The sequence below is a fragment of the Bombina bombina genome, chromosome 2 (genome assembly GCF_027579735.1).
Source record: "Bombina bombina isolate aBomBom1 chromosome 2, aBomBom1.pri, whole genome shotgun sequence".
Lineage (NCBI taxonomy): Eukaryota > Metazoa > Chordata > Amphibia > Anura > Bombinatoridae > Bombina > Bombina bombina.
Genome location: NC_069500.1, coordinates 1,061,323,195 through 1,061,395,283, shown reverse-complemented (window position 1 = coordinate 1,061,395,283; position 72,089 = coordinate 1,061,323,195). Strand labels below are relative to the sequence as shown.

Here is a 72,089-nt window from a genome sequence, read left to right as displayed (position 1 = left end):
TTATCACAGATGCCGCTTTCCAACTAGCTAAGTTAGCGGCAAAGAATTCAGGTTTCGCCATTCTGGCGCACAGGGCGCTATGGCTAAAGTCCTGGTCGGCCGATGTGTCGTCAAAATCCAAACTACTGAACATTCCTTTCAAAGGAAAGACCCTTTTCGGGCCTGAATTGAAAGAAATTATCTCAGAAATCACTGGGGGAAAAGGCCATGCTCTCCCTCAGGACAAGTCCTTTAAGACAAAGAACAAACAAAATATTTTTCGTTCCTTTCGAAATTTCAGGAGCGGTCTCGCTTCATCCTCCCCTGCTGCAAAGCAAGAGGGTAACACTTCACAACCCAGGGCAGCCTGGAAACCTTACCAGGGCTGGAACAAGGGTAAACAGGCCAAGAAGCCTGCGGCTGCCCCCAACACAGCATGAAGGGGTAGCCCCCGATCCGGGACCGGATCTAGTAGGGGGCAGACTCTCTCTCTTCGCTCAGGCCTGGGCAAGAGACGTACATGATCCCTGGGCCTTAGAGATTGTATCCCAGGGATATCTTCTAGAATTCAAGGACTCCCCTCCAAGGGGAAGGTTCCATATTTCTCGTCTGTCTACAGACACGATAAAGAAAGAGGCGTTCTTACGCTGTGTAGAAGACCTACATACAATGGGAGTGATCCACCCAGTTCCAATTGCGGAACAAGGGCTGGGGTTTTACTCAAACCTGTTTGTGGTTCCAAAAAAGAAGGAACTTTCAGACCAATCCTGGATCTCAAAATTCTAAACAAATTCCTCAGAGTCCCATCATTCAAGATGGAGACCATTCGGACAATCTTACCAATGATCCAGGAGGGTCAATATATGACTACCGTGGATCTAAAGGATGCGTATCTACATATTCCTATCTACAAAGATCATCACCAGTTTCTCAGGTTTGCCTTTCTGGACAAGCATTTTCAGTTTGTGGCTCTCCCTTTCGGGTTGGCCACTGCTCCCAGAATTTTCACAAAGGTGCTAGGGTCCCTCCTGGCGGTGCTAAGACCGCGGGGCACAGCAGTGGCGCCTTATCTAGACGACATCTTAATTCAGGCGTCAACTTTCCAAAGAGCCAAGTCTCACACGGAAATTGTAGTGGCCTTTCTGAGGTCTCACGGGTGGAAGGTGAACATCAAAAAGAGTTCTCTCTCCCCCCTCACAAGAGTTCCCTTCCTAGCAACACTAATAGACTCGGTAGAAATGAAAATATTTCTGACGGAGGTCAGAAAGTTAAAACTCTTAACTACTTGCCGAGCTCTTCATTCCATTCCTCGGCCGTCTGTAGCTCAGTGCATGGAGACAATCGGACTAATGGTAGCGGCAATGGACATAGTCCCTTTTGCACGGATACACCTCAGACCACTGCAACTATGCATGCTCAAACAGTGGAATGGGGATTATGCAGATTTGTCTCCTCAAATACAGTTGGACCAGGGGACCAGAGATTCTCTTCTCTGGTGGTTGTCTCTAGATCACCTGTCTCAGAGAATGTGTTTCCGCAGACCAGAGTGGATCATCGTAACGACCGACGCCAGTCTGTTGGGCTGGGGTGCTGTCTGGGACTCCCTGAAAGCTCAGGGCTTATGGTCTCGGGAAGAAGCTTTTCTCCCGATAAACATACTGGAACTGAGGGCGATATTCAACGCTCTTCAGGCATGGCCTCAGCTAGCTGCGGCCAAATTCATCAGATTTCAGTCTGACAACATCACGACTGTAGCTTACATCAACCATCAAGGAGGAACAAGGAGTCCCCTAGCAATGATGGAAGTAACCAAAATAATCAAGTGAGCGGAGGATCACTCTTGCCACCTCTCAGCAATTTACATCCCATGAGTAGACAACTGGGAAGCGGATTTTCTAAGTCGTCAGACTTTTCATCCGGGGGAGTGGGAACTCCACCCGGAGGTATTTGCCCAGCTGACTCAGCTATGGGGCACTCCAGAATTGGATCTGATGGCGTCTCGTCAGAATGCCAAACTTCCTCTTTACGGGTCCAGGTCCCGGGATCCCCAGGCGGTGTTGATAGATGCTCTAGCAGCGCCTTGGTCCTTCAATCTGGCCTATGTGTTTCCACCGTTTCCTCTCCTTCCTCGTCTGGTTGCCAGAATCAAGCAGGAGAGGGCGTCAGTGATTCTAATAGCACCTGCGTGGCCACGCAGGACTTGGTATGCAGACCTAGTGGACATGTCATCCATTCCACCATGGACTCTGCCAATGAGGCAGGACCTTCTACTTCAAGGTCCTTTCAAACATCCAAATCTAATTTCTCTGCGTCTGACTGCTTGGAGATTGAACGCCTAATTCTATCTAAGCATGGTTTCTCCGAGTCGGTTATCGATACCCTGATTCAGGCTAAAAAGCCTGTCACCAGGAAAATCTACCATAAGTTTTGGCGAAAATATCTTTGTTGGTGCGAATCCAAGGGTTTCTCATGGAGTAAGATTAGGATTCCCAGAATATTGTCCTTTCACCAAGAAGGATTGGAGAAAGGATTATCAGCTAGTTCCTTAAGAGGACAGATATCTGCTTTGTCTATTCTTTTACACAAACGTCTGGCAGAGGTACCAGACGTTCAAGCGTTTAGTCAGGCTTTAGTCAGAATCAAGCCTGTTTATAGACCTGTGGCTCCGCCATGGAGTCTGAATTTAGTTCTTTCAGTTCTGCAAGGGGTTCAGTTTGAACCTTTACATTCCATAGATATTAAACTTTTATCTTGGAAAGTTTTGTTTTTGGTAGCTATCTCTTCTGTTCGAAGAGTTTCAGAGTTATCTGCCTTACAGTGTGACTCACCTTACTTGGTGTTCCACGCAGATAAGGTAGTTTTGCGTACCAAACCCGGTTTTCTTCCTAAGGTTGTGTCTAATAAGAATATTAACCAGGAAATTGTTGTTCCTTCTCTGTGTCCTAATCCTTCTTCGAAGAAGGAACGTCTGTTACACAATCTCAATGTGGTTCGTGCTTTAAAGTTCCATTTACAAGCAACTAAGGATTTCAGACAAACAACTTCATTGTTTGTCATCTATTCTGGTAAGAGGAGAGGTCAGAAGGCGACTGCTACCTCTCTTTCCTTTTGGCTGAAAAGCATCATCCGTCTGGCCTATGAGACTGCTGGCCAGCAGCCTCCTGAAACAATTACTGCTCATTCTACCAGAGCAGTGGCTTCCACATGGGCTTTTAAAAATGAGGCTTCTGTTGAACAGATTTGTAAGGCAGCGACTTGGTCTTCGCTGCATACTTTTTCCAAATTTGATACTTTTGCTTCTTCTGAGGCTATTTTTGGGAGAAAGGTTTTACAAGCAGTGGTGCCTGTCTTGTTCCCTCCCTTCATCCATGTCCTAAAGCTTTGGTATTGGTATCCCACAAGTAAAGGATGAATCCGTGGACTGGATACACCTTACAAGAGAAAACAGAATTTATGCTTACCTGATAAATTACTTTCTCTTGTGGTGTATCCAGTCCACGGCCCGCCCTGGCTATTAGTCAGGTATATTTTTAGTTTAAACTAGTCACCACTGCACCCTATGGTTTCTCCTTTTTCTTCCTAACCTTCGGTCGAATGACTGGGGGGGTGGAGCTAGAGGGGGATCTACATGGACAGCTCTGCTGTGTGCTCTCTTTGCCACTTCCTGTTAGGATGAATCCGTGGACTGGATACACCACAAGAGAAAGTAATTTATCAGGTAAGCATAAATTCTGTTTTCCTTAGATAGGATTCAAGTTTCCTATCTAAAGGATCTTTAAAAGAAGTACTATCTTCCATAGGAATAGTGGTACGTTTAGCAAGAGTAGAAATAGCCCCATCAACTTTGGGGATCTTTTCCCAAAACTCTATAGAAATTGCTGGTAAAGGATACAATTTTTTAAACCTTGAAGAAGGAATAAAAGGAGTACCTGGCTTATTCCATTCCTTAGAAATCATCTCAGAAATAGCATCAGGAATAGGAAAAACCTCTGGAGTAACCACAGGAGGTTTAAAAACAGCATTTAAACGTTTACTAGTCTTAATGTCAAGAGGACTAGCTTCCTCAATATCCAAAGTAATTAACACTTCTTTTAACAAAGAACGAATATACTCTATTTTGAACAAATAAGTAGATTTGTCAGTGTCAATATCTGAGGAAGGATCTTCTGAATCAGATAGATCCTCATCAGAGGATAAATCATTATGTTGTCGGTCATTTGAAATTTCATCAACTTTATGAGGTTTTAAAAAACCTTTTACGTTTATTAGAAGGCGGAAATGCAGACAAAGCCTTCTGAATAGAATCAGTAACAAATTCTTTAAAATTCATAAGTATATCATGTACATTGGAAGTTGAAGGAACTGCAACTGGCAATGTACTATTACTGATGGATACATTCTCTGCATGTAAAAGTTTATCATGACAACTATTACAAATGACATTCGGAGATATAATTTCCACAATCTTACAACAAATGCACTTAGCTTTGGTAGAACCGATGTCAGGCAGCAAATTTCCAACAGATACTTCTGAAGCAGGATCAGATTGAGACATCTTGCAAAATGTAAAAGAAAAAACAACATATAAAGCAAAATTATCAATTTCCTTATATGACAGTTTCAGGAATGGGAAAAAAATGCAAACAGCCCTCTGACATAGAAAGAGGCAAATAGCAATGGGGTAATAAATAAATGAAAAATGTGGCGCCAAGTATGACGCACAACGTAACTGAGAAATTTTTTGGGCGCCAACAACATCCGGAAATGACACTTGCGTCACTAACGACGCAACCATGTGTAAGACTCGGCGTCAACTGACGTACTTTCGCGCCAAAAAAAATATTGCGCCAAGAATGACGCAATAAAGTCTAGCATTTGGCGCACCCGCAAGCCTAGTACTGCCCGCAATTTGTAAGAAAAATGTAGTCAATCAGAAATAAAGACTAAAACCCCAGGTAAGAAAAAATATTTCTTAATATGTTTATTTTCCCTAAATATGAAACTGACAGTTTGCACAAGGAAATACATGAACCTGACTCATGGCAAATATAAGTACAATACATATATTTAGAACTTTATATAAAAGCATAAAGTGTCAAACCATAGCTGGGGTGTCTTAAGTAATAAAAAACATTTACCAAAAGACACCCATCCACATATAGCAGATAGCCAAACCAGTACTGAAACAGTTATCAGTAGAGGTAATGGTATATGAGAGTATATCGTCGATCTGAAAAGGGAGGTAGGAGATGAATCTCTACGACCGATAACAGAGAACTTAATAGACCCCCGTTAGGGAAATCATTGCATTCAGTAGGTGATACTCCCTTCACATCCCTCTGACATTCGCTGTACTCTGAGAGGAATCGGGCTTCAAAATGCTGAGAAGCGCATGTCAACGTAGAAATCTTAGCACAAACTTGCTTCACCACCTCCATAGGAGGCAAAGTTTGTAAAACTGAATTGTGGGTGTGGTGAGGGGTGTATTTATAGGCATTTTGAGGTTTGGGAAACTTTGCCCCTCCTGGTAGGATTGTATATCCCATACATCACTAGCTCATGGACTCTTGCCAATCACATGAAAGAAAGTGTGTTTTTTCCATTTTTTCCTCATATTTTATAAAAATGTTTATAGTAAATTATAAGATATGATGAAAATAATGGTATCTTTAGAAAGTCCATTTAACTGCGAGAAAAACGGTATATAATATGTGTGGGTACAGTAAATAAAAGAGGAAAAACAGAATTTATGTTTACCTGATAAATTTCTTTCTCCTACGGTGTATCCGGTCCACAGCTTCATCCTTACTTGTGGGATATTCTCAATCCCCACAGGAAGTGACAAAGAGAGCACACAGCAGACCTGTCCATATAGCTCCCCTCAGGCTCCGCCCCCCCCAGTCATTCGACCGACGGTTAGGAGAAAAAGGAGAACCATAGGGTGCAGTGGTGACTGTAGTTTTATAAAAATAAATTTAAACCTGACTAAAAAGCCAGGGTGGGCCGTGGACCGGATACACCGTAGGAGAAAGAAATTTATCAGGTAAACATAAATTCTGTTTTCTCCTACATTGGTGTATCCGGTCCACGGCTTCATCCTTACTTGTGGGAACCAATACCAAAGCTTTAGGACACGGATGAAGGGAGGGAACAAGTCAGGTAACCTAAACGGAAGGCACCACTGCTTGTAAAACCTTTCTCCCAAAAATAGCCTCCGAAGAAGCAAAAGTATCGAATTTGTAAAATTTGGCAAATGTATGCAGTGAAGACCAAGTCGCTGCCTTACAGATCTGTTCAACAGAAGCCTCATTCTTGAAAGCCCATGTGGAAGCCACAGCTCTAGTAGAGTGAGCTGTAATTCGTTCAGGGGGCTGCCTTCCAGCAGTCTCATAAGCCAACCGGATGATGCTTTCCAGCCAGAAGGACAGAGAGGTCGCAGTCGCCTTTTGACCTCTCCTCTTGCCAGAATAGACGACAAACAAGGACGATGTTTGTCTGAAGTCTTTAGTTGCTTTAAGATAGAACTTTAAAGCACGAACCACATCAAGATTGTGCAACAGACGTTCCTTGTTAGAATCTGGATTAGGACACAGAGAAGGAACAACTATTTCCTGGTTAATATTCTTATTGGAAACCACTTTTGGAAGAAAACCAGGTTTGGTACGTAAAACGACCTTATCTGCATGGAACACCAGGTAAGGTGAATTACACTGCAAAGCAGACAATTCAGAACCTCTTCTAGCAGAAGAAATAGCTACCAAAAACAAAACTTTCCAAGATAGTAACTTGATATCTATGGAATGTAGAGGTTCAAACGGAACCCCTTGAAGAACTGAAAGAACTAAATTTCTCCAACATTGGTGTGTCCGGTCCACGGCGTCCTCCATTACTTGTGGGAATATTCTCTTCCCCAACAGGAAATGGCAAAGAGCACAGCAAAAGCTGTCCATATAGCCCCTCCTCAGGCTCCGCCCCCCAGTCATTCTCTTTGCCGCTCTGAACAAGTAGCATCTCCACGGAGATGGTGAAGAGTATGTGGTTTTCCGATACCTAAAAGGGTGGCGGACATAGTGAATAAGGAGTGGGAGAAACCAGGCATACCTTTTGTCCCACCTACTATATTTAAGAAATTGTTCTCCATGGTCGACCCAAGGAAGGACACATGGCAAACAGTCCCTAAGGTTGAGGGGGCAGTTTCTACGCTAGCCAAACGCACGACTATTCCCATTGAGGACAATTGTGCTTTCAAAGATCCTATGGATAAAAAATTGGAGGGTTTGCTTAAAAAGATTTTTGTTCAGCAAGGTTACCTCCTCCAACCAATTTCGTGCATTATTCCTGTCACTACGGCGGCGTGTTTCTGGTTCGATGAACTAGAAAAGTCGCTCAATAAGGAGACTCCATACGAGGAAGTCATGGACAGAATTCACGCACTTAAGTTAGCTAATTCCTTTATTTTAGATGCCGCTTTGCAATTAGCGAGATTAGCGGCGAAAAATTCAGGGTTTGCAATTGTGGCGCGCAGAGCGCTCTGGCTAAAGTCTTGGTCGGCGGACGTATCTTCCAAGACAAAATTGCTTAATATTCCTTTCAAAGGTAAGACCCTTTTTGGGCCAGAATTGAAGGAAATTATTTCAGACATCACTGGGGGGGAAGGGACATGCCCTCCCACAGGATAGGCCTTTTAAGGCTAAGAATAAGTCCAATTTTCGTTCCTTTCGTAACTTCAGGAACGGACCGTCTCCTAACTCTGCGGCCTCTAGACAAGAGGGTAACGCTTTCCAACCAATGCAAGGCTGGAACAAGGGTAAACAGACCAAGAAGCCTGCTGCTGCTACCAAGACAGCATGAAGGGGTAGCCCCCGATCCGGGACCGGATCTAGTAGGGTGCAGACTCTCTCTCTTTGCTCAGGCTTGGGCAAGAGATGTTCCGGATCCCTGGGCACTAGAAATAGTCTCTCAGGGTTATCTTCTAGAATTCAAGGAACTTCCTCCAAGGGGAAGGTTCCACATGTCTCACTTATCTTCAGACCAGATAAAGAGACAGGCATTCTTACATTGCGTAGGAGACCTGTTAAAAATGGGAGTGATACACCCAGTTCCAACAGCGGAACAAGGTCAGGGGTTTTACTCAAACCTGTTTGTAGTTCCCAAAAAAGAGGGAACTTTCAGACCAATTCTGGATTTAAAAATTCTAAACAAATTCCTCAGGGTTCCATCGTTCAAAATGGAAACCATTCGAACTATTTTACCTACAATCCAGGAGGGTCAATATATGACTACCGTGGATTTAAAGGATGCGTACCTACATATTCCTATCCACAAAGATCATCATCAGTTCCTAAGGTTCGCCTTTCTGGACAAACATTACCAGTTTGTGGCTCTTCCATTCGGTTTAGCCACTGCTCCCAGAATTTTCACAAAGGTGCTAGGGTCCCTTCTAGCGGTTCTAAGAGCGAGGGGCATTGCAGTGGCACCTTATCTAGACGACATTCTATTTCAAGCGTCGTCTCTTTCCAAGGCAAAGGCTCATACAGACATTGTTCTAGCCTTTCTCAGATCTCACGGGTGGAAGGTGAACGTAGAAAAGAGTTCCCTGTCTCCGTCAACAAGAGTTCCCTTTTTGGGAACAATAATAGATTCTTTAGAAATGAAGATCTTCCTGACAGAGGTCAGAAAGTCAAAGCTTCTAAACGCTTGTCAAGTTCTTCACTCTATTCTGCAGCCTTCCATAGCTCAGTGCATGGAAGTAGTAGGTTTGATGGTTGCAGCAATGGACATGGTTCCTTTTGCTCGAATTCATCTAAGACCATTACAACTGTGCATGCTCAATCAGTGGAATGGGGACTATGCAGACTTGTCTCCTCAGATTCAAGTAGACCAGGTAACCAGAGACTCACTCTGTTGGTGGTTGACTCAGGATCACCTGTCTCAGGGAATGAGTTTCCGCAGACCAGAGTGGGTCATTGTCACGACCAACGCCAGTCTATCAGGCTGGGGCGCGGTCTGGGACTCCCGGAAAGCTCAGGGTCTATGGTCTCGGGAAGAGTCCCTTCTCCTGATAAACATCCTGGAACTGAGAGCGATTTTCAATGCGCTCCAGGCTTGGCCTCAACTAGGGAGAGCCGGATTCATAATATTCCAGTCGGACAACATGACGACTGTAGCTTACATCAATCATCAGGGAGCACCTATCTGCAATTCACATCCCAGGAGTAGACAACTGGGAGGCGGATTACTTGAGTCGTCAGACTTTCCATCCGGGGGAGTGGGAACTCCACCCGGAGGTCTTTGCCCAGTTAACTCAATTATGGGGCATTCCGGACATGGATCTGATGGCGTCCCGTCAGAATTTCAAGGTTCCTTGTTACGGGTCCAGATCCAGGGATCCCAAGGCGACTCTAGTGGATGCATTAGTGGCGCCTTGGTCGTTCAACCTAGCTTATGTATTTCCACCGTTTCCTCTCCTTCCCAGGCTCGTAGCCAGGATCAAACAGGAGAAGGCCTCAGTGATTCTGATAGCTCCTGCGTGGCCACGCAGGACTTGGTATGCAGACCTGGTGAATGTCATCGCCTCCACCATGGAAGCTACCTTTGAGACAGGATCTTCTAGTACAAGGTCCATTCGAACATCCAAATCTAGTTTCTCTGCAGCTGACTGCTTGGAAATTGAACGCTTGATTTTATCCAAGCGTGGGTTTTCAAATTCAGTGATAGATACTCTGGTCCAAGCCAGAAAACCTGTGACTAGAAAGATTTACCATAAAATATGGAAAAAATATATCTGTTGGTGTGAATCCAAGGGATTCTCATGGAGTAAGATTAAAATTCCTAAGATCCTTTCCTTTCTCCAAGAGGGTTTGGATAAAGGGTTGTCAGCGAGTTCTCTAAAAGGACAGATTTCTGCTTTATCTGTGTTGTTACACAAACGCGTGGCAGCTGTGCCAGATGTACAAGCTTTTGTACAGGCTTTGGTCAGAATCAAGCCTGTTTACAGACCCATGACTCCTCCTTGGAGTCTAAATTTAGTTCTTTCTGTTCTTCAAGGGGTTCCGTTTGAACTCTTACATTCCATAGATATCAAGTTACTATCTTGGAAAGTTCTGTTTTTGGTTGCTATTTCTTCTGCTAGAAGAGTTTCTGAATATCTGCTTTGCAGTGTGATCCACCCTATCTGGTGTTCCATTCAGATAAGGTCGTTTTGCGTACCAAGCCTGGTTTTCTTCCAAAAGTTGTTTCCAACAAGAATATTAACCAGGAAATAGTTGTTCCTTCTCTGTGTCCGAAACCAGTTTCAAAGAAGGAACGTTTGTTACACAATTTAGATGTAGTCCGTGCTTTGAAGTTCTATTTAGAAGCAACAAAGGATTTTAGACAAACCTCATCTTTGTTTGTCGTTTACTCTGGTAAGAGGAGAGGACAAAAAGCTACTGCTACCTCTCTTTCTTTCTGGCTGAAAAGCATTATCCGATTGGCTTTTGAGACTGCCGGACGCAGCCTCCTGAAAGAATCACAGCTCACTCTACTAGGGCTGTGGCTTCCACATGGGCCTTCAAGAACGAGGCTTCTGTTGATCAGATATGTAAGGCCGCGGCTTGGTCTTCTCTGCACACTTTTGCCAAATTCTACAAATTTGATACTTATGCTTCTTCGGAGGCTATTTTTGGGAGAAAGGTTTTGCAAGCCGTGGTGCCTTCCGTTTAGGTAACCTGATTTGCGCCCTCCCTTCATCCGTGTCCTAAAGCTTTGGTATTGTTTCCCACAAGTAATGGATGACGCCGTGGACCGGACACACCAATGTTGGAGAAAACAGAATTTATGCTTACCTGATAAATTACTTTCTCCAACGGTGTGTCCGGTCCACGGCCCGCCCTGGTTTTTTAATCAGGTTTGGAAAATGTATCTCTCTATACACTACGGCACCCTATAGTTTCTCCTTTTTTTCTCCTAACCGTCGGTCGAATGACTGGGGGGCGGAGCCTGAGGAGGGGCTATATGGACAGCTTTTGCTGTGCTCTTTGCCATTTCCTGTTGGGGAAGAGAATATTCCCACAAGTAATGGATGACGCCGTGGACCGGACACACCGTTGGAGAAAGTAATTTATCAGGTAAGCATAAATTCTGTTTTAGACTCCATGGAGGAGCCACAGGTCTATAGACAGGCTTGATTCTGACTAAAGCCTGTACAAGCGCCTGAACATCTGGCATTGCTGCCAGACGCTTGTGTAACAAAACAGACAGAGCAGATATCTGTCCTTTTAAGGAACTAGCTGACAGACCTTTCTCCAATCCTTCTTGGAATCCTAATCTTACTCCATGAGTAACCCTTGGATTCGCACCAACAAAGATATTTCCGCCATATCTTATGGTAAATTTTCCTGGTGAAGGGCTTTCTAGCCTGTATCAGGGTATCTATAACTGATTCCGAAAACCCACGCTTAGCTAGAATCAAGCGTTCAATCTCCAAGCAGTCAGTTGCAGAGAAATTAGGTTTGGATGTTCGAATGGACCTTGAATTAGAAGGTCCTGTCTCAAAGGTAGCTTCCATGGTGGAACCGATGACATATTCACCAGGTCTACATACCAAGTCCTGCGTGGCCACGCAGGAGCTATCAGAATTACCGAAGCCTTCTCCTGTTTGATCCTGGCTACTAGCCGGGGGAGAAGGGGAAACGGTGGAAAGACATAAGCTAGATTGAACGACCAAGGCGCTACTAAGGCATCTACCAATGTCGCCTTGGGATCCCTGGACCCGTAACGTGGAACTTTGGAGTTCTGACGTGACGCCATCAGATCCAGATCTGGAATGCCCCATAGTTGAGTTAACTGGGCAAAAACGTCCGGGTGAAGTTCCCACTCCCCCGGATGGAAAGTCTGACGACTCAGATAATCCGCTTCCCAGTTGTCCACTCCTGGGATGTGAATTGCTGATAGATGGCAGGAGTGATCCTCTGCCCATTTGATGATCTTGGTTACCTCCCTCATCGCCAGGGAACTCTTTGTTCCTCCCTGATGATTGATGTACGCTACAGTCGTCATGTTGTCCGACTGAAATCTGATGAATTTGGCCTCCGCTAGTTGAGGCCATGCCTGGAGCGCATTGAATATCGCTCTCAATTCCAAAATGTTTATCGGGAGAAGAGATTCTTCCCGAGACCATAGACCCTGAGCCTTCAGGGACTCCCAGATAGCGCCCCAGCCAAAGAGGCTGGCGTCGGTTGTGACAATGATCCACTCCGGTCTGCGGAAACTCATTCCCTGAGACAGGTGATCCAGAGACAACCACCAGAGGAGTGAGTCTCTGGTTATCTGGTCCATTTGAATCTGGGGAGACAAATCTGCATAATCCCCATTCCACTGTTTGAGCATGCACAGTTGCAATGGTCTTAAATGAATTCGAGCAAATGGGACCACGTCCAATGCCGCAACCATGAGTCCTATTACCTCCATGCACTGAGCTATGGAGGGTTGAGGAATGGATTGAAGAACTCGACAAGTGTTCAGAAGTTTTAACTTCCTGACCTCTGTCAGAAAGATCTTCATTTCTACTGAGTCTATTATTGTTCCCAGGAAGGGAACACTTGTGAACGGGGACAGAGAACTTTTTTCTATGTTCACCTTCCACCCGTGAGACCTTAGAAAGGCTAGAATAATGTCTGTATGAGCCTTTGCCTTGTGAAAGGACGACGCTTGTATTAAAATGTCGTCTAGGTAAGGTGCTACTGCAATGCCCCTTGGCCTTAGCACTGCTAGAAGGGACCCTAGCACCTTTGTGAAAATTCTTGGAGCAGTGGCCAATCTGAAGGGAAGAGCCACAAACTGATAATGCTTGTCCAGAAAGGCGAACCTCAGGAACTGATGGTGATCCTTGTGGATAGGAATATGCAGGTACGCATCCTTTAAGTCCACGGTAGTCATATATTGACCCTCCTGGATCATTGGTAAAATTGTCCGAATGGTTTCCATTTTGAATGATGGAACTCTGAGGAATTTGTTTAGAATCTTTAAGTCCAGAATTGGCCTGAAAGTTCCTTCCTTTTTGGGAACTACAAACAGGTTTGAGTAAAATCCCAGTCCTTGTTCTGCTATTGGAACTGGGTGTATCACTCCCATCTTTAAAAGGTCTTCTACGCAATGTAAGAATGCCTGTCTCTTTATCTGGTCTAAAGATAAGCGAGACATGTGAAACCTTCCCCTTGGAGGAAGGTCCTTGAATTCTAGAAGATACCCCTGAGAGACAATTTCTAGTGCCCAGGGGTCCGGAACATCTCTTGCCCAGGCCTGAGCAAAGAGAGAAAGTCTGCCCCCTACTAGATCCGGTCCCGGATCGGGGGCTACCCCTTCATGCTGTCTTGGTAGCAGCAGCAGGCTTTTTGGCCTGTTTACCCTTGTTCCAGCCTTGCAATGGTTTCCATGCTGGTTTGGGCTGGGGTGCGTTACCCTCTTGCCTAGTGGCTGTAGAGGTAGAAGCCGGTCCGTTCCTGAAATTGCGAAAGGAACGAAAATTAGACTTATTTTTAGCTTTGAAAGGTCTATCCTGTGGGAGGGCATGGCCCTTTCCCCCAGTGATATCTGAAATAATTTCTTTCAACTCGGGCCCGAATAGGGTCTTACCCTTGAAAGGAATATTAAGCAATTTTGTTTTGGACGACACATCCGCCGACCACGATTTTAGCCAAAGGGCTCTACGCGCCACTATTGCGAAACCAGAATTTTTCGCCGCTAATTTAGCTAGTTGAAAAGCGGCATCTGTAATGAAAGAATTAGCCAACTTCAGGGCGTGAATTCTATCCATGACTTCATCATAAGGAGTCTCCTTCTGGAGCGAGTTTTCTAATTCCTCAAACCAAAAAGCAGCTGCAGTGGTTACAGGAATAATGCAAGAAATTGGTTGAAGAAGAAAACCTTGTGAACAAACATTTTCTTAAGTAAACCTTCTAATTTTTTATCCATAGGATCTTTGAAAGCGCAACTGTCTTCTATAGGTATAGTCGTGCGCTTAGCTAGCGTTGAAACTGCTCCCTCTACCTTAGGGACCGTCTGCCACGCGTCCCTTCTAGGGTCAACAATTGGGAACATTTTCTTAAATATAGGAGGGGGAACAAAAGGTACACCTGGCTTCTCCCACTCCTTAGTCACGATATCGGAAATGCATCAGTGTGTACTGGGACCTCTAAGAATTTGTCCATTTTACACAATTTTTCTGGGATCACCAAAGGATCACAATCATCAAGTGTAGCTAGGATCTCCTTAAGTAGGGCGCGGAGGTGTTCTAACTTAAATTTAAATGCTATGGCATCAGGCTCTGCCTGCTGAGAAACTTTACCCGTGTCAGAAATTTCTCCCTCAGACAGGCCCTCCCTCACCGCCAAGTCAGATTGATGTGAGGGCACTACAGATAAATTATCCTCTGCGTCTGCTTGCTCATTTTCTGTGTTTAAAACAGAGCAATCACGCTTCCTAGGAAAAGCTGGCAGTTTGGATAAAAATGCTGAGAGAGAATTATCCATTACTGCCGCTAACTGTTGCATAGTAATCGTAATTGGCGCGCTAGATGTACTGGGCATCGCTTGCGCGGGCATAGCTGGTGTTGACACCGGAGAGGATAGCGAGCTATCTTCACTACCTTCTGCTAAAGAATCATCTCAGGCTATATTTTTAAGTGTGATTGTATGGTCCTTAAGCTGTTTGGAAGCTATGGCACACTTCACACATAAATTTAATGGGGGAACCACCTTGGACTTTGAACATACAGAACATAAGCTATCTGAAGATTCAGACATGTTTGACAGACTTAAACAGAACTTCAATGCAATAAAAATTATTTTTGAAAAAAACGTTACTGTCTCTTTAAATAATAAAAGTGCACACGTTATTACTGAAACATCAAAAAACCATCAAATAAACATCCGATTTTTATGAAAATTTCACCAGTGTCTTAATGCTTTGAAAAAGATTGCACACAAATTTTCAGACCAATTAACCCCTTAATGCCCAAAGCGGAGCCGATAACAGATATTAACCGGTTATCACACTACAGCAGCTTGCCACAGCTTCCACTGTGGCCTTTACCTTCCTTAGGGATTATTTTAGTATGAAATAAGCCTCTCTGGAGCCTTTCCTGATGCCTCTGGACTCCCCACGTGAAGCTGCATGAACTGCCTAGGCAAAACAACTGCGCAATTGAGGCGCGAAAATGAGGCCTCCTTCCTCTTCCTTCCAGAGTGGAGGGGCCTTTCTGACTAGATTAGGTGTCCAAATAAGTGCCAGGTGCAAATTAAACCCCAACAGTGTTTTAAAGTTTGAAAAAACACCTTATTTATAGCAGAAAACATGCTAAAAAGCAATCGATTAAGCCCACAATAGTGTCAACCAGCATAGAGCCCTTAATATAAGCCATCATTTTATACAGAGTCTAAGAAAAATGGCTTACCTATCCCAGAGGGATTTTCTGACAGTCTTCTAGCATTACATGGTCTTGTTAGAAAAATGACTGATCATACCTGAAGCAGTTAAGCCTGCAAACTGTTCCCCCCAACTGATGTTCTCTGGTTTCAACAGTCCTGCGTGGGAACAGCAATGGATTTTAGTTACTGGTGCTAAAATCATATTCCTCTTAGCAGAAATCTTCATCATTTTCTGATGCAGAGTAAATAGTACAAGCCGGCACTATTTTAAAATAACAAACTCTTGATAGAAGAAATAAAAACTACAACTAACACCACATACTCTTTACCACCCCCGTGGAGATGCTACTAGTTAGAGCGGCAAAGAGAATGACTGGGGGGCGGAGCCTGAGGGGAGCTATATGGACAGCTCTGCTGTGTGCTCTCTTTGCCACTTCCTGTGGGGATTGAGAATATCCCACAAGTAAGGATGAAGCCGTTCACCGGATACACCAATGTAGGAGAAATGTTTTGTAGATGATCTATTTATAAAGCCCATAAAGTTTGTTTTCTTTAAAAATTTATAATTTTGCTTATTTTTAAAGAACATTGCTCTGATTTTCAGACTCCTAACCAAGCCCCAAAGTTTTATTTAAATACAGTCAGCTACCTTCTCCAGCTTGCTCCTGTTTGTGTAAAGGGTCTTTTCATATGCTAAAGAGGGGGGAGGGGGGGTGTCTTATTTCCCACTTGCAGTGGGCTTTCCAACTGCCTTTTCAACAGAGCTAAACTGAAAGCTTCTAACTACGTTTTTAAACCATTTTATACCAGTATCTGTGCATCTTATTCTTTATAGTAGTGTCTATTACATGCAGTTATATGAAAATGAGTGTATACTGTCACTTTAAACACAAACATCGCAGAAATGCAAAAACATAATTTATGCTTACCTGATAAATTCCTTTCTTCTGTTGTGTGATCAGTCCACGGGTCATCATTACTTCTGGGATATAACTCCTCCCCAACAGGAAATGCAAGAGGATTCACCCAGCAGAGCTGCATATAGCTCCTCCCCTCTACGTCACTCCCAGTCATTCGACCAAGAATCAACGAGAAAGGAGAAACCAAGGGTGAAGTGGTGACTGGAGTATAATTTAAAAGATATTTACCTGCCTTAAAAAACAGGGCGGGCCGTGGACTGATCACACAACAGAAGAAAGGAATTTATCAGGTAAGCATAAATTATGTTTTCTTCTGTTATGTGTGATCAGTCCACGGGTCATCATACAGAAGGAACCACTGCCTGAAGAACCTTTCTCCCAAAAATAGCCTCCGAAGAAGCAAAAGTGTCAAATTTGTAAAATTTGGAAAAAGTATGAAGCGAAGACCAAGTTGCAGCCTTGCAAATCTGTTCAACAGAGGCCTCATTCTTAAAGGCCCAAGTGGAAGCCACAGCTCTAGTAGAATGAGCTGTAATTCTTTCAGGAGGCTGCTGTCCAGCAGTCTCATAGGCTAAACGAATTATGCTACGAAGCCAGAAGGAGAGAGAGGTAGCCGAAGCCTTATGACCTCTCCTCTGACCAGAGTACACGACAAACAGGGAAGACGTTTGTCGAAAATCCTTAGTTGCCTGCAAGTAGAACTTGAGGGCACGAACTACATCCAGATTGTGTAGAAGACGTTCCTTCTTTGAAGAAGGATTCGGGCACAGGGAAGGCACCACGATCTCTTGATTGATGTTCCTGTTAGTGACTACCTTAGGTAAGAACCCAGGTTTTGTACGCAGAACTACCTTATCTGAATGAAAAATCAAATAAGGAGAATCACAATGTAAAGCTGATAATTCAGAGACTCTCCGAGCCGAAGAAATAGCCATTAAAAATAACACTTTCCAAGATAACAACTTTATATCAATGGAATGAAGGGGTTCAAACGGAACTCCTTGTAGAACGTTAAGAACAAGGTTTAAACTCCATGGCGGAACAACAGTTTTAAACACAGGCTTGATCCTAGCTAAAGCCTGACAAAAGGCCTGGACGTCTGGATTTTCTGACAGACGCCTGTGCAACAAGATGGACAGAGCTGAGATCTGTCCCTTTAATGAACTAGCCGATAAACCCTTTTCTAAACCTTCTTGTAGAAAGGACAATATCCTAGGAATCCTAACCTTACTCCAGGAGTAACCTTTGGATTCGCACCAGTATAGGTATTTACGCCATATCTTATGGTAAATCCTTCTGGTAACAGGCTTCCTAGCCTGTATCAGGGTATCAATAACCGACTCAGAAAAACCACGTTTTGATAAAATCAAGCGTTCAATTTCCAAGCAGTCAGCTTCAGAGAAGTTAGATTTTGATGTTTGAATGGACCCTGTATCAGAAGGTCCTGTCTTAGAGGTAGAGACCAAGGCGGACAGGATGACATGTCCACTAGATCTGCATACCAAGTCCTGCGTGGCCATGCAGGCGCTATTAGAATCACTGATGCTCTCTCCTGTTTGATTTTGGCAATCAATCGAGGAAGCAGCGGGAAGGGTGGAAACACATAAGCCATCCCGAAGTTCCAAGGTGCTGTCAAAGCATCTATCAGAACCGCTCCCGGATCTGGACCCGTAGCGAGGAAGTTTGGCGTTCTGGCGAGACGCCATGAGATCTATCTCTGGTTTGCCCCAACTTCGAAGTATTTGGGCAAAGACCTCCGGATGAAGTTCCCACTCCCCCGGATGAAAAGTCTGGCGACTCAAGAAATCCGCCTCCCAGTTCTCCACTCCCGGGATGTGGATTGCTGACAGGTGGCAAGAGTGAGACTCTGCCCAGCGAATTATCTTTGATACTTCCATCATTGCTAGGGAGCTTCTTGTCCCTCCTTGATGGTTGATGTAAGCTACAGTCGTGATGTTGTCCGACTGAAACCTGATGAACCCCCGAGTTTTTAACTGGGGCCAAGCCAGAAGGGCATTGAGAACTGCTCTCAATTCCAGAATGTTTATTGGCAGGAGACTTTCCTCCTGATTCCATTGTCCCTGAGCCTTCAGAGAATTCCAGACAGCGCCCCAACCTAGTAGGCTGGCGTCTGTTGTTACAATTGTCCAGTCCGGCCTGCTGAATGGCATTCCCCTGGACAGATGTGGCCGAGAAAGCCACCATAGAAGAGAGTTTCTGGTCTCTTGATCCAGATTCAGAGTAGGGGACAAGTCTGAGTAATCCCCATTCCACTGACTCAGCATGCACAATTGCAGCGGTCTGAGGTGTAGACGTGCAAAGGGAACTATGTCCATTGCTGCTACCATTAAGCCGATCACCTCCATGCATTGAGCTACTGACGGGAGTTGAATGGAATGAAGGACACGGCATGCATTTAGAAGCTTTGTTAATCTGTCTTCTGTCAGATAAATCTTCATTTCTACAGAATCTATAAGAGTCCCCAAGAATGGAACTCTTGTGAGAGGAAAGAGAGAACTCTTCTTTTCGTTCACTTTCCATCCATGCGACCTTAGAAATGCCAGAACTAACTCTGTATGAGACTTGGCAGTTTGAAAGCTTGAAGCTTGTATCAGAATGTCGTCTAGGTACGGAGCTACCGAAATTCCTCGCGGTCTTAGTACCGCCAGAAGGGCACCCAGAACCTTTGTGAAGATTCTTGGAGCCGTAGCCAATCCGAATGGAAGAGCTACAAACTGGTAATGCCTGTCTAAGAAGGCAAACCTTAGATACCGGTAATGATCTTTGTGAATCGGTATGTGAAGGTAAGCATCCTTTAAATCCACTGTGGTCATGTACTGACCCTTTTGGATCATGGGTAAGATTGTCCGAATAGTTTCCATTTTGAACGATGGAACTCTTAGGAATTTGTTTAGGATCTTTAAATCCAAGATTGGCCTGAAAGTTCCCTCTTTTTTGGGAACCACAAACAGGTTTGAGTAAAACCCTTGTCCTTGTTCCGACCGCGGAACCGGATGGATCACTCCCATTAATAACAGATCTTGTACACAGCGTAGAAACGCTTCTTTCTTTATCTGGTTTGTTGACAACCTTGACAGATGAAATCTCCCTCTTGGGGGAGAGAATTTGAAGTCTAGAAGGTATCCCTGAGATATGATCTCTAGCGCCCAGGGATCCTGAACATCTCTTGCCCAAGCCTGGGCGAAGAGAGAGAGTCTGCCCCCCACTAGATCCGGTCCCGGATCGGGGGCCCTCGATTCATGCTGTCTTTGGGGCAGCAGCAGGTTTCCTGGCCTGCTTGCCCTTGTTCCAGGACTGGTTAGGTTTCCAGCCTTGTCTGTAACGAGCAACAGCTCCTTCCTGTTTTGGTGCAGTGGAAGTTGGTGCTGCTCCTGCTTTGAAATTCCGAAAGGGACGAAAATTAGACTGTCTAGCCTTAGCTTTGGCTTTGTCTTGAGGCAGGGCGTGGCCCTTACCTCCTGTAATGTCAGCGATAATTTCTTTCAAACCGGGCCCAAATAAAGTTTGCCCCTTGAAAGGTATATTAAGTAATTTGGACTTAGAAGTTACATCAGCTGACCAGGATTTTAGCCACAGCGCCCTACGTGCCTGAATGGCGAATCCTGAATTCTTAGCCGTAAGCTTGGTTAAATGTACTACGGCCTCCGAAATGAATGAATTAGCTAGTTTAAGGACTCTAAGCCTGTCCGTAATGTCGTCCAGCGTAGCTGAACTAAGGTTCTCTTCCAGAGACTCAATCCAAAATGCTGCCGCAGCCGTAATCGGCGCGATGCACGCAAGGGGTTGCAATATAAAACCTTGTTGAACAAACATTTTCTTAAGGTAACCCTCTAACTTTTTATCCATTGGATCTGAAAAAGCACAGCTATCCTCCACCGGGATAGTGGTACGCTTAGCTAAAGTAGAAACTGCTCCCTCCACCTTAGGGACCGTTTGCCATAAGTCCCGTGTGGTGGCATCTATTGGAAACATCTTTCTAAATATTGGAGGGGGTGAGAACGGCACACCGGGTCTATCCCACTCCTTAGTAACAATTTCAGTTAGTCTCTTAGGTATAGGAAAAACGTCAGTACTCGCCGGTACCGCAAAGTATTTATCCAACCTACACAATTTCTCTGGTATTGCAACAGTGTTACAATCATTAAGAGCCGCTAAAACCTCCCCTAGTAATACACGGAGGTTCTCCAATTTAAATTTAAAATTTGAAATATCTGAATCCAATCTGTTTGGATCAGAACCGTCACCCACAGAATGAAGCTCTCCGTCCTCATGCTCTGCAAGCTGTGACGCAGTATCAGACATGGCCCTAGTATTATCAGCGCACTCTGTTCTCACCCCAGAGTGATCACGCTTGCCTCTTAGTTCTGGTAATTTAGCCAAAACTTCAGTCATAACAGTAGCCATATCTTGTAATGTTATCTGTAATGGCCGCCCAGATGTACTAGGCGCCACAATATCACGCACCTCCCGGGCGGGAGATGCAGGTACTGACACGTGAGGCGAGTTAGTCGGCATAACTCTCCCCTCGCTATTTGGTGAAATTTGTTCAATTTGTACAGATTGGCTTTTATTTAAAGTAGCATCAATACAGTTAGTACATAAATTTCTATTGGGCTCCACCTTGGCATTGGAACAAATGACACAGGTATCTTCCTCTGAATCAGACATGTTTAACACACTAGCAATAAACTTGCAACTTGGTTACAATCTTATTTAACAAAAACGTACTGTGCCTCAAAGAAGCACTAAACGATTAAATGACAGTTGAAATAATGAACTGAAAAACAGTTAAAGCATCAATCCTTGAAAACAACACAACTTTTAGCAAAGGTTTGTTCCCATTAGTAAAGTAACAATAATTAAATTTGAAACATAAAAATTACAGAGCAACGTTTTTAATCACAGTCAATATATAAGTCTCACAGCTCTGCTGAGAGAATCTACCTCCCTTCAAAGAAGTTTGAAGACCCCTGAGTTCTGTTAGAGATGAACCGGATCATGCAGGAAATACAAGAGTAACTGACTGGAAATTTTTGATGCGTAGCAAAGAGCGCCAAAAACGGCCCCTCCCTCTCACACTACAGCAGTGAGAGAGAAACGAAACTGTCACAATTAAAACAAGCAACTGCCAAGTGGAAAAATAATGCCCAAACATTTATTCACTCAGTACCTCAGAAAATGCAAACGATTCTACATTCCAGCAAAAACGTTTAACATAATAAATACCTATTAAAAGGTTTAATGTACTTTTAACAGAGTAATTCCAGTGAAATACCATCCCCAGAATACTGAAGTGTAGAGTATACATACATGTTATTATAACGGTATGGCAGGATTTTCTCATCAATTCCATTCAGAAAATAAAAACTGCTACATACCTCAATGCAGATTCATCTGCCCGCTGTCCCCTGATCTGAAGCTTTTACCTCCCTCAGATGGCCGAGAAACAGCAATATGATCTTAACTACTCCGGTTAAAATCATAGTAAAAAACTCTGGTAGATTCTTCTTCAAACTCTGCCAGAGAGGTAATAACACGCTCCGGTGCTATTGTAAAATAACAAACTTTTGATTGAAGTTATAAAAACTAAGTATAATCACCATAGTCCTCTCACACATCCTATCTAGTCGTTGGGTGCAAGAGAATGACTGGGAGTGACGTAGAGGGGAGGAGCTATATGCAGCTCTGCTGGGTGAATCCTCTTGCATTTCCTGTTGGGGAGGAGTTATATCCCAGAAGTAATGATGACCCGTGGACTGATCACACATAACAGAAGAAAATAGCCTTGGTCCCAGATGGTCAACAAATTGAAAAGTGGTCTGGTCACTAAGGGGTTAAATCGAAATAATCCTTAACTTTTTGGCATTTGAGTAAGAACTTTGTTTTATTTCATATATTGCATGCTAAAAGAAAAGCTAAAAAAGTTGTATGTGGCGTTAATTTCTATATAGCACTGTTACTTCACATTTTCACACATGTATGTAGAAAACAAACACGACACGTAATTACTAGCAACACAAACTGAAATGCATGTCATGTCACTATTGCTGAAAAGAATTTCAGGCAACCTAACTTGCATATTACATAAAACTTGGTGTACAAAACCTCAAAATGTAATATTGAAGTTTATATTTAATAACTTTTGCTACATATTACTATAGGACAAGTGCACAATGCTGATAAGTAGAGTCTTGTTTTGCCATTCACTCCTACTACTTCAATATTTTTTCAATTTTATTGTAATGAAGGAAAATAAATAAATGGCTTAACTTTATATAAACAAACAAAATGCACAAGTTAAATATTCTGAAATAATTTTATTATTATGATCATAGTAAAATGCTTGGTGCATCTTTCTAATATTATGTATATAGTCATTTTCTTTAGTGATAACAGAAATTACTTTACAACTTTTTTCAACTGGTTATCTTAAGAGGAGGACACTAGTTGATAGATGAATTTAACATAGTCAAATAAAATAAAGCACACAGAGCGATTACAATTGCTCACATCTAACCATGTTAATTATTACCACATATCTGCTGTAAACAGAACTTGCATAAAACAGGGAGTTTAATATAAAATTTAGCATTTGACTAGTACTTTGTATCATGCTTTGCACAGGTTTTCTGTAGGCTTTTGTTTCATACAGACTGCAAGTAAAAATACAAATTTTTGGAATCTGTAGATTCCAAGATTTATTAAGCCCTTTTGTTAACAGCTGTAGAGATTCCAATATTAGTGTTCTATTCTATGGGCACACCACCCAGCTTATTTTACGGACCATCCGTCTAAAATTTAAGCTAAAATAAGGCAATATTAGATTTTCCAATGTATATTACACAATTAAAAAATATAAAGTATTACACTGCCCTCAACTGACTACTGTATAATGCCACCTGGCTGTCAACATTTTCTGTGAAGAACACTACAACATCCATAAAGAACAAGACGCTAACTAATATTATGCAGGCCTGCTATAAGGGTTCTGTTTAGGAAGGTTGTTTTTTTTCTGCTTGGAGTTGATGCTGTCATGCCAGGCAGATGAAAAGTGAGCCATATGCATGTAATCTCAAAGCAATGAATAACCAGATCACTGTCTTAAAAGGTCAAAGGGATATTCTAGAATGAAAATAAAATGGTCTAATTTAATGCCTTGTTGTTAAGGGTTGCAAAGGGGGTTAAACACACAGAATCCTTCACAAGAGTTGTAACACATGGCCACTGGTTCAATTACAAACAGCAAAACACATTTATCTGCCAGTTACTGGTTGTGTTCTGGAGTTGGACTTTAGCTATGTATTCTATAACACTTTGCAGCAGGGCCCTCCTGTATTCATTTGGTTTACTTTATTCATGGTAAAAAGAAATACAGAAACCAATTTCATTTGTGTACCTTATGTACCCAGAGTTTGGTGGTGCTTTACAAATAAATTATAGTAATATTAATGTTCTCATAAACTAGATCATTTTGTTTTTTAAATTAGAATGTCCTTTTAATAACTTAAACAACAATACCTTCAGCTAATTTTTGTTATAGGTTCTTTAGGGAACAAACATTCTACTGAATAAAAGGAAAATGTATTTGCTGGTCGTGATAAGAAAACTAAATACCTGAATTACTTTATTCCCAAGGGTAGTCCATGTCTAATTAAAGCATATATTTTCTTACCTTCGTGTTAAAGGTAGCAAAATCAGCAGTAGTGTAGTCTAACATGACATAAAAGGACAAACTGTAGCTTTTTATATCGTATAAAAGTTGTATTAAAAAAAAAAAAAGGCAGGAGCTTGATAATTTTGCAAACCTAATATTTTATACTACAGTAACTAGAGTTCACATCGTGACATACCAAATAAACATTTATACATATTTAGTAACTTGTTAATGTTCCAGTAGACAGTACAACAATTAACTTAAACTTTTCAAGTAGAAAAATAAATACTATCAAATGTATTGTTCAGACATGTGCAAACAAACAACATAAATTAAATATATGAGCACATCTTTCATTAGAAAAAGGCATTTGGTTAGCGAATGCTACACCAGTGAGTAAAAGGAAAAATAAAAAAGGAATATTTTAACTACTGCATCTAACTTGTCATACATCCATCCAGATGTTGTACCACATATGGTAAAATATTTGGCAGAACAAATAGAAAAATAAACCAGGTACCTTTTCCAATATTTCTTTCCTCATTCTTTTTTACAGTCCCTTAAATAAATAGATTTATGGTAGTTACCACATACATTGCGTGAACATTTACATTATAGCTTTGGAACACTTTACACATGACATAAGCAAACTTTTACAGTCACTATAAAATAATGCTGGCCATCCTTATAATAGCCTGTCTGGGTCTTCATTAAAGCTGAAATCACACACAAGTGACAGGTGATCTGAAGGGTAGCTAAAAGACGGAAGCCGGTTGGCTCCAATTTGCTCTTCTGTTAAGAGGCTCAAGGCAGAGTTTACTTTCAGGGCATGCTGGGAGTACCAGATATAATCTAGGGTATTACATGACTCGCCAGTGGGACGAATCTTCCATGTTGTGTAGGGGGGTTCTGATTCACCATCCTCGCTCAGCACCTTATAGGCACTATTAAGATTCAAGCTGGAGGTAGCAAAGCGCTTGTAGACCTCCTCAGTGGGTTCTGCATTGAAATCTCCGCAGATGATTACAGGGATATTTGCTCCTTGGGTGATGTTTTCTAGATTCCTCAGGAGATCTGAGCCTTGTGCTAGCCTGAACCTCTCCCAACCTGTTCGAGCTTTCAGGTGGGTAACTACAAAGCAAAGGAGCCTTCCGGTCTCATTACACCTCAGAGTCTCTGCAATTGCAACTTGGTTAGTTTTCAGAGTCCGGGCAGACAGCCTAATTTTGTCACTGCTGATCAGCTGGAAGCGGTCCTGCAGGAAAAACAAGGCACAGCCATCTGGTCCGTTGTTATGCTCCACATCAAGGCAAGGGGACCAAGGCTTAGCAAAAAATGTGCACTGGTAGCCTAACCTGCTGAGGACTGGCTCAAATGTGTCAAAGTAATGATCCACCTCCTGTAAGCATAAGACATGTGGTCGATATTTCAGGATCTCTTCTAGAATCAGGTACTTCCTCTGTTCCCACTTCAAGGCCTCCATTGGACACTTAACAAAGTTGTCCTTGCCTTCACCCAGAGCTGTAAGGAGAACAAAATCTAGTTTTAATCAAATTCAGTTAAATTTCTTATTAGTATTGGTAGTTATTAAAAAAAAAAAAGGATCAGATCTGAAGCTAGTGCATTACGCTTTAAAACCTTTATTATTATGTATTTCAGGAAACAAAAGATAAAATATTTACATCTTAAGATTCTATTTATTTTTATTTACCCACAAGGAGCTGTTTCATGTGTTTACAGTTGAAATTTTGTAGAAACACAGATCACATTAGCTCCCAACAATAGAAGCAAAAAGTTATTTTTCTTGGAATCCTTTGTTCAAAAGCATACATAAGAAGGCTCAAGAGCAGCAATGCACTGCTGGGACCCACCTGCTTATTGGAAGATGCACAATTATATGCCTCTTGGCATTGGGTCACTCAATGCGTTCAGCTATCTCCCAAATATTTTAGTTTTAAGAACATTCAAGAATCTTACAACATAAGGAAGTATTGTATAGAGAACAAAAAAGGTAAAATATTTTCCATTTAAAATTTACGTCTTTAATCCAAATTAGTATATACACATGCCTCTGCCCAAAATGGTATACACACATGCCTCTGCCCAAAATGGTACACACACACATGCCTCTGCCCAAAATGGTACACACACACATGCCTCTGCCCAAAATGGTACACACACACATGCCTCTGCCCAAAATGGTACACACACATGCCTCTGCCCAAAATGGTACACACACATGCCTCTGCCCAAAATGGTACACACACATGCCTCTGCCCAAAATGGTACACACACATGCCTCTGCCCAAAATGGTACACACACATGCCTCTGCCCAAAATGGTACACACACATGCCTCTGCCCAAAATGGTACACACACATGCCTCTGCCCAAAATGGTACACACACATGCCTCTGCCCAAAATGGTACATACACATGCCTCTGCCCAAAATGGTACATACACATGCCTCTGCCCAAAATGGTACATACACATGCCTCTGCCCAAAATGGTACATACACATGCCTCTGCCCAAAATGGTATATACACATGCCTCTGCCCAAATTGGTATATACACATGCCTCTGCCCAAAATGGTATACACACATGCCTCTGCCCAAAATGGCATATACACATGCCTCTGCCCAAAATGGCATATACACATGCCTCTGCCCAAAATGGTATACACACATGCCTCTGCCCAAAATGGTATACACACATGCCTCTGCCCAAAATGGCATATACACATGCCTCTGCCCAAAATGGCATATACACATGCCTCTGCCCAAAATGGTATATACACATGCCTCTGCCCAAAATGGTATATACACATGCCTCTGCCCAAAATGGTATATACACATGCCTCTGCCCAAAATGGTATATACACATGCCTCTGCCCAAAATGGTATATACACATGCCTCTGCCCAAAATGGTATATACACACATGCCTCTGCATGGTAAGGACACTTAAATAAGAAATATCCCTTTGTGCTCGTTTCAGTACCTTGTGCCAGGATGTTCCACTGCATCACTCGGAAAGGCTGGTTCTGGCTGCTGAAATTATTCCTCAAACTGACAAACTCTCTGCAGAGTCGGGGAGGCCTGTCCTGAAGGGCTATTTGGCACTCCTCCAGGAGATTCTTGGGATCCAATGGATCAAGGTGCTCATAATCAGATTGTTCAAAGAAATCTTGTGGCTGGGACACGGCAGTGCTGCTGCTGAGTGTCTTCGCAAGAGCGCTGTACAGCCGGCTGGTATTGTTTCCCATGGACACTGCAGATACAAAAACAACACTGCTTAATTCTCAATAAAAGAAAGAAGAAGAAAAAAGCCATAAAGCAGAAAAATGACACTTCATTATCAGTTTATTGAACTCCTCAATACATTATGTGATGAATAGAAAATACAGGTAGCCCTCACTTTACGCCGGGGTTAGGTTCCATAAGGAATGGTTGTAAATCGAAACTGTTGTAAATTGAAACCCAGTTTATAATGCAAGTTAATGGGAAGTGAGGGAGATAGGTTCCAGGCCCCTCTCAAAATTGTTGTAAGTAACACCTAATACATTATTTTTAAAGCTTTGAAATGAAGACTTTAAATGCTAAACAGCATTATAAACCTAATAAAATAATCACACAACACATAATATATAATTAAACTAAGTTAAATGAACAAAAACATTTGCTAAACAGCATTATAAACCTAATAAAATAATCACACAACACAGACTTCACTTGCATTTTTCTGCAAACAGTTCTTTCTATGCATTCCAATCTGGACTGATTTATAGAAAGGAAGATCTTGTTCCTTTAAAATCTGCTTGATTGCTCAAGCAATTTCAGCTTGCTTGGCTTTGCTGCAACACAAGCAGACAGCTCCACCTACTGGCTATTTTAATAAATACACTGCTTCTCAATGCTTTTCAATAGCAGTCACATGACTGGAAAAAAAGGTTGTTATTCTGAAACGGTGTAAATTGAACCGTTGTAAAACGAGGGCCACCTGTATAAGTCTAAAGTATTATTATGGCTTAAAATAGGCATATATGTCCACAACGGACACATGAGGGTTGTTATAAGCCAGAAAGCCAAGTATCCCTGGGTATAAAACACATTATTCCTGTGCGCTTCAATATCAAATTTAAACAGCTTTAAAGGGCCACTAAACCCAAAATCTCTCTTTCATGATTCAGATAGAGAATAGAAATTTAAACAACATTGCAATTTACTTCCATTATTTATTTTGCTTCATTTTTTAAATATCCTTAGTTGAAGAAAAATCAATGCACATGGTGAGCCAATCACACGATGCTTCTATGTGCAGCAACCAATCAGCAGCTAGTGAGCATATCTAGATATGCTTTTCATCAAAGACTATCAAGAGAATAAAACAATTTAGATAATATAAGTAAATTAGAAAGATGTTTAAAATTGCATTCTCTGTCTAAATCATAAAAGAAAAAAATGTGGGTGGCATGTCCCTTTAGGTTTTTGTGTGTGAAAAAGGTTGTCATGCCCAATTCCTTTTATTCATAAAAATTTATTTTAATGGCCATGTAAAGTACCATCTAAACATATGTGTGCATAGGAGGGTCCTAGTTCTGAATATGCACTGAAGCCTCCACCCCTTTTATTACTCCTGTCCCTGCTAAATAAAGTATAACCCTGTAAGTTAACTGCCCAGTCATGTGAATCATCCCACAAGGTTTCAGTTATACGGATAACATCATAGTCCTCTTCTGCAACCAAGAGCTCCCGCATTTTACCCTTCTTGTATTTGCCGACATACATTTCATTTTCATGTGCTTTCTGCTGCTACTTGGTGCACTTTCCTCCAAACTTTCTAATGTGACATTTCCTAAGTGTACCCTTCTGTCATCCCTTCCTTGAGATATTCTAGGTGTGACATTCACAGACTGATCTGTCTGTTCTATTATGCTTGGACTGACCCCCCCCCCCCCTTTGCCTAGTTTAAAAGATTATCTACGTGTGCTACCATCCTCTTCCCCAACACACCTGCACCCATGTCATTCAGCTTCAAACCATCCTTACTGTACAAATAGTAGCCAAGTGAAAAGTCAGCCCAGTGCTCTAAAAAAAAACAAACCCCTAAATTTTTACACCATGTTTTTAACCACAAATTAGCTGATCTTAGCTCCTCCTTGCCTTACTGGGTTAGCACATGGCACTGGTAATATCTCTGAAAATATTACCTTGGAGGTCCTTGCTTTAAGCTTGCTACTTAACTCCCTGAAGTCATTTTTTTAGGACACTCCATCTGCTGCCGATTCCTTTATTAGTGCCAATATGCACCATGACTCCAGGATCAGACCCAAATCCCTCTAACAATCAATATGCTCCACAATATGTCTAAAGGAGCCCCTGGAAGACAAACTGTTCTATTTAAAGGGGTTCTGGAAAACAAATCACTATCAACCTTCCTAAAATAGAGTCTCCTACAACCAACATCTGCTTCAGGCCCAGACTTGTACGTCCCTCTTCCATGACTGAAGGACTATTCACTATAGTATGCTCCTCTTCCATGACTGAAGGACTATTCACTATAGTATGCTCCTCTTCCATGACTGAAGGACTGTTCATTATATTAGGCATGAACAGCCCTCTCTGACATTGCCAAACCTGAACTGATATCCCCAACATCTTAACTCAATCCGGCAAATCTGTTGGGGTCTCTTCCGCTTACCTTTACTTCCACTTCTGTGACCCAGCTACTTCCCGGAATCCCCCTATCTGAATCCTCTCCATTCCCACTGCTAGAACCATGAACAACCTGCTCAGACATATCAATTTCCCTTTCAAGTGTCTGAATTTTATGCAGTGTTGCAATCAGTTGCTCCAGAACTCTAATATGAGTTTCTAAAGAGACAATATGCCGACACTTGCCACAGACATATGATCCCTGAAGTAGCTGCTCCAGTGATGCAAACATATGGCAAGCTGTACGCTGAATGAGATTCACACACATTCGTACTTAAAAGGTTTATATAAAAATATTTATATTTACCCTTGTGTTGCAAATTCATCAAGCCCTTTTTATACATCTCATTAGCCATATTAGCCAAACAGGGCTTTACTTATATAAAAATATAGAAAATTGCTTCACTCTTCCTGGTATCCATGGCTACTATAGTTTTACCTCTGGCTCATAACTTTCAGGATAATTCTACATACATTATATAAATTATCCCCAGGGTAAATTTCTAATGAGCTCCTTGATTTCAGGGAAATGTCAAGCTTTGCTCTAAAACCCTCAATTGCCAATGTACTGCAGCTCTCTCTTCTATTTCTCAGCAAATACTCAAAACAAGGTTATTTATAATTGTGCTAGTATAAAGAATAATACTGGCAACTAGTAATCAAAAATAAACATGAATAAATACACTTTATCACCTTGTTTCTCTTTACACAACTCTAAATACTGCTTCTAAGTAAATTCTATAGAAGTTAAACATGCTAAGAAATTATTTGTTCTACCTTCAGATGCCAAAGCATGGTATCCTTTGTGCATACATGCAACAGAATCTCCCAGCTGCATGTCCATCCTGTTTGTATAGATCTTTAGGCAACTGACAAACACCTCACACCAGGTCAAGTAACGGTCTTCCCAGTAACAGAACACTTCATTTACAAGCAACAATTAGAGCAAGCTGATGCAGCCAAACTGTTTTTAGCACATCTCTTGTGCTGATTTAATCAGTCTGAACCCATCGGATCCACAGATAAAAGTTAAACACAGCCACGTCATTGACACCCAAGGACATGAAGCGGATTGGTACATCTTTATACACAACTACGGCTGTCACCTCACACACTGCATTAGTTTAGGCAATAACAACATAAATAACTGATGCAACACACAGTGTAAACATTCTTACAAAACACTAAAGCCACAAATCCACATCCTAGTTATTGCTAATGGTGAAACAAAATTATACACAACACTAAAAGAAAAAACAAACAAACACAGCATTAAAGGGATAGTATCCACCAATTTTCATATAACTGCATGTAATAGACACTACTATAATGAATAAAATGCAGATACCAATATAAAAATCCAGCATAAAACCGTTTAAAAACTTACTCAGAAGCTTCCAGTTTAGCTCTGTTTAAAAGGTTACTGGAACACCCAATGCAAGTGGGGAATAGTCACTCCCCCTCTCCCTTCCTTTGCATATGAAAAGACCCTTTACACAAACAGGAGCAAGCTGGAGTAGGTATACGTTGGTATTCTCCTAAAACTTTGGGGCTTGGTTAGGAGTCTCAAAATCAGAGCAATGTTATTTAAAAATAAGCAAAAACTATCCATTAAAAAAAAAACTAAACAAAAAAACCACGGTATGGGCTATAAACATGGATCATCTACAAAACAGTTATGCAAAGAAAAATCTAGTGTATAATGTCCCTTTAAACAGCTAAGTGGGTAATATACACATATAAATAGAATCTATTTAAAAATATTTAGGAGCAAGAGGAAAACCTTTATATACTCCCAGAATAGCACAGCCCAGCTTGTAGCAAAGTACTATTCAATGAGTGGTAGAGACCTTTTGCAGCACACTGCAGTCTAGGGCTCCACAGAAAAAAAAAACATTTTGTCCCCCTCAACATAAGAATCTGTACTTTATAAGAAAACTTGAAAATGGATCAAATGTTGCATTATCCAAAACAAAAGACTATAACCTACTTATATGTACCATTTATGAAGTCACATTTGGGGTTTATTTGTTAAATAATTTAAATTTGAAAAGTAATTGTAAGATACTTTCTCTGAATCAGAGAATCATTTACTCCAAAGGCTTAGAAAGCTATCTTTGAAATAGTATGTGTGCTTATTCGAGTTGGACAAATGCAGCACACAGACAAAAAAACAAACAAACAAACAAAAAACATACTTCTCTTGTGCTACCTGAGTAGGGCCATGATATGAACAGAGTTGTATGTGTCACAGAAAATTCATAACAGCATGAATCACACAATCACTTTCTTACATATATTCACTGTGCTTCCAGCCGATAGGATTAAGGAGTTTATTTTATGCATTTAAAAATGATAGATTATTATAAAAGATTCTGATTGTGTCCATTGCTAAGGTTTACATGCCTCAAAGAACACCTTTATTTCATGGGCAGTGGCAATTTATAAGGACAGTCTACTCCAAAATTGTTACTGTTTAAAGGAATAAGAAAAGTCAAAGTTAAACTTGCATGATTCAGATAGAGCATGTAATTTTTAGACACTTTGAAATTCAACTTATTTTCAAATGTGCTTCGCTCTCTTGGTATCCCTTATTGAAAAAGGATACGCACATATCCTACACTAGTTGGAGCTGCCGATTGGTGCCTGCAAACATTTGTTTCTTGTGATTGGCTAACTAGATGTATCCAGCTAGCTGCCAGTAGAACAATGTTGTTCCTTCAGTAAAGCATAACAAGAGAATGAAGCAAATTTGATAATAGAAGTAAATTGGAAAGTTGTTTAAAACGTGTATGTTCTATCCAAATCATGAAGAAAAATGTTGGGTTTCCGGTCTCCCTTTAAATATAATTTTAACCTCTGATTACTCTGCAGACTGCCCCCTTATCTCAGGGCTATTTATTTTAATACTTAGAGAATCCAGACTGTTACATTTTTGTTATTCCATTTTTCTTCACAAGTCAAGGACAAATCTTGAGTCCTATGGTCACACAACACGCTATAGGCAAGTGAATGTCTCTAATTTTTGAGTAAAAAAAAAAAAATCAAGAGCTGGAAATGTGTTCATTCCTCCAGCTTTCATTTTAATTTACTCTGTATTCCAGTGTAACGCTTCACAGCAGAGAACATACAGTTCAGAGCTGAAGCACAGTCTTATCTTTAGACCTAATAATTAAAATAGCTTCCTGTCCAAAGTACACAGCTATGACGTGACAGTATTTGGCACTTTCACAATTTCAGCAAGGAGAAGATAAAGGTCATTATCCACAGTCAGAATTCACTTGAACATCTACAATTCTAAGGGGGTTTCCCTATGAAATGCCAGTTGATGTAGGTCTATACAGTAAGGGAATGGCAGAGTGGGTTTTAAACAACATTAGGCTTTTCCCGGAAAACAAAGCGTTTATTCTTTTGATTCGAAAGAAGTGAACAATTACACAACTTACAGATCACATTTAATGGAGTCATATACAGCCATATTGGAAGTGATTTGCACACAAATTTAACATGTTTGCACACTAATAGTGATAGATTTTATAAAGGCTAATTGCAAAGGCCTATATAATGCAAAAAAGTTGCTTCTTATTGTATCTGAATTGCACCACTGAATCTCCATTCTCCAATGTGATATCTAATGTCCTATCAATGTATATAAAGCCATATTTATTTATATTAATGTAGTACTCTATATGCTATTTTTGTGAAATTATACTTTAGATCTGGCTCTGAGACAGTCGTAACACTAGCCTACTCTAATACCTACAAGCGGCATTGGAAAGATTATTCTAGCCCAATGCAGACTCCCTAAAAAAAAAAAATAATCACATTCAAAATCTGCTGATATACTCAGCCTAAATTGGGTTACTCATCTCACACCTAACTCAGCATTCTAAGGACAATTATAGGGCCATGATACCCAAAATGTTGAAAATGTGATGCAGCATAGCTGTAAAAAGCTGACTAGAAAATATCACCTGAACATCTCTATGTAAAAAAGAAAGATATTTTACCTCAAAATGTCCTAAGTATTCACACCCCATTGTAAAGAACTTTAAAGGGACAGTCTACACCAGAATTTTCATTGTTTTAAAAGATAGATAATCCCTTTATTACCCAGTCCCCAGTTTTGCATAACCAACACAGTTATAATAATATACATTTAACCTCTGTGATTATCTTGTATCTAAGCCTCTGCAAACTGCCCCTTTTTTAATTTCTTTTGACAGACTTGCAGTCTAGCCAATCAGTGATGGCTCCCAGATAACTTCACGTGCACGAGCACATTGTTATCTATATGAAATACGTGAACTAACGCCCTCTAGTGGTGAAAAACTGTTAAAATGCAATCTGAAAGAGGTGGGCTTCAAGGTCTAAGAAATTAGCATATGAAGCTCCTAGGTTAAGCTTTCAACTAAGAATACCGAGAGAACAAAGCAAAATTGGTGATAAAAGTAAATTGGAAAATTGTTTAAAATTACATGCTCTATCTGAATCATGAAAGTTTATTTTGGCCTAGACTGTCCCTTTAAGCAGCAAATCAGTATGTCTGTCCCGGGACCTGCAAGGAAGTGAGCCTCATACACTAATTTCCCTATTCAGTTTAAGGAAGTTTACTATGAAATCTCATGAGAGTTAAAGTGATGGTAAACCCACACATTTTCATTTATGATTCAGATAGAACATACAATTTTAAACAACTTTAAAATTTACTTCTATTATCAAATTTGCTACATTATCTTGTTATTCATTGCTGAAGCAACAGCATTGCACTACTGGCAGCTAGCTGAACACATCTAGTTAGCCAATCATAAGAGAGACAAATGTGTGCAGGCACCAATTAGCAGCAGCTCCCACTGGTGTATGATATGTTTGTATTCTTTTTTAACAAGAGATACTAAGAGAACAAAGAACATTTGAAATTAGAAGTTAATTTAAAAGTGTCTTAAAATAACATGCTCTATCTGAATCATGCAAGTTTAATATTGACTTTTCTACCCCTTTAAGTGAAATCTCATGAGATCACAGTATAAGTTCATAACCACAGCACTGCTGATTGGCTGCTGTTCATTTGTTCCCTTTTTTTACCTGCAGCTAGACAGTAGCTGTAGTATAACTTTTTTACACAGAACTTACTCTGGTGAGCAGAGGAAATTGAGGTAAAATATCTTCCTTTTTACATAGAGATTCTTAGGTGATATTTTCCGGTTAGCTTTTTACAGCTACGCGGCATCACTTTCAAGCGATTTATCATATGAGTATTATGTCCCTTTAAGAATATGGGCAGCTTCCCAAGAACAGGGCGTGTGCAAGCTCCACTAAGGATTAGCTGCAAATACAAAGCAAAAGAGATTATCTTGGACAAACTCATGGAGCTAATTTCAGGAAATGCTAAAAACATAGAAGAGATGAATTTCTAACAGCTTTGGCTATCCTTAGCATAAGATAAAAGAACTATATGTTCCTTGGAGAGTACCAGCCCCTCTTATTGCATTCACCTATGTAGGTTACCAGATTTGTCAGTGGGTTAAAGGGACAGGCTAGTCAAAATTAAACTTTCATGATTCAGATAGGGCAAGAAATTTTAAACTTTTCTATTTACAGTTATCAACAAATTTGCTTTGATCTCTTAGCATATGAGCCTACCTCGGTTTATCTTTCCACAAAGAATGCCAAGTTCTAAGCCCTTGAAGGCTGCCTCTGCATTTTGACAGTTTTTAACAGCTAGACAACGCTAGTTCATGTGTGCCATAGATAACATTGTGCTCATGCCTGTGGAGTTACTTATGAGTCAGTACTGATTGGCTAAAATGCAAGTCTGTCAAAAAAGCTTAACTAAAGGAGCAGTCTGCAAAGGCTTAGATACAGGGTAATCACAGAGGTAAAATAGTATATTAACCCCTTAAGGACCAAGGACGTACGCCACACGTCCTCAAAAAAAATACACTTAATGACCGAGGACGTGTGGCGTACGCCCTTGGTCTGGAAAGCAGCTGGAAGCGATCCTGCTCGCTTCCAGCTGCTTTCCGGTTATTGCAGTGATGCCTCGATATGGAGGCATCCTGCAATAACCCCCCTTGGCCATCCGATGCAGAGAGAGCCACTCTGTGGCCCTCTCTGCACCGGACATCGATGGCCGGTATCGTTGGTGGGTGGGAGCTTACGTGGGAGGCGGGTGGGCGGCCATCGGTGCTCTGTGTGAAGTGGAGGGGGGTGGGATCGGGGGCGGGATCTACGGGGGCGCGCGCGTGCATGGGGGGTGGCGGGCGGGCGCGTGCACGGGGCGGGAGCGGGTGGGAACCGCTACACTACAGAAAAAAAAAAAAAAGTTAAAAGCTAAAAAAAAATAATAAATGTAATTATTAAAAATGTAATCTAAGGGACCTGGAAGGGATTGGGGGTTGGTCTTGGTGGGGGTTAGAAGCTACACTACAGAAAAGGGCATTTAAAAAAAAAAAGGCACATTTTTTTTTTACAAAACTGGGTACTGGCAGCTGCCAGTACCCAAGATGGCGCCCATTAAGGCAGAGGGGAAGGGTTAGAGCTGTTTGGTGGGGGATCAGTGAGGTTGGGGTCTAAGGGGGGATCCTACACATAAGCATATGTAAATATGCTTTTTTTTTATTTTTAAAAAAGGGCCAAATACCTTTTATTTTAGTACTGGCAGAGTTTCTGCCAGTACTTAAGATGGCGGGGACAATTGTGGGGTGGGGGAGGGAAGAGAGCTGTTTGGGAGGGATCAGGGGGTCTGATGTTTCAGGTGGGAGGCTGAGCTCTACACTAAAGCTAAAATTAACCCTGCAAGCTACATAATTAACCCCTTCACTGCTAGCCATAATACACGTGTGATGCGCACCGGCATTTAGAGGCCTTCTAATTACCAAAAAGCAATGCCAAAGCCATATATGTCTGCTATTTCTGAACAAAGGGGATCCCAGAGAAGCATTTACAACCATTTGTGCCATAATTGCACAAGCTGTTTGTAAATAATTTCAGTGAGAAACCTAAAATTGAGAAAAAATTAACTTTTTTTTAATTTGATCGCATTTGGCGGTGAAATGGTGGCATGAAATATACCAAAATTGGCCTAGATCAATACTTGGGGTTGTCTACTACACTACACTAAAGCTAAAACTACCCCAAAAAGCTCCCTACATGCTCCCTAATTAACCCCTTCACTGCTGGGCATAATACACGTGTGGTGCGCAGTGGCATTTAGCGGCCTTCTAATTACCAAAAAGCAACGCCAAAGTCATATATGTCTGCTATTTCTGAACAAAGGGGATCTCAGAGAAGAATTTACAACCATTTATGCCATAATTGCACAAGCTGTTTGTAAATAATTTAAGTTAGAAACCAAAAGTTTGTGAACAAAATTGTGAAAAGTGAACGATTTTTTGTATTTGATTGCATTTGGCGGTGAAATGGTGGCATGAAATATACCAAAATGGGCCTAGATCAATACTTTGGGATGTCTACTAAAAAAAAATATATACACATGTCAATGGCTATTCAGAGATTCCTGAAAGATATCAGTGTTCTAATGTAACTGTCGCTAATTTTGAAAAGAAATGGTTTGGAAATAGCAAAGTGCTACTTGTATTTATGGTCCTATAGTTTACAAAAAAAGCAAAGAACATGTAAACATTGGGTATTTCTAAACTCAGGACAAAATTTAGAAACTATTTAGCATGAGTGTTTTTTGGTGATTGTAGATGTGTAACAGATTTTGGGGGTCAAAGTTAGAAAAAGTGTGTTTTTTTCCATTTTTTCCTCATATTTTATAATTTTTTTTATAGTAAATTATAAGATATGATGAAAATAATGGTATCTTTAGAAAGTCCATTTAATGGCGAGAAAAACTGTATATAATATGTGTGGGTACAGTAAATGAGTAAGAGGAAAATGACAGCTAAACACAAACACCTCAAAAATGTAAAAATAGCCTTGGTCCCAAACGGACAGAAAATGGAAAAGTGCTGTGGTCATTAAGGGGTTAATATAACCATGTGATTCTGGAGTAGACTGTCCCTTTAATGGTGAGGGACATTCTCATCCCTTTTACTAGTTAGTAAAAAATAAACACTTCTCCCATAAAATATTAATCTTTGTAGAATACCTACGTTTACAATAGCAGCTATTTGAATCATGAAAGTGTAATTTTGACTAGGCTGCCCTTCGTGTGTCTTTGCTGTTTCTGTTTTACAAGCAATCTGGATTATTCCCCTATACACACACACACTGATTGTACAGGCATACAGCCATGCTCAAAGTCCTAAGTGACTTTTAAATGAGGTCTTGTTACATTAAACCAAAAATGTTCATATTAGGTCATCAGTGATTACAACATTATACTGGTAAAAGAAACTACTACCCGAATTTTCTCTCATGATTCAGATAGAAAGTTGTTTAAAATTACATGTGCTAATTTACTTCTATTACAAATGTTTCTTCATTCTCTTATCTTTTGTTGAAAAGAGGGATGTATGCTTAGGAGCCAGACTATTTCTGTATAGCACTATATGGCAGCAGTTTTGCTACAATGGTATCTATTTACATGAGCAATAGATGGCAGCACTATTTCCTGCCATGTAGTGCGCCAGATGCCTTACTAGATATCTCTTCATCACAGAATATCATGAGAACGAAGCAAATTTGATAACTGTAAATAATAAGTAAATTTGAATATTTTCTAAATGGATTGCTCTGTCTGAATCACATAAGAAAATGTTTGGGTTTCATATCCCGTTAAGGAAATAGAGTGGTTTATTAGGATGAAAGAGAACACACTGCTAAAATTAGGTAATATTGTGGTGATGTCCACTAAAATGTGTAATCTCTAATCAGCCAAGTGAAATGTATAAAACAATACATTTTAACCCAACTGCTCAGTAAAATCTAAAATAAACACTGGTATTACCATGTTAAAATTCTAAATAAAACGAGTTACATATGTACAAGCAAAGCAGTGTAATGGAAACATTCTAAAAATAATCCGGTGTTTATCTACAGTCACCAAAAAGGGCTGAGTGACTCGGAATTATGTTACAGCCAAGAGAAGAAGCCGTCTCAGACAGAATGACCCTTTCGCCCTTGGGTCAGGAGGGAACACGACGCTATACAAAATACTGCATCGCACATTTTAACACGTCCGTGGGTTAATAACCCAGGAAACCAGCATATTCCACATGCGATTAAAGATCTGACAGTTCTCTGCTTAGCGCACACACAAATGCGGTCCGGGGTAGGAGGGGACTTTGCTGACATACGCACCTGGAAAAAAGCCGTATAGTAAATCCGCCACCTACAGAACGCTGCTAGACTCGGCAATGGTGACAAGTATGAACTTCTGGGTCACATGACAGCGTGACTGTGGGAGAGGAAGCAGTGACATCTAGTGGGTACTGCTCCAAAGCGCAGCCAGCGTGCAGCTTTTATTCCAAGGCAACAGACAAAAAAGCTTTCCAAACTATATTCTACCTACACCTGGTAAACGGCAGCTTTAGACTACTGTGAAGGGAATGGATTACGGATAATAAACACTAATAAATGAGAGGGAAAATAGTTTTGCATCTCAATGCAAGTTTTGAAGATAACCTAGCTAGTGTGCTGCTATGGTAAATTTAACATATCTTGCAAGCAAATATTTTTAAACTCTACAATACTTCTCCCTTTAATATATTTGCTGCTAAAGTATAGAAGGAAGATTTTAGAGAAGCTGAACTGTTCCGTTCCTCACCTCTTGTCACCCCATTGAACCCCTTAGCATGTAAGGTGACTTACAACAGTTCCACTTATGGCAGGACCCTCTTTTAAATGCTACCTTTACATATTATGCATGTGATTAGTGCTACAGAATCTCTTGGCACTCTGAAAATTAATTATAATAATTTAATGCTTTTAATCTGGATTCTAACTTCCTTAAAGGGATATGTAACCCATGCTTTAGAGAAAGCATGCAATCTTTAACAACTTTCAAAGTTACTTCTATCATCTAATTAGTTTTGTTCTTTTAGTATCCTATGTTGAAAATCATATCTAGATAGGCTCAGGAGCTGCTGATTGGTGGCTTTACATGTATGCCTCATATTATTGGCTCACCCATGTGCATTGATGTTGCTTCAAACAAAAGATACTAAGAGAAGGAAGCAAAATAGGTAATAGAAGTAAATTGGAAAGCGGCCTAAAATCACATTCTGTATCTAAACCATGAGAGAGAAAAAAAATAGGGTTTCATGTCCCTTTAATGCAAGTCTCTACCCGGGTATAATTTCTTATTATACAGTGTAGGCAGCTACATAGTCTTTTCTTAGAGGGCCCATTCCAGGCAACCCAAATGATAAAACTGCAGCACAAGCTATCATTTTACATTTAGTGTTGTGTTCAGTTGACTGCCCAGCATAACCAATAGAAAAACGTCCCAGAGAACATAAAGGGGTCGATTTATCAAAGGCTTCGTCTGCACATTCTCACAAGAGAACCTGCAGTCCGTTATTTATGAAGCAGCGGTCATCAGACAGCTGCTTCCCTAACTCTTCTCCACCACTTAGGTGGAGAATTTCAATCTCCTCGGTCTCGTCCAACCGGGGAGATTGACAGCTCTTCCCCGCGCGTGATTGGCTGTACGCGGGCAAGGGGCAGTGTTGCACAAGAGCGCAAAATAGCTTTCTTGCGCAATGCTGAATTCTGCCAGCGGAATTTGTTCGAGCAGAGCCAAGCTGCGGCGGACAAGGGCGCATATGTATGCCCCTGTAGCTTGATAAATCAACCCCAAAGTGGCAGCTTATGCAGATATATGTTTGTGGGCTGGGAATACTGAGTTCATATGCTATTGGTGACACTGCCAGGCAAAGGACTCTAGGAGTATCAAGCTGGGGTATACATTAGAACAAATCGCTCTACCTCTTCCCATTTGTAACAAAAATAACTCATGCTTGCTGGATATGGATCATTCTTGCTCTGTATTTTGATTTAATCCTTGTACTTTGCCTTGCATGTTTATGCAGTTAACTTACATATTATAAACAGACACGAAACTCCAAAAGTTAAGAGCTGTAAGAGATGTAACATTTTAGCAACAATGGCTCGTGGAGCTTTCTCATGCCCTACCATAACCTTTCATATTCTACCACACTATTATAGTATTAAGTATATCACAGGGTGTAGAATTCACGGTTAAGATTTGAGCACTGGCAAAAGCTACACAGATGAAAACAAAAAGTGAACCTGTGCGAATCCTTACTACAGGTTACTTAAAGGAATAGTCAAGTCCAAAAAAACAACAAAAAAAACTTCCATGATTCAAAAAGGGCACGTAATTTTAAACAACTTTCTAATTTACTTTTATCACCAATTTTGCTTTGTTCTCTTGGTATTCTTAGTTGAAAGCTAAACCTAGGAGGTTCATATGCTAATTTCTTAGACCTTGAAGGCCGCCTCTAATCTAAATGCCCTTTGAATGTTTTTCACCACTAGAGGGCATTAGTTCATTTGTTTCATATAGATAACAATATTGAGCTCTTACACGTGAATTTACTGTGGAGTGAGCACTGATTAGCTAAAATGTGTCAAAAGAACTGAAATAAGGGGGCAGTCTGCGGAGGCTTAGCTACAAGGTAATTACAGAGGTAAAACATGTATTATTAAACTGGGGAATGGGTAATTAAGGGATTATCTATCTTTTAAAGGACCAGTCAACACAGTAGATTTGCGTAATCAACAAATACAAGGTAACAAGACAATGAAATAGCACTATGTTTTAACTTCAAAATTAGTAGATTTTTTTTTCAGACAATTTTAAAAGTTATGTCTATTTCCACTCCCCCTGTACCTTGTGACAGCCATCAGCCAATCACAAATGCATGCACGTTTATTCTGCACATGCTCAGTAGGAGCTGGTGACTCAAAAAGTTTAAATATAAAAAGACTGTGCACATTTTGTTAATGGAAGTAAATTGGAAAGTTGTTTAAAATCGCATGCTCTATCTGAATAATGAAAGTTTAATTTTGACTTGAGTGTCCCTTTAAGAAAACAAACATCGTATTGACTGTCCCTTTAAAGGCAAAAAAAAGTGAATACACACTCTGAATCATGAAATAACAATGTTTGGTTTCACATCCATTTAATGCCATGTGCCTCTAGCACAATGTTTTTGTACTGACCAATCCTGAAGAAGACTAACTGAGCAAACTTGTAAAACACAAACAAAACACTGCTGGTATAGGGCCACAATGTTTAATGTTCATCTTTGTGAAGAGGAAACAACTGCACATGACAAAACACGTATGGAATATTTCCGATGGTGTTAAATATGTTGTTCACATGACATTCAGAGCACATTGTTTGATGTCTGCGTGTCAGATTAGGTCTTCTAAAATGAGGAATCTGTAGGCAGCATATTTCTCTAGAAGGCTTTGGGGAATGCATACTTGGATTGAACAACCAGTAATTATTATCTTGTGTTACTTCATTAATTTATGATGTCTCAGTTTTATGATTAATCATAATGCCTTGCAGTTAGAGTGAAAGACTCTAAAAGGACATAAGGATCATTGCAATTTTAACATTGTAAATGTAAAGGAACTTTTTGTTCTAATGTGCCAGAAATTGATTAAGTGGGATCAGCATTACAACTCTTTTAGCTTGTCTGATATACATTTTGTAGTATGAAAAATAATCAAGTAATTAAAGGCATATGAAACCCAAACTTTGTCTTTAATGATTCAGATAGAAATATATCAGTCTAATTTTATTTAAACCTCATAACACACTGGTAGGACCAAACTTGGTCTATTTCTGTAAAACATTTTAAAAGAACACTATAGGAAATACAGTACTGTATTATAAATGATATATGGCACAAATGGTACAATGTCACATAAATAGTGTATATCAAAGCTCAGGCAAAATGAGAGCACTTAAGTGCCAAAGCACGCTCTCTCAGATTGTCTGTAGCTTACAGTCCATATATAACAAACACAGTGGATGAAATGACAATGGAATGATGGTGATGAGAATGACATCTCAGTGTGTACAACACCCTCTCCTTCCACATCCAGTTTAACGTAGATAGTGTGATTAATGAAACTGTCACAAGTTATCCACTTATAAATGATGTGCACACTGTAGCTTTAAAAAACAACATTTTGGGAAAAAGGCATTCCTTGTAAGCAATACTGACTTCAATAGTATACAGATCCTTATCGCTGCTCCAGTGTAGAAAGTGTTCTGCTGCTTTGATTGTTCTCACAGGTCTCCTTGCAAATAGGAGATTCCCCTCTGGGACCTGCTACCACAACGTCCAGCCGACAAAGACCTCAGCAATCACAAGCCCAGCACACAAGTACAGCTTCCCACAGGCTCAGAGCGGTGTTTCAAAAGTGATTATCCACACATTTTTCCAAAATGGCGATTTTAAAGCTACAGTGTGCACATAATTTATTAGTGGATAACTTGTGACAGTTTCACTGATCACACTACCCAAGTTAAACTGGAAGATGTCATTCCATTGTCATTTCATCCACTGTTTGTTATATATGGACTGTCCGCTACAGACAATCTGTATGAGAGAGCGTGCTTTGGCACTTAAGACATTGTACCTTTTGTGCCATATATCATTTATAATACAGTACTGTATTTCCTATAGTGTTCTTTAAAAATGTTTTACAGAAATAGACCAAGTTTGGTCCCACCGGTTTGTTATGAGGTTTAAATAAAATTAGACTGATATATTTTTTCACTGCAAGTGCTGCCTGTGTCATTCTTTTCATCTCTCTCTACTTATTTTATTTAAATCTAATTAGACTGTATGCACTGCAGATGGACTTTAAAATAGTTTTAAAATAATTTAGTGCACACCTATTTTGTTATAACTTTCTAATTTACTCCTATTATCATTTTTCTTTGTTCTCTTGGTATCTTTATTTGAAAAGCAGGAATGTAAGCTTAGGAGACAGCCCATTTTTGGTTCTGCACCTGGGTAGCGCTTGCAGATTGGTGGCTAAATGTAGCCTCAAACTTAAATTGATAATAGGAGTAAATTAGAAAGTTGCTGCTCTATCTGAATTATGAAATACAAAATGTGGGTTTCATATCCCTTTAAAGGGACATAAAATCCAAACATTTTCTTTCACAATTCACAAAGACCATACAATTTTAAACAGCCTTCCAATTTACTTCTATTATCAAATATGCTTTGTTATTTTGGTATCCTTTATTGAAGGAGCAGCAATGCACTACTGGGAGCAAAATGAACACATTGGATGAGCCAATGACAAGATGCATATATGTAGTGCTTTTCAACAAAGGATTCTAAGAGAATAAATTAAATAAGATGACAGAAATTAATTGGAAAGTTGTTTAAAATTACACCCTCTATCTGAAATCTTTAAATAAAAAAGTTGGGGTTCATGTCCCATTAAATATTCATGGTTCATATAGAGTATGCAATTTTAATAGACTTTTTAGTTTACTTATTTTAACAAATTTACTTCCTTCTCTTTATATCCTTTGTTGAAAAACAGACAGCAATACACTACTTAGAGGTATAGCTGGTGATTGCTGGCTACGCACATATGCCATTTGTCACTGGCTTACCAGATGTATTCAGCTAGGTATATTGCTGCTCAGAAGCCAACTATGTGCTTAACCTCGTTTGCATGGGCTAAACAAAGTTATATGCAAGCAATAGAGCAATAAGAGAATGTTCTAACACAGTATTTCTCAATTCCAGTCCTGAGGGCAAACCAGATTTTAAGGATTACAACTTGGGTGACTGCAGGGTATAACCATGGTTACTGATCAGCTGAATATTTCACTTGTGCAGTTCAGATAGCCTAAAAATCTGGCCTGTTAGTGTGCCTCAAGGACTGACATTGTGAAACACTGCAGGTTACAATGCTGATGAGGTTGGTAGAATTGGAAGCACACATTGCCAATATTGTGTAATTGCAATAATCAAATATAAGTAAAGGGATACAGACGTGATACACAAAGTTATCAACTAATTGTACTGAAAAAACCAAGGATGTTTTTAGCAAGAATAAACCATTTTGCTGGTTTTAAGTTTACTATGGGAATTTATCGTAGCTGAGCCTTCTAACCCTACACTTCCTCAATCTGCTGTTTTCTTTACACAGACTTGCTCTCTGCAGCAAACACAGGATGCTCAGACCAGGTACAACACAGCACTGCTTGGCTGATGCCCTCCCTCACTGTAGGATGCATAACTCTAAAGGGGAGAAGGAACAAAAAGGCCTCAGTACAGTAGAATTAGGAGGCTCAGTTAATGATGCATATTTAGCCAAAATAAATCACACAGAATGTTTGATTTTTTTTTGCTAAAACACCTTTAATGCATTGATAATAAAAAGACAAGGAATTATTAATTAAAAGGGACATGAAAGCCTAACTTTTTCTTTCATGATCCAGATACAACATACAATTTTAAACAGGTTTTCAATTTACTTCTACTACCAAATTTGATTCATTCTGTTGGTATCCTTTGTTGAAGGTGCAGTAATTCACTAGTACTGAAAGCTAGCTGAAAGCCAATGGCAAGAGGCATATATGTGCTACCACCAATCAGCAGCTTCTGAGCCTACCTATGTATTATTTTCAACAAAGGATATAAAGAAAGCAAAAATAGAATCAAATTATAAAGTTATTTAAAACTGCAAGCTCTATATGACTCATGAAAGAAAAAAACAAAAAACTTGGGTTTCATGTCCCTTATAATGGTTATCTGATCAATTTATTAAAACCCATTGGTTTGATTTAATCAATTTCAGTGTTCTGCCCAGGACCTTTATAGCAGGTGCACCACTTAAGTCACCTGGTGGGCAAAACTTTATGTGGAGAACACTGCATTTGAGGTGATATAAGTCACTGTCTAAATAAATGTATGTCAAATTATAATAATGACCCAGTTTGACTCTCTTTTTCTTTTTCCTTTGCAATGCATTTTTAGGCAGCAGATATGGGTGTAATCGGTCGTCCCTGCTGTGAACAGGTACTCACATCAAACACATGCAAATATAGAAAAGTGTCATATTAAAAAAGGATAAAAAAGGTCAAAATTAAAATGTGCAAAAATGTATTTCAATTAGAAATAGAAGCATTTTTGCGATATACTCCCATTAGCAAAAATGCTTCTAGTATTACTGGTTTTCTGCGGCATATGCACATATCCTGTGAGGGCCGTACACCAGTATTCAAAGCTCAGAGAACTGAAGGTGGTGTGTATTGCTTGTGTCCAACAAGCCACAACTAATTCTCTTAGAAGTTGTGATGTTTGCATTCTGCTGCACAGGCACTTATAGGATATGTGCGTAGCTGCAAGAAAAACTGTAATAAATTAACCCCTTAATGACCGAGGACGTGCAGGGTACGTCCTCAGAAAAAAGGCAGTTAACGCCTGAGAACGTACCCTGCATGTCCTCGGTGTGGAAAGCAGCTGGAAGCGATCCTGCTCGCTTCCAGCTGCTTTCCGGTTATTGCAGTGATGCCTCGATATGGAGGCATCCTGCAATAACCTTCTACGGCCATCCGATGCAGAGAGAGCCACTCTGTGGCCCTCTCTGCACCGGACATCGATGGCCGGTATCGTTGGTGGGTGGGAGCCGGTGTGGGAGGTGGGTGGCGGCCATCGATGGCCCTGGTCATGTGGAGGGGGGCGGGATCGTGGGCGGGGGAGTCCGGGGGTGCGCGCACGTGCACGAGGGGGCGGGTGGGAACCGCTACACTACAGAAAAATGTGTCCCAAAACAAAATAAAAGTGGGACCTAGAATGTAAAAAAAAAAAAACTTTAGGTGTCATTTATGTGGTGGGGGTTGGTCCGTGGGGGGTGGGAAGCTACACTACAGAAAAAGATAAAGAAAAATAAACATTTGTTTGTGTGCAAACTGGGTACTGGCAGACAGCTGCCAGTACCCAAGATGGCCCCCAATAAGGCAGAGGGGGAGGCTTAGAGAGCTGTTTTGGGGGGGGGATCAGGGAGGTTGGGGGGATCCTAAACACAGCATATGTAAATATGCTTTTTTTTTTTTTTCTTTAAAAAAACAAAAAAAAAACTTTTATTTTAGTACTGGCAGACTTTCTGCCAGTACTTAAGATGGCGGGGACAATTGTGGGGTGGGGGAGGGAAGGATCAGGGGGTGGGATGTGTCAGGTGGGAGGCTGATATCTACACTAAAGCTAAAATTAACCCTGCAAGCTCCCTACAAACTACCTAATTAACCCCTTCACTGCTAGCCATAATACACGTGTGATGCGCAGCAGCATTTAGCGACTTTCTAATTACCAAAAAGCAACGCCAAAGTCATACATGTCTGCTATTTCTGAACAAAGGACATCCCAGAGAAGCATTTACAACCATTTGTGCCATAATTGCACAAGCTGTTTGTAAATAATTTCAGTGAGAAACCTAAAATTGTGAAAAAATTAACGTTTTTTTTAATTTGATCGCATTTGGCGGTGAAATGGTGGCATAAAATATACCAAAATGGGCCTAGATCAATACTTGGGGTTGTCTACTACACTACAGCTAAAATTAACCCTAGAAGCTCCCTAATTAACCCCTTCACTGCTGGGCATAATACACGTATTGTGCGCAGTGGCATTTAGCAGCCTTCTAATTACCAAAAAGCAAAGCCAAAGCCATATATGTCTGCTATTTCTGAACAAAGCGGATCCCAGAGAAGCATTTACAACCATTTATGCTATAATTGCATAAGTTGTTTGTAAATAATTTCAGTGAGAAACCTAAAGTTTGTGAAAAAAATTGTGAAAAAGTGAACAATTTTTTTTTATTTGATCGCATTTGGCGGTGAAATGGTGGCATGAAATATACCAAAATGGGCCTAGATCAATACTTTGAGATGTCTTCTAAAAAAAAATATATACATGTCAATGGATATTCAGGGATTCCTGAAAGATATTAGTGTTCCAATGTAACTAGCGCTAATTTTGAAAAAAAGTGGTTTTGAAATAGCAAAGTGCTACTTGTATTTATGGCCCTATAACTTGCAAAAAAAGCAAAGAACATGTAAACATTGGGTATTTCTAAACTCAGGACAAAATTTAGAAACTATTTAGCATGGGTGTTTTTTGGTGGTTGTAGATGTGTAACAGATTTTGGGGGTCAAAGTAAGAAAAAGTGTGTTTTTTTCAATTTTTTCCTTATATTTTATAATGTTTTTTATAGTAAATTATAAGATATGATGAAAATAATGGTATCTTTAGAAAGTCCATTTAATGGTGAGAAAAACGGTATAAAATATGTGTGGGTACAGTAAATGAGTAAGAGGAAAATTACAGCTAAACACAAACACCGCATAAATGTAAAAATAGCCTTGGTCCCAAACGGACAGAAAATGGAAAAGTGCTGCGGTCATTAAGGGGTTAAACACGCTTGTAGTAAGAGTTAAGTATATTGCAAAAAGACTTTAAGTCACCCTAATCGAAATAAGAATGCAACTGCTTTTAAAGGGACACTGTACTAAAAAAAAAACAAAAAAAAAAACCTTTCCATATGCCAAATAAACGTTGTGAAACAGTACCTTTTTCAATGCACTGTTATTTTCAAATATTTACCGTTTTGCCGTAATCTTTGTTTATTTTTTTTTCCCATTTTCCAAATCCACTCCATGGGTACCTTTTCAAGCTGTCCAGCCTGGGCTGATAACCCAGGTTAGGATATGGTGGCACTTAGCTATGATGCGCATGCGCAAGCTTGCACATACATCACTCGCTGGATAGCTGTTGAATGTAGGAGACTTGGTTGTAGGTAATATGGGCTTAAGCACATGCGCGATCTCACAGGACTTAATGTGCATGCGCAAGATGAAGCATTATTATTTTAATAATATGCAAAGAAACGGCCACCGATTGGCGGAAGGAACGAGTGCACAGCCCATATTAGTGGGTTATCATTCATGACGTCAGGATAAAAAGTTTATAAACGTTTAATAGTCTACACGGATCGTTCAACATTCACAGTAAGTGAATTTTCTTAATTTAATATTGATAATTGCATTTTTTTTTTTACAGTAATCCTTTAAGGCATTGCAGTAATCCTTTAAGGCATTGCAGTATTGCATTCAATTGTTGTATAAACAATATTTCTGCACCCCCTGGGTGCTTTCTTCCAGGCCACACTACTTGCCCCCTTTCTAGAGAGATTTTTGTTTAAAGGGATATGAAACCCAAAAATATTATTTTGTGATTCAGACAGAGCATACAATTTACTTCTATTATCAAATTTGCTTTGTTCCCATGGTATTCTTTGTTGAAAAGACACCTAGATAGGTGTCTAGAGCACTACATTGCAGGAAATATTGCTGCCATCTAGTGCTCTTGCAAATTAATAATTCTTGCACAACCGCTGCCATATAGTAATCCAGACACGTACAGCCTCCTGAGCTTATGTTCCTGCTTTTCAACAAAAGATAGCTGGAGAACAAAGGATATTTAAAAATAGTAGTAAATTAGAAAGTTGTTTAAAATTGCATGCTTTGTCTGAATCAAGAACATTTTTGGGTTTCATGTCCCTTTAAAGTGATGGTAAACTTACCCGACTTAAAACTTGTATTCTTATGAAAATTAAAAAAATAAGTAGACTTTCATTCATGAAAACATGCAAACCACTCGTTTTATTTAATTTTTTTATCCGAAATAACAGAATTTTAACATACTTTCCTCCTCCCGTACCACGGCCGCCATTGATTTATTAATCCCACGTGTTTTAACATACCAATAACAGCCCAGGCCAGTCAGCGACACTGATATCATCAAACACGCCCTAAGTTAACAATGCGCATGCGCTAGACATTGGAACGATGAGACCGTAGAATAACGTATTTGAAACGCATGCGCATAGCTAGAGTTGAAGATTTGGATTCCAATACTATGACGTCGCGACGGGTGGTTCTGCTTTCTGTCCGGCTATAGAAAATAACAGGAAGTAATGACAGGGGCGGAGGAAGGAGCGATAACGCTCTGGGAGTAATACATGATTTATTATAGAAAAGAATCAAATAAATAAGGAATAAACAAAGCGACTTTGGTTAGAAAGAACTGAGGATTAATAATATATTTCCCAGATATTGAAAATTTACCATCACTTTAAACACAGACAAGGGAAGTAAAGCATATCCGACTGTAGTGGACCATGCTCTAATGTGTTAAGTATTTTATTATTGCACTATTTAATGAACTTGAAAAGAGGTTAAACACTTAATTAAAAGGGACATGAAACCCAAAAATGTTTTTATTATTCTGATAAAGAAAACAATTAAAAAAAAGTTTCTAATTTACTTCTGTTATCAAATTTGCTTCATTCTCATGGTATTCTTTGATGAAGAGATACCTAGGTAGGTAGCATACATGCACACGCTTTAGGCACTACATGACAGGAAATAATGCTGCCATCTAGTGCTCTTTCTAATGTATAACATTGTTGCAAAACTGCTGCAGACACGTGCACACTCATGAGCCTACCTTCCTGCTTTTCCACAAAGAACAAGAAAATTTGATAATAGAAATTGGAAAGCGGTTTAAAAATTGAACCAATCAGGGATGACATATGTGCATAGCTGCCAATCAATAGCTCTGTTCAGCTCAGAATTGGCTGTATATGGCGAGTATGGAGTGGCCTAAGTACTGTAATAATAAAATGTTCAAGCCCCTTATTTGTTGAAATGTCTTATTATTAAATTGCTTATTAAATTATTAAATTGCTGCAGCCCTCTGGCATTTAAGGGGTTAACAACAAATGGTTTTCCCACATTAATTTAATCCAACTGGTTATGTCATAAATGTTCAAGAATTATGACCCTCAAATGACTGTGGTGATATTGCAGTATATACAGTCAGACAGGTATATATAATTTAGAGGATAAATCCGTATTGTGTATACAAGAAGCAGTGACATATTGTCACAACATGAGCACACACTGTTACACATTACCTTTTAACAACAGCCAGATCAGATGCTTTGTTGCAAGTCAGAACAGGTAGCGAACAATTCTTCTAGTATTTAAACTATAATGGAATGAATTATAGGCCAGTGGCAACCAAAAGGGTTAACCTTTTTTTCTGTAACCCCCGCATTACATAACATGAGCACTGACACAGCAAGACATTACTGTGCTCCTGCTTAGAACCCTATAATGTGTCACTAACACATGCAGATAGGAACAATTCACTCACCTGTTCTAGAAGCCGATCTGGCTGCGGTCCCCGATGCTGAGGGCGCCGCAGTTTTTACTGTCCCACTGTTCGGAACCGCTTTTGCCGGTCCGTCTCCGATCCAGCCCGCTAAACTATGGCAGCAGCCCAATCCAGCTAAAGAACTGAGCACTGGCGGGGAGACAGCCCTCCTCCTTACCGGAGAGTGGTGCGGCTGTTGCCGCAGGGAGGAGGCACACAACGCAGACACGTCTCTCAGCGCCGAGCACAGCCTTCCTGCTGGGCTCTGATACATTCCGTGACTCACAACACAGATCCGGGGTTTCTTCTATACTCTCTTATATCGTAACGATGCACTATAGAAGCTTTAAATATGATAGTAAATACTATATTTTATACTTGTTCCTATAGCAGGAAAATGTATTTACGCCAATAAATAAATATAGACTACACCAGTTCTACACTAGCACAAACGTGACTATTTCATTTACCGGCTTTCTAGCATCTGACTGACTTAATGCCGACTAGTGAGTAATAGGTTACATCAGCTGGTGACGTGAAAAATCCATACAGGAAGCGCTCATTCACTTCCGGGGGTGTCTTATATTAAATAAATGTATATATACATATTTATTAATAACAGAGATTACTTTACAGCAATGCAATTTCCATACATATTTAATAAATATACATTTTACTTATATGACTGATATAAATATGTGGATACAGATAATGCGCTTCTGATCTTGAAGGTCAACCTCCCCTACTACTAAAAAAAGAATTGCTCTGGAAATAGGGTTTCCCTGTGTAGGAGGAGAATGTCAAGCTCTGCAAGTGATGGGAAATAGGGGAAAGGTTATCCAAACGGTAGGGAGTGTACATGCTGATGTCTACACAAATTAAAATTAACCATGGAAATACAAACATGGCTAATGACTTCCAACCTATGTGGACTAAACACCTGAGTTGGAGACGATTTGTAATGGCATTCAATTAAAAAGGCTGTAAAGAAATACAGTACTTGTTTTTCAATATTCTTATTCAAGAACAATATGTTTAAAAATAATAATTTACAATATAATTTCTTATGCTTGTAAGCAAATATATGTGGCAAACTGTATATTTAAAAGGCTTATTTAATATATGCTTATTCAGAGCAATTTTAAAGGGCCACAAACACTTCGTAATGTGAAATATAGTAAAAAAATAAATAAATCTTTGTAATACAGTTAATTTTGCACGGCTGAAAATATTTTTTGCCCCAATTTAGAGAAATCGAAGCAGGGCTGACACTTTCATAAGACAGACAGACATAGGCGATCGCCTGAGAGTGCGCTGCTGCTGGTGGAAGGGGCAGATTTGCGTTGCAGATTTCCAAATAATAATGGCGATGTATATTTTTATAATAAACGTAAATAAAATATGTTAATAACTAGCTAATTTAACAAACATAAAACATGTTATCAAGAAGCAGTAATGGTTAGCTATATGATTTGTTGGGGGGGGGGGTCAGAACATATATATTTGCCACTGTGGGCAAAATTCCTTGAGCTGACTGAAAGCCACACTGTAGATTTTACAAGCCTAACCATGCCACATATCTTTTGCTAATTGTTCTTATCAGAGATAGTAATAATTTTGCAAAGTAATACATTTTTGATACGTCTCGATTGGCACTTCCATGTAAGCAATTACAGCAAAAGGCAAGGTGTTAAAATATTCAAAAAATGTTCACACCATTAACTACGAACTAGTATTCCTATGTAATTTTAAGATGTTGTATATTTCCTTATAAAGACTATTCATATAAACATTATCTGTAATTCAGACTAGCTAGGCACCATTTCTTTAGTGCAGCTAGGAAGAAGGAGGGCAGTGGACAGTACCTTGGATTAGGTGTCAGAGGCGGATTACTGAGAGAGGTGATTTAAAGGGACACTAAACCCACTTTTTATGATTGAGATACAGCATGCAATTTTAAGCAACTTTCTAATTTACTCCTATGATCAATTTTTTTTTCGTTCTCTTGCTATCTTTATTTAAAAAACAGGAATGAAAAGCTTAGGAGCAGACCTTTTTTTAGTTCAGAACCTGGGTTACGCTTGCTTATTGGTGGCTAAATGTAGCCACCAATAAGCAAATACTATTCAGGATGCTGAACCTAAAATGGGCCCGCCCCTAAGCTTTACATTCCTACTTTTTAAATAAAGATACCAAGGGAACAAAGAAAAATTGATAATAGGAGTAAATTAGAAAGTTGCTTAAAATTGCATGCTCTATCTCAATCATGAAAGAAAACATTTGGGTTTAGTGTCCCTTTAAAGCATTGCACGTATGAAGTCTTTCACTAACCTCCTCCCATCCCACCCCTTATTTGTTCTAGTTTGTTTTCTTTTAGGTGTACATCCAGCTGGTCAGCAGTCTAGAACCAGTAGTTTCCATGGTATTCTGTGAGTTGACACATGGGGGCCTATCTATTAAGCTCCGTATGGAGCTTGAAGCCCCTTGTCTCCGGCAAGCCTTCAGGCTCGCCAGAAACAGCAGTTATGAAGCAGTGGTCTAAAGGCCACTGCTTCATAACATGTCTACTTGCTCTGAGGAGGCGACAGACATCGCCACATTTCAACCCGATTGAATACGATCGGGTTGATTGACACCCCCTGCTAGCGGATGATTGGCCGCAAATCTGCAGGGAGCGGCGTTGCATTAGCAGTTCACAAGAGCTGCTGGTGCAATGCTGAATGCGGAGAGTGTATTGCTCTCCGCATTCAGTGAGGTCTGTCGGACATGATCCACAATGTCCGATCATGTCCGACAGGGCGACCTTTCATAAATCGCCCCCATAGTTACTATCATGGCCATGGGCTGATTATTCATTCAGATCTTTGTAAGTCCAGATGTGCTTTCATTTGTAGTATGGGGCCCACTTTGGAACCAACAGTCTTTTGGCTGGGGACTGTTTATTTAGTTATTCTTGGAGACCTCACAACTCTAGGGTCTTGGTAAATTAAAAAAAAAAAATTAATTACTCTTGGTTTGTTGTTTATTCATTTAAGAAGTTTACATCTATTAAATATAAGTTGTGTTTCATTGAGGTATTAAGGGTAGTTTGTGAGTACAGAGCAAAGAGGAGGGTTTAGAATTGTTTTACCCTCATATATCATGGATTTATTTGTGGTTACATTGTCATTGAAGAAAATGTATTTGCAGCTGTCAGGATAAGATATCTGTTTTAAGATTTTCATACTATAGGTAACACTTTTATGTCACCTTGGCATATAGTGCCCATAACAGGGGGACATACATAAATCCATTATACAGATTACAGAATTTTATTACTACGATATTCTTGAAATGAAAGAAAGAAAAACAAGTTTTTCTGTTCTTTTTCTTTAACCTAAATATAATGTATGCAATGTAAACATTAAAACCCTCAAAAATGTTCTGTAAAGCTGATGTGATACCTGATAATCCTGATAACTTCATCATTTTATCAAAAATGATAATGCAAAAACAAAACAAAAAAGATTGGAATTTGTTTTCAAATGTTGTTAAATTTATAATGAATAACAAGATAGTTAATATACCTCCATTAATTTTTTCATATGTTATTTCAACCTTAATTCTAAAAAAAAAAAAAAAAAGAATGCAAAATATGACAACACAATATAAATAGCATATCTAAGCATCTCAAATTGTCATTTGACATTGTAAGATTCACATGCTTTAGCATTCTAACTGATTCAGATTACCATGGTAATAGACAACAAAATAATGATTAAATGACTACTTTATTGTATGTTTAGAGCTGCTGGCTTTTCCTCCTTTGTCAGGCATACTTAGTAACTGTCTTAAAACAGGCAACACAGATTTGTTTTACAGTGACCTCTAACCTCTGTGCATACAGCTGAGGTGCTAACATCCTAACGTATTCACTTTCCAGTAAGGACAAGGCCGGTGCTACAATAGAGGCAGACTATGTGACTGCCTTAGGGCGCCCCTGCAGGTGGGGCACACATTTGGTGCTTGACATCATTTTTTTTAATGTGTATATTTATTTATTTGTTTGTGCTGCCTCTGAAACATAGGGAGGAAAACAGTACAGGTCAACCAGAACAGCTAAAAACTTTTGGCTCCAAGATCACACTGCAAAGCCGCTGCATTCTTTGTAAAACATTAGCAGCCTTCATAAAAGTTGGTGGAGATGATGCCACTCAGCAGTGGGATTCATGTCACGGGTAATACTAGGGCTGATGGACACTCATGCGAGCACTGACAATCCTCCAACTTTTGATATACTGCAAGATAGCAGTGTATTATCTTCTTCTGAGCTATAAATACAGTATATCTAAAGTCATACAAGTAAAAAAAAAACCCCAGAAAGAGTTTAACAGGATTTTGAAAAAGCCAGTGTTAAAGCGAGGGGATACAGCACTCTTGAATACATTTTATTGGAAAAATACAAAACGGTGTATTAAAATGTGAGACATACATATACAAAATCTAATAAAAAAACTAAGTGCACAAATGTTGGCCAGCAAATATCAACCATAAATTTATAATAATATTAATAAAACATAGCCTCAGCATTTCAATACTAGAGCAATATACACTATACACAAATCAGCCAGTATGTATACTCGTGTGCCACTGAAACATTTGGGGCTATTTTAATTTGAAACATATGTATACGCTGAGTTGCCAGACCCAGATCATATCAGGATTTCCTACAGCAAATGTCAATGTAAATGGTAACAAAACAACATTCAGAGAGCATAGCTGTTAATAACTCAGTAAGGATAGTAGAGCATGAGAGTCTTTAAGCAGACAATTTCCAGATAGCTGCAAAACAGAATAGGCTTCAGAGCAATTAGAGACTGTGATACAATTTTACCGTCTCGTGCATCCCAGCACCTCTGCTCCCTATCCCTCTGTCAGCCTGTATCTGTATCTTTGTCTTGTCCGCTCGCAAACAGGAACTCCGTGTCTGTGTACGTTTAAAGTAACGCTTCTGTTGCCCACATCGAGCTGCAAGTTTCCAAACGATAGCGGTTCCGTGTGTATAAGAAAGACTCCAGCTTAGGTATCCTCTGCAGTTGCCTGTATCTTGGTTTCTTTAGCTACCTCCAAGCCTAACCTCAGAATTTCACCCAGAGAAATGTAAACACTCCGGCATCACTGTCTTATACTGGGACTGTTATTGAGGGGCTAGTTGAGCTATCAAACGATTAAACTTTCAGACAGTTGCGGGTTTCCATAAAAACACGTCATAGGATAAATAACATGAAAGTTCTCTCTCTTGTGTTGGTGATATACTCACCCTGGACTGAATAACTCCTTCAGACCAAGACAGGTTAAAAAGAGTTTGTTTATTGATTACACAATGCAGTATGGAGAGAAACAATACAAAGTTTTCTCTCAGGGGGTCAGTTCCCTTCCCAGGTATTTATACATTCCACATCTAGGCTATTTACAGTTTATGATTAGCTAGCTAAAAAAAATGCAAGGGTTTTAACAAATATGGTTACAACATAAGTAAATAACAGTTGCACATCAGAATTGTGTTTGAGAATACATCAAAACAAAACAAAGGTCAGAGATGAACTAGATACATTCCCAATGTTTACAATGAGTTGTGTACATACATTCATATATTTGGCATATCAAGATAACCAGGATTTAAGTATTTACTGATACTAGCTGGAATGCAAGAACTTAAACAAGGATAGAAAAAGATTAGATTGAGAAACAAATAAACAGACACTCTAAGAACTAGCTATATTTTATGATCCCATTAACCAGCGTGGCCCTCCTGACTAATAATGCCCACATACAAATTAACCCATTCAGACCTCACAAGGCACTGCAAAAAACAGAGACAGATATTGCTTATTATTTTCAACAGTTCCTCCTCTGATGCTGTTAAACTCTGTGACAATAGCATCAAACAGCAATATGATTTAGTCGAGTGAACTCCATCTCAAACTGCAGTATAGAGTCGCCGTGGTCATAGCGATGGGGCACATGCGGGGCTGAATCTTCACAGGAGGGCATCAGTCTGCTGGTTGCTGGGCTGACGAGGTTACAGAGCTTGTGTAGCATTCGTTTGAGACAGATTACTAAGAGAGAAAGAAAAACAATTAGTACGACAAAGATTAGCAAACCTTGCAGTATCTGTACCCCCAATTTTCCCAGCCATCCTGACAGGCCAAAAGTTAAATCAGAAACCAAAACACTAAACTAAGTATCATGCAGAATGGGTAAGTAATACAATTATTATTTTTCCATTTTTCTCTCTAAGTATTGAGCTTTGGTTCTCCACATAATTAAAAGATAAGGATGTAAGTCTGTGTAAACAAAGTGATAACATAATGGAATATGATATTACCTGAAGATAGGCTGTAGTTTTAAAGCACAAAACCAGCTACTTAATATACACAAATAAACCCGAAAATGCAATTTCTCATATATTTTATACTCTGCAGCTGCTCTTACAAGTCTAAAATAGATTAATATAAAAATAATTTTTCAATGTACTGTCCCTTTAAGAGACTGGGGTTGCCACAGACATACAATATATTGCTTTGTAATCTCTATCTAATAGCTAAACATAAGTACATACGTATTTGAGCACAATTATATTAACACCAAAACTACCTTGAATGCTCACTGCTATTAAATGGATTCAAAACTAATAATCCATCTGAAATAAACAAAAAATAGAGAATGTGGGGAAGGTGCAATATACAAAACTTCCCAGATACATTAGCCAAAATAATTAATCCAATCATCACTGGGAGAAAATTTAACAAGGATAATTTGTATATGTACTTTACAAAAGATTAAGCAAAATAAAAATAAATGTATAGTAATGTTTCATTAATAGTGAAACATTGTATACATTGTCAAAATGCCCAATTTAATAGTATTTTAACTGAAAGAACATTATTAATACAGAGGTACCAGACTCATGGATATGTGGTATGAAACCACAGATCCATCATGCACCTGTACCATCAGTGTGGCAGTAACAATAAATGCATTGTCTTGTTCCCATGGGTGGTATGGCAGACATAACTGGGAACAATGAGAATGCACAAAAATATAAAAGGATACATGGTGAGTTTGGTATACATATAACAATTACACAGTAATAGAATAAATAAATCATACAAAAATGAACTGTTATTATCTAAGTGACTATTAGAAGGTATATAAATCAGGGATTTTTCTTTACACTCTAGTAAACATCACCAGAGTGTAAATGCAGCATACAGGAATAATAACAAGTAAAAATGAGTCAAATCTCAGGAAACAGTCAGGCACTGTCAAAGAATAATACTTCCCAAACGCTCAGTCTTTTTGGATTTCCTTGCCAGTGATAGGATCAGTCTGTGGTGGCACCAATTTACAATGAGATACGTGGATCCACGATTTAACTTCTGCAACTTTAATGGCTGTATGCGTGATAAGTAGTACACAGAAAAGTCCCTTCCATTTTGGCTGTAGAGCTGTTTTTCTTGAAAAACTTTTAACCATTATAAGATCACCAGGTGAGATGGCATGCACTACACGATTATCATTCTTTAACTGTGCAGCAAGTACCAGGATATGAAAAGACTTAAGCATTGATGTTAGTTGTATGTCAGTCTCCAAAATCAACATAACAGATATTATATTTACAGCCTGTTTCTGAGCAATGTTAAACTAATAGTCATCAGCATTTTACACAGGGGGTATTGTAAAATACAGGGTAATTTACATTTTTCTTTACAGGGTCAATAAAATTAAACTTTAATGATTTAGATAGGGCATGCAATTCCAAACAACCCCCAAATCTACTCCCACCATCAAATCTGCCTGGTTCGCTTGGTATTCCTTGTTAAAGGCTAAAACTAGGCAGGCTCATAGGCTGCAGCACTAATTGCCAAATTGCAAGTTTATAAAAAAGCACTGAGATAAGTGGGTAGTCTGCAGAGATTTGGATACTGAGTAATCACAGCGGTAAAAGAAGTTTATCAATACTACCATGTTGATCATGTAAAATTGGGGAATGGGTAACAAAGTGACCATCTATTTTTTTATTTATTTATTTTTAAACAATAAAAAATGTCAAGTACACTGTCCCTTTAATTTCAAAAACACTTCCCCTGCTGATTGTATTAGTGACAAATCTTTAACACATAGATTCTGCAATTATCACTCCAAGGCAGGTATACACTTTCTTGTTCTCCTCCAGACACATTAAGGAAAACTTTCCCTAGTTCACACAGTAAGTCTTTCCTAATGACATTGTTGAACAGTTTTGGAACATGTCATTCTGTTTCAGGACCTACAGTTACACTCAAAGGTTCTGGTATGTGCTTATTCCCAACTCCAATAATCATTAAAGCTTTTGGCTATATTTACAAAGGGCTATGTACTTTGTCTATCAAGACCTGACAGTCAGTCAGAGCCTACATTCTCCCCTCCTCCCTTTTTCTTAAAGCACGCAGCTCCTATGTCTATACTGTCTGACTGCTCAAAAGTCTTATCTGTGTCAGATTTTTCTATAGTTAAAACATTTTATTCCACTTAAAAAACTTTAAGTAAAAGAAGTTAGACAACCATATACAAACATCTTCATTAAGATTATACCAGGTTTAATTGTATTCATCCACTAAATATTATTTGAACTAAATATTGTCTTTGCATAATTATTGCAGCTGGCCAGTTCTGCAAATCAATACAAGACAACATGTATATATGAAAATTTGCGGCATATAATTTACCATCAATAATTCTGTGTAATTTCAGTGGAGAACACAATAAACCTTATACACAAAAGTTCAAAATACATTTACCTTCAACTGCACATTGTGCACTATTGCTCTGAAAAAAATCATACAACAGAGACACATTGAACACTGACAATCAACCACTAATTAAAACTTCAAAAATATTCACTCCTAAGGTAGAAAACACACCATGCAAACTTCTAATATCTCCTTACATATCTCCAGCACCTCTTCAATATTTATACACATTTTCATGAGCATTACATTCTGAACCATCTAACAAAGAAATACATTTCCTCTCAATTATTCCTATTTTTACAAAATTGTATAATATACACTTACTTTGTCCATGGGTACTCCCTGATAAAGAACACTAAAACATGATTTACCCACTTAAAAAATATAAAGCACAGTTTTAATGTATTATTTAATCTTTTAATCATTAAAACACAAACTTTTCTACCACATACTTTTACCAGTCCATCTATCAGTATTCCTATACCCCTCTTACATGCAGCTATTGTGTCTGTATTTTAGTGCTGCTGGAGTGACCAACAATCTTTGCTCATGTGTCCCACCTTTCCACATTTGAAACATTTTATTCTTTTACCCCTTGCACTCTTTTTCTTATTTTTTTGCTCTTTTTCTTCCCTTACTGGGAGATTTAATTTTAAGTTTTTAATTTCTTTTTGATAATCCTCTACTGAAGCATTTAACGACTCACACTGTCTTTTTACTGCCTCAGTATTCCATTTAAAATATGCTTTCCACTCTTCTGATGTAGGGTTGTTCTTTTTTGAAACCTCTGTTAAAACATTACTTAGGGTATTTATTTTATCTAGGTTCCAAGAGCCACCCTCTGGCCATATATTGGACCCTTTGTTTTGAGTTAGTCAGGACCATTTAGTATGGTACTTATTACAAAAAGGGCCATGGTGTTGATTCATATTCTGCTGGGGAACCTTTTAGCCATTTAGGATTAGTGGAACAGCCTTTAGAGGAGTTATGTCCCATTTTGAATGGACTTTTTATTTATCTTACTATATATTTATATATATTTTTTTTAAAATGTCACTTGGGGTTTTTACTTACAATTACCACAAATTCTTAAAAACTAAAACAACAAAACAGAACAAAAGAGAATTGCATTGTATCAGGGGAACCTCCACCCCAACCTGGCAACACTACACCACGTGTTTGCCCTCAAAGGAACATTATACACTCATTTTTTTCTTTGCATAAATGTTTTGTAGATTATCTATTTATAGCCCATAAAGTTGTTGTTGTTGTTGTTGTTTTTTTTTTAAATGTATAGGTTTGCTTATTTGCAAATAACACTGCTCTGACTTTCAGACTCCCCACAGTTTTATGAGAATACCATCAGTTACCTACTCCAACTTGCTCCTGTTTATGTCCTTTTCAACAGAGCAAACTGAGAGCTCTGTGTAAGTTTTTAAACAGTTTTATACTTGATTTTTATATCAGTATCTGTGCATCTTATTCTTTATAGTAGTGTCTATTACAAAATGCAAGGGTTTTAACAAATATGGTTACAACATAAGTAAATAACAGTTGCACATCAGAATTGTGTTTGAGAATACATCAAAACAAAACAAAGGTCAGAGATGAACTAGATACATTCCCAATGTTTACAATGAGTTGTGTACATACATTCATATATTTGGCATATCAAGATAACCAGGATTTAAGTATTTACTGATACTAGCTGCAATGGAAGAACTTAAACAAGGATAGAAAAAGATTAGATTGAGAAACAAATAAACAGACACTCTAAGAACTAGCTATATTTTATGATCCCATTAACCAGCGTGGCCCTCCTGACTAATAATGCCCACATACAAATTAACCCATTCAGACCTCACAAGGCACTGCAAAAAACAGAGACAGATATTGCTTATTATTTTCAACAGTTCCTCCTCTGATGCTGTTAAACTCTGTGACAATAGCATCAAACAGCAATATGATTTAGTCGAGTGAACTCCATCTCAAACTGCAGTATAGAGTCGCCGTGGTCATAGCGATGGGGCACATGCGGGGCTGAATCTTCACAGGAGGGCATCAGTCTGCTGGTTGCTGGGCTGACGAGGTTACAGAGCTTAGTGTATTTTCAACATCATAGTTTTCCATATATATTAGGTCTCCTTCATGCGTATATCAATCTATTTAATGTTTATAATGTTTATAATTTAAATAGAGGTCAAAATACCTTAGATATATATAGTATTCTGTATTCTTTGTTTTTAAGCCTCTATGATGAAGTAAATGCTCTATACATATATATACATGTACTTGTAGAGCCTGTAAATATGTGTTACTTGTTTTAGTATGTTAAAACATTATGTAATACACTAAATGTAAATCATGATGTCACAAAAGAAGGCAGGGCTTACAGGTATAAGGAAGGCACCTGTATTCAAGAAATTAGCCCTGATGAAGCCCCTGCATGTAGGAGCACATAGGGGAGAAACGTGTGTTGGCAAGCTCCTAACCTTTGCTGTGCACTGTGCTGTCTGAGCAACTACACAACAGCCAAACTATCTTGTTACATTGTAACCTTGGTTATGCAAGTGTTGAAAATACACTAAGCTCTGTAACCTCGTCAGCCCAGCAACCAGCAGACTGATGCGCATTTTAAAGTCAGTAGTTAAGAGTTTTACACTACAACGCTGTAGCATAAAACTGTTAACTAAAGTACTAAAAAGTACACTAATACCCATAAACTACCTATTAATCCCTAAACCGAGAACCCCCACATCGCAAACACTAAAATAAACTTTTTAACCCCTAATCTGCCGAACCGAACATCGCCGCCACTATAATAAATATATTAACCCCTAAACCACCGCACTCCCGCCTCGCAAACATTAGTTAAATATTATTAACCCCAAATCTGCTGTACCTAACATCTCCGACACCTACCTACATTTATTAACCCATAATCTGCCGCCCCCAACGTTGTTGCCACTATACTAAAGTTATTAACCCCTAAATCTAAGTCTAACCCTAACCCCCCTAACTTAAATATAATTTAAATAAATCTAAATAAAATTCCTATCATTAACTAAATAATTCCTATTTAAAACTAAATACTTATCTATAATATAAACCATAAGCTAGCTACACTATAACTAATAGTTACATTGTATCTATCTTAGGTTTTATTTTTATTTTACATGTAAGTTTGTAACTATTTAATAACTACCTAGCTAAAATAAATACAAAAGTACCTGTAAAATAAAACCTAACCTAAGTTACAATTACACCTAACACTACACTATAATTACATAAATTAACTAATTTAACAACAATTAAATACAATTAAATACAATTATCTAAAGTACAACCCCCCCACTAAGTTACAGAAAAAAATAAACAAATTACAATATTTTTAAACTAATTACACCTAATCTAATCGCCCTAACAAAATAGAAAAGCCCCTCCAAAATAAAAAAAGCCCTACCCTACACTAAATTAAAAATATCCCTTAAAAGGGCTTTTTGCGGGGCATTGCCCGAAAGTAATCAGCTCTTTTACCTGTAAAAAAAAAATTACAAATCCCCCAATAGGATTGAACTTCAATCCTATTGGCTGATTGCATAAGCCAATAGGATTTTTTCTACCTTAATTCCGATCGCCATCTTGGATGATGTCACTTAAAGGTACCTTCATTCTGTGTTAGCCGTCGATTGAAGAGGATGCTCCGTGTCGGATGTCTTGAAGATGGACCCGCTCCGCGCCGGAAGGATGAAGATAGAAGATGCCGTCTGGATGAAGACTTCTGCCCGTCTGGAGGACCACTTCGCCCAGCTTGGATGAAGACTTCTCCTGGCTTCGTTGAGGACTTCGGCCCGGTTGGGTGAAGACTTCTTCCGGTAAGGTGATCTTCAAGGGGTTAGTGTTAGGTTTTTTAAGGGGGTATTGGGTGGGTTTTAGAGTAGGGTTGGTCGTGTGGGTGGTGGGTTTTAATGTTGGGGGGGATTTGTAATTTTTTTTACAGGTAAAAGAGCTGATTACTTTGGGGCAATGCCCCGCAAAAGACCATTTTAAGGGCTATTTGTAATTTAGTGTAGGGTAGGGCTTTTTTTATTTTGGGGGGGCTTTTTTATTTTGTTAGGGGGATTAGATTAGGTGTAATTAGTTTAAAAATATTGTAATTTGTTTATTTTTTCTGTAATTTAGTGTTTGTTTTTTTTGTACTTTAGATCATTTTATTTAATTGTATTTAATTGTTGTTAAATTAGTTAATTTATTTAATTATAGTGTAGTGTTAGGTGTAATTGTAACTTAGGTTAGGTTTTAATTTACAGGTACTTTTGTATTTATTTTAACTAGGTAGTTATTAAATAGTTAATAACTATTTAATAACTATTGTACCTAGTTAAAATAAATTCAAACTTGCCTGTAAAATAAAAATAAACCCTAAGATAGCTACAATGTAACTATTAGTTATATTGTAGCTAGCTGTCAGGGTTTTTCCCTGTTTTGTTTGCTATGTGCTGCTGGCAGCCATTTTACTCACCTCTCTTCCTGACTATGGTGCATTGTGGGGGATGCTGCTCATTTCCTGCACTTCCTTTTATGGCCAGACTGGTGTGCATCATCCATGTGAGACAGGATGCAGTCTCAGAATTGTGATGTCATCACTTATTATTTAAAGGGCCTCTGTTCAGTATGCATTGCCTTTGCGTTGTCTCAGACCTGTTTGTGAGAGTTCCTGTGTATTACCTGGCTGCCTGACGTCCTTCCTGGTTCCTGATCCCTGTTTTCCTTATTCCTGATTCCGGCTCGTCTGACTATTCACTTTGGCTCCTGACTCGGCTCGTCTGACTACCAGCTCTGGTTTTGACTCCTGGCTTGTTATTTGACTTGTGGACTTTTTATTATTTTTTGCTATTAATAAAGGTGTGATTATTTTTGCACTTCTCGTCTCAGTCTGATTCCTGGCACCCTGACACTAGCTTAGGGTTTATTTTACAGGTAAGTATTTAGTTTTAAATAGGAATAATTTAGTTAATTATAGTAATTTTATTTAGATTTCTTTTAATTATATTTAAGTTAGGGGGTGTTAGATTTAGGGTTAGACTTAGGTTTAGAGGTTAATAACTTTAATATAGTGGCGGCGACGTTGGGGGCGGCAGATTAGGGGTTAATAATATTTAACTAATGTTTGCGAGGCAGGAGTGCGGCGGTTTAAGGGTTAATATGTTTATTATAGTGGTGGCGACATTGGGGGCAGCAGATTAGGGGTTAATAAATGTAGGTAGGTGGCGGCGACATAGGGGGCTGCAGATTAGGGGTTAATAAATATAATGTAGGTGTCGGCGATATCAGGGGCGGCAGATTAGGGGTTAATAAGTGTAAGATTAGGGGTGTTTAGACTCGGGGTTCGTGTTAGGGTATTAGGTGTAGACATAAATTTGATTTCCCCATAGGAATCAATTGGGCTGCGTTAAGGAGCTTTACGCTGCTTTTCAGCCGGCTCTCCCGGTTGATTCCTATGGAGAAATCGTGCACATTACACCAGATCACCGCTAACGTAAGCAGCGCTGGTATTGGAGTGCGGTAAGGAGCAGAATTTTGTTTAATGCTCTCTTCTTGTCTGGGTTGTAAAAACCCGTAATACCAGCATTGTCTGTAAGTGAGCGGTGAGTGAAAACTGCTTGTTAGCACCACACAACTCAAAACGAAAAACTTGTAATCTAGCCGCTTGTTTTTAAAGTGTAAATCCAGCGAGTCTCTTTTTGTAGGAGTACTATATCATTATTGCCCCTCTACCATTTGTAATTCCCTTATCAATTGCTATTATTTTAATGGAAGATGTATCAGAATGATGGTATGTGACAAAATGTCTAGCTATTGTAGTTGCTCTACTGTTTGCTATGTCATCTCTATGTTCTTGAATACGATCTTTCAAGATCCTTTTCTTTTACCCTACATAGAATTTGGGACATGAACAATAAAGTAGATATACTACCCCTACCGAGCTGCAGTTGAAAAAGTATTGAACATCAAATTCTCTATCTCCTCCTGCAGAAAATTTCTTTGATTTCTCCATAAATGGACAGTAGACACATTGTCCACATGGATAATTCCCTTTAATGCCCCTATCTTTTCTTAGCCAATCGGCCTTAGAGGTGCTTCTTTTATACATGCTTTTTACCAGTTTATCTTTAAGGTTTGGAGCTTTCCAAGCCACCATAAGAGGGAATGGGCCTACTTTTTCTTTTATCTTTTCTTCAAAAGTTAAGATATGCCAATGTCTTTGCATGATTATTCTGATTGGTTCCCGTTGATTATTATAAGTAGATATGAATCTTATTTTATCATTAGATAAGGAGTTATCAATCTTTTTATAGAGTATTTCACCCCTCTTTAATTTGTTGACCTTAGGGGGGCGGAGCCAGCATTCAGAGAGAACAGACGTGCTTCACATGGGCTCCTTCTCAATAACTTAGCTTTATACTGTTTTTTGTTACTTTTGCCTATAGATGGGTTGCCTATATCAGCAGAATTATAATATATAAACAGATATATAACTATCAGCAGGGAAATTGAGAGGATCGGAGATACACAGAGAACAACCGCACCAGCTAAACTACACACTTGGGAATTCATGTGGTTTGCAATGGTCGGCAAAAAAGAATCAACCTAACAGCAGCCATCAAAGAGTCTAGGCGAGTGAAGGCTATAAGCAGCTGACAAATACTACCTAAAGCACGGCTGTATTATTCACCACCGGTTTTGAGGATCTTCATGTGAGACATCACAGACCGCTGTGCAGAGATCCAAGATGGCGACTACCTCATGGAGTGAAGAGATCCTGCAACAATTACACGCTCAGCTCTTACAACTTAAGCCAGCTCTTCTGGAAGCACTTGAGAGGAATCCTTTGCTTGATGACCGCCCGGAGTCTTCAGCTGAATTGCATGTTCCTTGCGACAACACCATATGTGGGAACTTTGAGCCGATCGTCAGTGAGACTGAACAAGGTAGAGCCATGCTGTCTGGGCATAAGGAAGTCTCCTGCGAGTTCTATATTTCAGTCAAGGCCAAGGCGGACAATTGTTTGAACTTACCTGCACCTTTGCAGCAGCGACACTTCAGCGGGTTAACAGAATCCAGCTGCCGGGATATGAGTCCATATTACCGGAACTATCTGCTCCCTCCGGAATATACACACCGACAGCTCACACCTAGCGCAACACAGCGAGTTGGTGTGGGTTAGAGTCTTATTCTTTTTGCTGTGAGTAGCTCAGTGAACTGCGGAGCGCTTTAAAGTGCTGGCGCTATTACTGACCATTAACTAATGATTAATACTCTGAACATTTTGTTATAGCGATCCGCTTACCTTAAATTTGCACCCGTATTCATATTGTTATGCTCAAGATGTGTATACTATGTCTTATTTAAAATGCTGCATGTGTGTCTGTGGGGCTGATTGTTCTGGCCTCAGTTAGCAATTATCGTATTATCTTCCAGATTTGTTAGGAACCTAACATCTCTATGTTATCACTTTGCTCTTATATATTAACTTATACACTTTGAGTCTCTGCTGCTCCAGAATATCAAACCATTATTTAAGGTTGGCTGTAGGTATTGGTTGTTTACTTAGTCTGTTCATAACAAAATACGAGCGGCAGCAGCTTATCAATGTAAGGTGCACTTAGTCCACATTTACTTTGTATTACACTCTACCACTACTATGTGGGCCACAGTTTTTTTTATACGACTGATATATAGGTATGTGTGTTAATATTTCTTAGGCTATATACATGAGGCAACCTATCTTATAGGTTTAGATCTGTCATTAATACCACTACTAACAGAATTTCTGAATGGCGCAGTCAATCTTATCCCTTTCTTTTTTTTACAGATTGGGGACGCCATATTTAATTCTTACATATCACCATAATAAGCTTTTGATAGTAAGGTCTGCCAGCGGCCGAGGCAGGGTCCTATAAATCACTTCACTTAATAATGTTTGAAATATTCCATGCTGACTCCTCAAAATTCTGACTAAGACTAGTCCTCAGTATGTACCTAAAGTGTCTGCAGTTAATTATTTACCATTTGCTCCTCAGCTACATCTACATGATATATGTATCTCTGTTTTTGGCTTTAAACATAGTATGATCAATCCCCCCCTGATACGCCTTTTTAGACAGATATACCCCCAGGTCTCTTTATGTGTGATACAGCATCAGTGTTAATTCAACTAATTCATTCACTTACATAGACATGACTCTTCACTTTTTTTTTTGCAGTCTACCTACCAGTCTACCTACCTTAAGTTAGGGCGCAACAAATCACCTTGCACTTTTTATTCATCTTTTCTCTGGGTTCTTTTCTTTTGTTTTTTGTATATATCTATATGCGCATCTCTAAGATTTTCCTTGTTTAGTTTATACTAACTACCACCTCCCCCCCCCACATTCTCACATAAGATACCTCCTTATTTAGGAGGGTTAATAAAGCGGTTTGTCTTGTCTATACCGCACCCTATTTACCTTTCTTGTACATATAATCAGCAGGGTAGCATAACGTTGACCATATCTATCTCCTTCTTAGTAGGCCTGCTAGACTGTTTCCAACTTCCTTGATTACACCGTTCAATTGTAGTGTCTCAGAATTTAATGTAGTATACCCACATATTTCACTACAGTAATTACCTGCAGATTTTATCACATATTTTCACAGCAAAAATTTGTATTTGCTCTTGTTATTGTTTGCCTTACCAATTAATAACTATTCTATACTTGCAGGTCCAAAAATGACCATTCATTTTGCTAATCTCAGTTTATATAATTTCTCTCATCTTCTTTAGCAATAAAGAGAAAACTCCCAACAGTGTAGACTTTTAGGGAACAATGTTAATAGGCCATGAGCATGGTCTACAACAGGTTACGTTTACTGTACGCATAAGGTTTTGTTGATAATCTGTATCTTGCCACATATGTTTATGTTTATTCCTACCTTGCATGGTAGAAAACCATGTCTTGTGTATGTCTACATTGTTGGTTATAAATAAAAGTTTAAAAAAAAAAAAAATTTGTTGACCTTAGCCATGGCACCTTCTATACATTTTTTGGAAAAGCCTCTATTGATGAATCGTGAATTCATTAGAGTTTCATGTTTCTCATATTTGGCATTGGAAGAACAGTTTCTTTTAAGCCTAAGAAATTGGCTATAAAGGATCCCTTTCTTTAGATGCATAGGGTGACTACTAGTTGCATATAAAATGCTATTAGTAGCTGTCTTTTTTTCCGTAGTTCTCAGTGACTATATTGTGACCTTCTTTACTGATAAGAACATTAAGGAATGGCAGCTCTTTTTCATTCGCCTCATAGGTTAACAAAATATTTTTTATTGTTATTTAGTTTCTCAATAAATGTTTTTACACCTTCAAGGGGACCATCCCACAGCAAGAGGATGTCGTCCACGTATCTTATTCATAGGGACACATGTTCCTCAAAGATAGTACTATACTTTTCAAAGATTTCCATTTCCCAAGCTCATAAATGGAGGCAAGCATAAGTAGGGGCACGCACTGCCCCTATTGCTGTGCCTCTTTTTTGTTTAAACAAATGACTGTCAAATAGAAAGATGTTGTTTTGTAAAACAAATTGGAGCAATGCGATAATCAAATTTGTATGATTTTTATACAGGGGTCCTCTGGACTCTAAAAAATGTTCAACAGCTTGAATACCAATCTCGTGTGGAATTGAGGAGTACAGACTCTCTACATCTAGTGACACAAGAAGGGTATTGCCTCCATGTACCTCCTTGTACACCAAGAAGGTAAAACGCCAGCTGAGTGATAGGGACCAATATGAAAAACTTAAAGACAATCCTCTTAAGGAAACCCAACATGCCCTATTTAAGATTCTTAATGAGGCCAAACATAATGGAATTATCTCAAAAAAAGAGTTTTCCTATATGTACCCTGAACATCCTATTATACCTGTTTTTTATGTGATACCTAAACTTCACAAAAACATGCAATGTCCCCCAGGTCGTCTGATAGTATATGGGATAGGGAGCATTACAGAAGGTATAAATAACTACATTAATCATTTTCTTAGACCCTTTCTTTTTACGCTACCCTCATATGTTAAAGATACATCGGACCTCCTTAGAAAATTGGATGGAATTAATGTTCAAAGCAATACCCTTCTTGTGTCACTAGATGTAGAGGGTCTGTACTCCTCGATTCTACACGAGATTGGTATTTAAGCTGTTGAACATTTTTTAGAGTCCAGAGGACCCCTGTATAAAAATCATACATATTTCATTATCTCATTGCTCCAATTTGTTTTACAAAACAACATCTTTCTATTTGACAGTCATTTGTTTAAACAGAAAAGAGGCACAGCAATGGGGGCAGTGCGTGCCCCTACTTATGCTTGCCTCCATTTAGGAGCTTGGGAAATGGAAATCTTTAAAAAGTATAGTACTATCTTTGAGGAACATGTGTCCCTATGGATAAGATACGTGGGCGACATCCTCTTGCTGTGGGATGGTCCCCTTGAAGGTGTAAAAACATTTATTGATAAACTGAATATTAACAATAAAAATATTTTAACCTATGAGGCAAATGAAAAAGAGCTACCCTTCCTTGATGTTAAAAGTAAAGAAGGTCACAATATAGTCACTGAGAACTACAGAAAAAAGACAGCTAATAATAGCATTTTTTTTTAATTTTTTTTATTTTTTTTTTATCTCTTTTTATTAGTAATAAAAAAACAAAACAATACATTATCATGAAAAAACAATTCTCAAACAAATATCCATAACACATTATGGCAACATTTTAAATTTTCTAACAGTTCCGTCTTTTACCTAGTCAAATTACACTAGTTAAATAGCTAGTTGTATCTTTTAAGGACTACTAAACAATCTTTCTTTCACCTTCAGATTTTGTATGGAGTTCTATATGGGTAAAGTAACAAAACAAAGAGAATAAATAGGAGAAGAAGAGGAGAGAAAGAGAGAAAAAAGTAAAAAAAAGTAAATACGAAATAATAAAAATAAAAAAAGAAAAAGAGGAAAAATAAGCTCGACTAACCTCTCTATTCTATTCCTCTCCCCCTCCAGCCACTCATCACTCTATAGAGCTCCATTCACCTCTAATTTGTGCTTCCATAAAATATTCCATATTTCTAAAAGGTTTTAAGGTTTCCTTTTGAGTTTCTATAGATTGACTTTTAACATAAAGAGATTCTATTATTTACATCTGCCAGAGTATCTGCTCTTTCTATATTGATCTGTTGCATTATAGTTTTCTTTAAATATCTGATCGTAGGTTTCTTTCTTTTTTCTATCCAAAATTTGAATATTAACTTTCTTGACAATAAAATAATCATTGTTATTAATCTCGTTTCTTCTTTTTTGATTTCTTTAGGTATGTTAAAAATCAAAATGTTCTCTACTTCTAAAGTTGTTTTATTTTTAACAATTTGGATATAAGTGTTTTGGGCAAAGCCAGATATAGTGTAATATATCTGGTGTGTTTTTGTTACATTTTATACATACTGGATTGGTCCTGTTGTCCCATTTTGCTCTCCTTGTGGGTGTAATATAGTCATGGTGTAATAATCTTAAGTTAGATTCCCTTATCCCCATATCCAGTGTTGATTTCTTCACTATCTTTATACAATTTGATATTCTTTCTTACCCTATATCTATATCAATAGTCCTGCCCCATTTTCTTGTTATATTCCTTAGACACAATTTTGATTCTTTTTTTATTAGTTGTTTATATAAAATTGATAGTTTATATTTTGATTTTCTACTTCTTTCAATAATACTCTCCATTATCTTTTCTGTTGTATTTCTTCCTAACTTCTCTTCTTCTATTTGAATAAAATGTTTTTTTTTGCAGGTATGGTAAGGTCTGTCCCTTAAAAGAGTCAATTTGGTTAGATAGTTCCGGCAATGTTTTAATTTTTCCTTCTACCAAATTCATTACATCTTTTACTTGTCTAATTGTTGGGCTACCATCTTTTTTTTTTTTAAATGGGAAATAATTTCCTGGTTCAAATCTGGGGTTTCCCTGTATCGGCATATACCTTATGATCTCACTTCTTGTTTCTAGTTGTTTATTAACTTTTTTCCATGCCCATAACGTATCCTTTATCATGACATTATTCTTTTGTTCTATCGTTAGTTCCCTTGGCGATGCAAATAGTAAAAAAGTTAGCTTCATTGGGTTAGCTAATTTCTGTTCTAGTTCTGGCCATACTGTCTGGCCCTTGCCCATAATCCATTCTATTGCATATTTTAATAGAATCGCCCAATTATAGTACTGTATATTAGGAACTCCTGCACCTCCAAATTCTTGAGAGGCCTGCAACTTCTTTAGACTTATCCTCGCTTTTTTATCTTTCCAGATGAAGTTTTTAATTATTTTA

At 39.1% G+C, this 72,089-nt stretch overlaps 1 protein-coding gene across 5 annotated transcripts; it reads right to left on the bottom strand.

The window, feature by feature from the left end:
- Positions 1-22,629: 22,629 nt before the first annotated feature.
- NOCT (nocturnin) lies at positions 22,630-51,395 on the bottom strand. Of its 5 annotated transcripts, none has more exons than XM_053703669.1 (3): positions 50,903-51,395; positions 26,983-27,252; positions 22,630-25,502 (listed from the first exon to the last, which is right to left on the bottom strand). In XM_053703669.1, exons 1-3 carry the CDS (start codon positions 51,174-51,176, stop codon positions 24,667-24,669), a joined length of 1,380 nt encoding a protein of 459 aa, XP_053559644.1. In that variant the 5' UTR covers positions 51,177-51,395; the 3' UTR covers positions 22,630-24,666. The 5 variants fall into 5 exon arrangements, with proteins under 5 accessions (XP_053559644.1, XP_053559647.1, XP_053559646.1 ...); XM_053703672.1 differs by lacking the exon at positions 50,903-51,395 and adding an exon at positions 42,875-42,896; XM_053703671.1 differs by lacking the exon at positions 50,903-51,395 and adding an exon at positions 31,084-31,230.
- Between the last annotated feature and the right edge of the window lie 20,694 nt (positions 51,396-72,089).

Coding starts and splice junctions, on each gene's coding strand:
- NOCT (XM_053703669.1), bottom strand. CDS start 51,176: ATGTATCAGAGCCCAGCAGGAAGGCTGTGCTCGGCGCTGAGAGACGTG. Junction 27,253..50,902: donor CAGATCGGCTTCTAGAACAG/GTGAGTGAATTG, acceptor TTGTATCTGCAG/TGTCCATGGGAAACAATACC. Junction 25,503..26,982: donor GTGGAACATCCTGGCACAAG/GTACTGAAACGA, acceptor TTCTCCTTACAG/CTCTGGGTGAAGGCAAGGAC.